The sequence below is a fragment of the Dermochelys coriacea genome, chromosome 16, assembly GCF_009764565.3.
Source record: "Dermochelys coriacea isolate rDerCor1 chromosome 16, rDerCor1.pri.v4, whole genome shotgun sequence".
NCBI classification, from domain to species: Eukaryota; Metazoa; Chordata; order Testudines; family Dermochelyidae; genus Dermochelys; species Dermochelys coriacea.
Window position 1 is genome coordinate 4,434,232 of NC_050083.1, and position 70,745 is coordinate 4,504,976.

The following is a 70,745-nucleotide window of genomic DNA, read 5'->3' on the forward strand; positions in this document are numbered from 1 at the left end:
GTTCTGTTGTGTGGTGTGTGGTTGCTGGTGAGTATTTGCTTCAGGTTGGGGGGATGTCTGTAAGCAAGGAATGGCCTGTCTCCCAAGATCTGCGAGAGTGATGGGTCGTCCTTCAGGATAGGTTGTAGATCCTTGATGATGCATTGGAGAGTTTTAGTTGGGGGCTGAAGATGATGGCTAGTGGCGTTCTATTTTCTTTGTTGGGCCTGTCCTGTAGTAGGTGACTTCTGGGTACTCTTCTGGCTCTGTCAATCTGTTTCTTCACTTCAGCAGGTGGGTATTGTAGTTGTAAGAATGCTCGATAGAGCTCTTGTAGGTGTTTGTCTCTGTTTGAGGGGTTGAAATAAATGCAGTTGTATCGTAGAGCTTGGCTGTATACAATGGATCGTATGGTGTGATCTGGGTGAAAGCTGGAGGCATGTAGGTAGGAATAGCGGTCAGTAGGTTTCTGATATACGGTGGGGTTTATGTGACCATCGCTTATTAGCACCGTAGTGTCCAGGAAGCGGATCTCTTGTGTGGACTGGTCCAGACTGAGTTTGACAGTGGGATGGAAATTGTTGAAATCATGGTGGAATTCTTCAAGGGCTTCTTTTCCAAGAGTCCAAATGATGAAGATATCATCAATGTAGCTCAAGTAGAGTAGGGGCATTAGGGGACAAGAGCTGAGGAAGCGTTGTTCTAAGTCAGCCATAAAAATGTTGGCATACTGTGGGGCCATACGGATACCCATCACAGTGCCGCTGATTTGAAGGTATACATTGTCCCCAAATGTGAAATAGTTATGGGTGAGGACAAAGTCACAAAGTTCAGCCACCAGGTTAGCCGTGACATTATCGGGGATACTGTTTCTGACGGCTTGTAGTCCATCTTTGTGTGGAATGTTGGTGTAGAGGCTTCTACATCCATAGTGGCCAGGATGGTGTTTTTAGGAAGATCACTGATGGATTGTAAAAAGAAAAGGAGTACTTGTGGCACCTTAGAGACTAACAAATTTATTAGAGCATAAGCTTTCGTGAGCTACAGCTCACTTCATCGGATGCAGTTTCCTCAGGAAGTCAGTGGTGTCTCGAAGATAGCTGGGGGTGCTGGTAGCATAGGGCCCGAGGAGGTCATCTACATAGCCAGACAATCCTGCTGTCAGGGTGCCAATGCCTGAGTGATGGGGCGTCCAGAATTTCCAGGTTTATGGATCTTGGGTAGCAGATAGAATACCCCAGGTTGGGGTTCCAGGGGCGTGTCTATGCGGATTTGTTCTTGTACTTTTTCAGGGAGTTTCTTGAGCAAATGGTGTGGTTTCTTTTGGTAACCCTCAGTGGGATCAGAGGGTAATGGCTTGTAGAAAGTTGGAGAGCTGCCTAGTAACCTCTTGTTCATCTTCCGACCTATTCATGATGACGATAGCACCTCCTTTGTCAGCCTTTTTGATTATGATGTCAGAGTTGTTTCTGAGGCTGTGGATGGCATTGTGTTCTGCACAGCTGAGGTTATGGGGCAAGTGATGCTGCTTTTCCACAATTTCAGTCTGTGCATGACGGCAGAAACACTCTATGTAGAAGTCCAGTCTGTTGTTTCGACCTTCAGGAGGAGTCCACCCAGAATTCTTCTTTTTGTAGTGTGAGTAGGAAGGTCTCTGTGAGTTAGTATGTTGTTCAGAGGTATGTTGGAAATATTCCTTGAGTCGGAGACGTTGAAAATAAGATTCTAGGTCACCACGGAACTCGTGGGGGTGGAGGGACAAAAGGAGAGGCCCCGAGATAGGACAGATTCTTCTGCTGGGCTAAGAGTATAGTTGGATAGATTAACAATATTGCTGGATGGGTTAAGGGAACCACTGTTGTGGGCCCTTGTGGCATGTAGGAATTTAGATAGTTTAGTGTCCTTTTTCTTTTGTAGAGAAGCAAAGTGTGTGTTGTAAATGGCTTGTCTAGTTTTTGTAAAGTCCAGCCACGAGGAAGTTTGTGTGGAAGTTTTATGAGAGTATCCAGTTTTGAGAGCTCATTCTTAATCTTTCCCTGTTTGCTGTAGAGGATGTTGATCAGGTGGTTCCACAATTTCTTTGAGAGTGTGTGGCACAAGCTGTCAGCATAGTCTGTGTGGTAGTTTCTGGCATTGGAATCTGTGATGCTGAACAGAACGCTTCATCCGAAGGCCCTACCTCCTTTAAAGTGACTGTTCACAATTTGGCCACTAAATGACCCCCAGATTAAAAAGTCACTAATCAAGCAAAAAAAACCGAGGAGTACTTGTGGCACCTTAGAGACTAACAAATTTATTTGGGTATAAGCTTTTGTGGGCTAAAACCTACTTCATCAGATGCATGCAGTGGAAAATACAGTAGGCAGTTATATATACAATGTTATAATTCTTTGTGTCTGATTTATGTCCATTTATTCTTTTGAGATTATATTCATAGAGATTGTCCAGTTTGGCCAGTGTACATGGCAGAGGAGCATTGTTGGCACATATCACATGGGTAGATGTGCAGGTGAACAAGCCTCTTATGGTGTGGCTGATGTAATTAGGTCCTACGACGATGTCCCTTGAATAGATATGTGGACAGAGCTGGTAATGGGCTTTGTTGCAAATCAGACATCAAGAACTATAACGTTCAAAAACCAGTTGGAGAACACTTCAACCTCCCTGTCACTCAATTTCAGACCTAAAAGTCGCAATTCTCCAACAAAAAAAACTTCAAAACCAGACTTCAACAAGAGACTGCTGAATTGGAATTAATTTGCAAACTGGACATCATTAATTTAGGCTTGAATAAAGACTGGGAGTGGATGGGTCATTACACAAAGTAAAACTATTTCCCCATGTTTATTTTCGCGCTCTCCCCCCCCCCCCCCCCCCGTTCCTCACATGTTCCTGTCAACTGCTCGAAATGGCCCACCTTGATCATCACTACAAAAGATTTTTTTTCCTCCCTCTCCCGCTGGTAATAGCGCACCTTAATTGGTCTCGTTACAGTGGTTATGGCAATACCCATTTTTTCATGCTCTCTCTGTGTGTGTGTGTGTATAATCTTCCTACTGTATTTCCCACTGCATGCATCCAATGAAGTGGATTTTAGCCCATGAAAGTTTAGAGACCAACACATTTATTTGGGCATAAGGTGCCACAAGTACTCCTCGTTCTTGTTGCTGATACAGACTAACACGGCTATCACTCTGAAACCTGTACTCAAGCAAGCTGCTCCAACACAGCAGGCTGCATGTCTCTCTAGTGGGGAGAACAGGGTGCTGCCTGGTTCCTCAGCTGCTTCTTCCAGTTGCAGAAAGGTGTTTTTGCCACCGCTTTCAGCTGCACTGGAGGGAGCATCAGACACAGCATAACCCAACTTCTCTCTGTAAGGGCAGGTCTGTGCCAGGACCTCCTGGGAGTTCCCACCTTCCTACCCCAACAGAATCCCCTAGCCTGCCTGGAGGTGCATGAGGCTGCTGAAAGGAAGGGGTGGTGAGCAGTGCTGGGCATGACAAGCAAAGCAGGGCTAAGCCGAGTGCTGGAGCTGGCCACTGCTTGCTACACAGTAACAGCCCTGCTGTTCATTTATGTTTTGGGGAAGGCACTTACGAGACGACCTAGCGGATGGCAGCCTGAAGGATTGTGTGTGGCTGGATACAGCAAGTGGACTTCTAACAGATGCCAGCTGTGAGGAGACAAAGCCATTCATCTGCAAGTGCAGGGAGGGTAAGGGACTAGCCAGTGCCAGCCCAGAGCCTGAGCCCCACACTGGCTTTCCCAAAAGCAGGATAGCACTTCTGCTGCATTGACATCCCTGGGGACTGAGTCCTTTATTTAACCCCAGAGCAGGAGCAGCCTGGGCTCTGATGGTGGAAGCTGCCTTATCCGCCTCCTCTGCCATGGGAGGAGGCTGACAGAGGAACCTGTTCTTTGTAGCCTAGTTGGTCCTTGGCCCTGCCATTATGACTGCCAATAAGTAGGCAAAGCAGCGTCCATTGTAGGGCTGGACAGAGAACAGGACAGACGGGGACCTCCCAGCTCATTTCCCTCTGGGGCCAGCGAACAGCCCTGGCTTTAGTCCCTCCCAGCCTGACAGAACTGCAGAGAGATGCTTGCTGGCTTCCCAGTGTGCGACGGTCTCTCCAGTGGAAGTGTAGTGTCATCCCTGGCCCCAGCCATTGCTCACCAAGGTCCTGTGTCTGGTCAGTGGCCAGAGGCATAATGTGGGGCTGCTTTGAATCTTCTTGATTCAGGGAGGTCCTTCTTTTGTGACGTCTTTCTCTCATTTGTTGTATAAAGCTTCTCTGTCCCTTGACCTGCCTCTGGGGGCTGGGCTCTGTCAGAGCTCACAGGGGGCTGGCTCAAGTGAAATTTCTGAGCTCTCCAGGAGTGCAACTCTATTTCTGCAGAAAGAAAAGGAGTACTTGTGGCACTTTAAAGACTAAAATTTATTTTGAGCATAAGCTTTTGTGAGCTACAGCTCATTTCATCATCAGATGCATGCAGTAGAAAGTACAGTGGGGAGACTTTATAAACACAGAACATGAAACAATGGGTGTTACTATATGTCAAGGTTCCTTCACCACTCTAAACTCTAGGGTATAAATGTGGGGATCTGCATGAAAACCTCCTAAGCTTACTTTTACCAGCTTAGGTTAAAACTTCCCCAAGGTACAAACTATTTTACCCTTTGCCCTTGGACTTCCACTGCCACAACCAAACATCCGGGTTTATTTTTTGAGAAAGAGTGGTTTGGAAAAGTCTTTTCCCCCCCCCAAAATCCTCACCAAAACCTTGCACCCCCCTGCCTGGGGAAGGCTTGATAAAAATCCTCACCAATTTGCATAGGTGACCACAGACCCAAACCCTTGGATCTTAAGAACAATGAAAAAAGCATTCAATTTCTTACAAGAAGAATTTTAATATAAGAAAAGGTAAAAAGAATCACCTCTGTAAAATCAGGATGGTAAATACCTTACAGGGTAATTAGATTCAAAACATAGAGAATCCCTCTAGGCAAAATCTTAAGTTACAAGACAGACACAAAGACAAGAATATTCATTCTATTCAACACAGTCTAATTTCTCAGCCATGTAAAGAAATCATAATCTAACGCATATCTAGCTAGATTACTTACTAAGTTCTAAGATTCCATTCCTGTTCTGTCCCCAGCAAAAGCATCACACAGACAGAGAGACCCTTCGTTTCTCCCCCCTTCTAGCTTTGAAAGTATCTTGTCATCTCATTGGTCATTTTGGTCAGGTGCCAGCGAGGTTATCCTAGCTTCTTAACCCTTTACAGGTGAAAGGATTTTTCCTCTGGCCAAGAGGGATTTTAAAGGTGTTTACCCTTCCCTTTATATTTATGACACCATACGTGATCAGATAAGGTGAGCTATTACCAGCAGGAGAGGGGAAAAAAAAAACCTTTTGTAGTGATAATCAAGGTGGGCCATTTCCAGCAGTTGACAAGAACGTCTGAGGAACAGTAAGGGAGGGGGCACGAAAATAAACATGGGGAAATAGTTTTACTTTGTGTAATGACCCATCCACTCCCAGTCTTTATTCAAGCCTAAATTTAATGGTGTCCAGTTTGCAAATTAATTCTAATTCAGCAGTCTCTTGTTGGAGTCTGGTTTTGAAGTTTTTGTTGTTGTTGTTGTTGGAGAATTGCAACTTTTAGGTCTGAAATTGAGTGACAGAGAGGTTGAAGTGTTCAACTGGTTTTTGAATGTTATAGTTCTTGATGTCTGATTTGCAACAAAGCCCGTTACCAATTCTGTCCACATATCTATTCAAGGGACATCATCATAGGACCTAATCACATCAGCCACACCATAAGAGGCTTGTTCACCTGCACATCTACCCATGTGATATGTGCCAACAATGCTCCTCTGCCATGTACACTGGACAATCTCTACGCAAAAGAATAAATGGACATAAATCAGACACAAAGAATTATAACGTGGGGCAGCGGCTCCAGGGAACTGCCATGGAAAGAAAACCTTGTCTCAGAAACAAGGGCTCAGGATTATCTCCATGGCGGAGAGAGTCGCTTGTGGAATAGTAGCGAGCGTCCAAGCAAGCACAGCACTCAGCAGCGGGGGTGGGGTGGCCAGGAACTGATCAGGAAGAACCACAGAAACCCCCCCCCCCCCCACTCAGTCCAAACCCAAAAACATGACCCATCTCTAGGCCCAGCCCACCTCTCAGGGCAAGCAGGCGGGCACACACACACACACACACACACACACACACACACACACAGAGCCCCCCAGGCTAATAGCCATGCAGTCCTTACCCACTCTCACCTTTTTGGTCTTTTCAGTCCGAGCTCACATTCTCACTTTAAATTTTCTATTTATCCAGATGGAGTCTGGGCTATAGTGTACCATTCCCCACACAACATGCCGGGCTGGACTGTGTCTGCCACAGGGTGCTGGGCTGTACCAGGCTGCAATTGCCATGGCATGCCGAGCTGGACTAGATCCTAGCCTACTTTCTCAATATTCAACCCTGACCTGCTTTGCTTCTTGCCACTGTCTGAGCTGCGTCTGCTCTCACTTGTCCTGCTCCAGGGACCTATGTCCATGTACCCAGAGCAGTGGGGGCCTCTGATTCATAAGCAGACACTGGAGATGCTCACCAAGCGTGGCTTGAGGAGACCCTGTGCCACAGACTCCTGTCATGCCTCTTGGGAAGCGAGTTCCACCCCTGGTGGCACCACACTGAGCTGAGATCTTCCCACAATTGGAATTGAACTTTCCTTGCCCCAGGCTTTATCTGAGCCCTCAGGTGGCCAGCTGGTTTCCCTCCTTTGTATGTCAGCAAGTCCCTGTCCCCAACCTTGCCTCTGGCAGAGCACTGGAAAGCAAAACTGGCAACTCCAGTGAGCAAAAGTGCCAAGGAGCCAGAAGGAACAGGGAATGCCACCCCTGCCAGCATTCTTCAGACCCAGCAGCACCGGTAGGGCTCACAAATAGGGACTCCCTGGCCCAGCAGCAGTGTGCAGCATCTTCCTCAGGTGAAGGTCACGTAGCTAGCACAGGCCTCGGGCCAGACCCAGCTGCCCAGAGTGTGATTAGCCTAAAAGAACTGCCAGCATTCATGTCATCACATCAGGGCAGCTAAGGCTGCAGTATGGAAGTCAGGACATTTGTACCCCCGGCCGGCTGTGCACCAGGCCCACAGGCCATGCTCCGAGCACAATGAACTGTTACCGTGCAGAAGCCTTCAACCCACGCCCTGACAGGAGACAAGGAGCTCCCCACCCCCACCCCCGCTGCCCTTGGGGCTGGCCCAGGAGACCAGCTGCCAGACTAGACATGCAGTATTTTCACAGCAGCTTCGGCCGCTGCTGAATGGTGAGCGTTACTGAGTCTGGCTCAAGGCTGCCAGGCTCTCTGGTCAGTGTGTGGTGTCCCAGGCCATCCCGAGGGTCTCAGCACTGAATTCTCCATTGGGGCAGCTTGGCAGGTACTTACCCTCCACTCCTTTGCAGACCCACGGCTTGAGTCCTGAACAGTTGGATACGGTGAGACCAGTATCCCCCAGGGCTCCGATACTCAGGCAGCCTCCTAGAAGGAGTGGCACACCAGCCAGCCTGAGGCGGAAACACAGAACAGTCTCTCCAGCAGCAGCCAGAGCCTTGCTACACAGGACAATGCACTGTAGGGAGCCCCTGCAGCTCACACATCAGTCCAAGGGGAACCTCAGACTTAGCCCACTGGAAAGAGATGGGTATGGTGGACACCTCCACCTGGGCAGGATGCCCCATGCTTTGGGCCTACTGATGGGGGCATGCAGCATGGAGGGGGGTTCAGGAGGTACCTCAGTCCCTAAACAATGGAGAAGGCCCCGGCCCCACAGATGGGGTGGGGTGAGAGAAACACCCCAGGCACCCATCCTCACAGGCAGGGAGGGGGAGAAACGCCCCAGGCCCCATGCGTGAGGGAGCAAAGGGGGATGCCACTCCATGGGGCTGATCCCCTGGAGGAGTGCTGGACTCACCTACAGTCCCTCACAGTGCCCCTGTATGCAGGCCGTGCCAGCCGCTCTGCAAGGGTGGGCAGGTGAGTAGGACTGGCTGGAGAGTCGCTCAGGTCTCATTGCTGCAAGACCAGGCCCAACTAGGGAGTGAGCACTGCCCCCTATGCAGTAGCAGTGCCAGGTATTACTGCCCCAAGGACAGCAGGCTGCGCTGAGCAGCTGGAGGGCAAACACGCCTGTCTGTGTGCAAGTATCCCCACTCCAAGGGAACACACCAGCACTCCCCTAGCAGGCCCATCTGGCACGGTCAGCTACACACTCACCAGGGGGCAGCGCCATCTGTGTACTGAGCCACTGCCCACGTCCAGTTGCCATCGCCATCTAGGTCATTCAGCCCAGTCCAGCTGTCCCTCTGCACCATGGCTGTCACCCAGGCCTGCATGGAGTCAGGACCTCAGTCAGTGCAGGGCACATCTCCTCCCTAAGCTCTGCTGAGTCAGAGAGCGGGCCTGTGGGGTAGTAAGTAGCCAAGGGCAGCCCAGAAGGAAGGAGACATGTAGGGCAAGTCCTGGGGCAAGAGGCAGGTGGTACAATCAGCCAGGAGGAGCTCACCCTGCCCCATTGCACTCCTTCCCTGGCATTCTACTACCCTGAGCACATCCTGGGGGAGGATGCAGAGCACAGAGTGTATCCAGACTTCCTGCCCCGCCACTCAGTGACTGGAAAGGGGGCAGCACAGGGAAGTGGCTTCATGTGTCCCTCTAGAGAGGGGACTATCCCTGGACTACCAGCAGGGAGCAGGTGTGTGGCCAGGACTCTGGAGAGCCCTGTCCTGCAACAATTTTTTTTTTCCTTCTACCCAAGGAGCTCAGCTGGCCCTCTCACCCTTCCCCTGTGCTGCTACCCCACCAACAGGCACAGCTGCACTGGCGGGACCAGGTACAGTGGGGGAAATGCAAGGCGACTCCAGGGTGTTTCACTGCAGTGACTGTCAGTGAGAAGAACCTGGGGAAAAGGAGACCTGAGCCCAAGAGTCACCTTCCTTCACATAGACAGGCAGAGAGAGCAGCCAGGGGCTGGAGTTAGGAAGGCTCCTGTTCTGCTTAGGGAGGGGCCAAGGCGTCCTGCCTCAGACCATGCATGGCCCCCTGTACCTTCTCCTCCAGGCTGTTGAGAGCCAGCAGCCCCCTGCCTTCTCCAGAGGCACTGCAGGCTGCCTCCGCTTGCTGCCACGTCTTGGCATCACTCTGCTCCACATAGTAAGTGTCCATCTCAGTACCACCAGCCAGCTCCTCCGGGTCACCTCCCACTCATGAGACCTGGTGAGAGACAGCCCTCGATCACCAGGGACATGCCCGTTGGGCCAGGGCCTGCAGTTCTCGCCCACTGACTTGGCAGGGCCTCCCCATATATCACAGTCACACTGATGGATCTCTGCTCCATCCAGGGATCTCAAAGTGCTGTGCAGGCCCAAAGCGGGTAGAGGCTTTCCTGCCATCCCTCATGCACAGCAGCACCTGTCACTGTCTCCACCTCCAGAGGGGAGGCTGAAGTACAGGAGGGTGCAGGAACCGGCCCAAGGATGGGGCAGAGTCAGAATCTCTGTCCCAACTCCAACTCCCAGCCCCTGCTCCCCCATGGACATTCCCTAGAGTGGCCAGTCTCAGGGATGGGGGAGTACCCATTACCCAGGCAGGGCAGGAGCCAGGACAAAGGCAGTCTGTCCTCCCAGGCACACCTGGACTCATACCTGCAACACTCTACAAGGATTTTTGCACAAAATGTGCCTTGTGAGGGGTCATAGGAAAGCTAATGACACAATGCTATCAATAACCAGCGTAACAGGCATGAGTTAACCTTACATGCGACATTATGAATTTCCTCTGTATGACGCTATTAGAACGCATTTAAGACTCAACAGCTGAGCCCAGGTAAAGGAGACAAACAGGAGTCTGTCCTAGACAAAGGAATGTGGGTTTCACTCAATGTACATATTAGCAGCACACAAAGCCATGGAGCTAAAATCAGTGGGGATTATCCTGCAACTGAACTTGAGAACCAGAACTAACATGGCTCCTGCACCCCAGAGAGACACAGGAGACTGACTCTGGGGCCCTTCCTGACTTGTAAGATAAAGACATCCCCTGAGGGTATAAGGAACAGAGGGAAACACCATTTTTAATCCTTCACTTCAGGAGACAAAGAAGCCAACCGTTCCAATCGCTGTGTTCAGCCCTGGCCAGGCTGGCCTGTGGAAAGCTGGAAAGGAGATTGGGGTGATAGAAACCATCCTGAACACTGACTGGATCTTGCTGGGGTTACGGTTTAGACATTTAGATGCACATTGTCACTTATGTGCTTGTAACTGTCTCTGCCTTTATCCCTTTTCCTTGGTATCGCCTGACCCAGCTCCTTGGTTAATAAACTTGTTTCACTTTTACTATGAACCAGGTCAGTGCTAGGCTTGAGGGGAAGGTGTATTTACCCAGGTACATTAATAAGCTGTGGCGTAGCGACTCTTTAACAGAGCAGCGAAGTTCCTATCTTCTGTGACTGCACCATGGCAGGGACTTTGCCCTGCAGAGAAACAGCTCTGAGGAGCTTGGGGACAGGAGTTCCCTGGCTGCTACCTGCTAGGTGAGGTCAGGGCCAGGAGGGCCTAGAGGAGTTTGCTGTGGAGGCAGACAGGCTGGTGTGGCAATCTAATGCCAGCAAAGCTCCCTCTTGCTGTGGCTGGCGGAGGGGGTGGGAAGGGGGGGAAGATAACATGATGGCTTCCAGCTTGGGGTACCCCAGCAGCATGTTACATATCCTTTCCCATGCAATGTTTCCTTCCCTCGGGGAATCCCAATGCACCCATTGAGGGATGGAAAGGCATTGCAGGGTGTGGTGGTGCCTTCCCATGCCTCAGTACTGACAGTGCATCCTGCACTGGGGCATGCCCTCACCAGTGCCACCATGCAATCCAGGGAGGGCGAGGACCAGGGGCTTGGCCTGCCTTTCCCAGATGCTGTCTGCCAGCCGAATGTGCGTAGGAGAAGAAGAGTTTCCAGAGGCCATGCCACTTCTGGGCAATATGGGAAGGAGCACAGCACACAGGCTGCAGTGTACAGAGCTGCCCCTGCATCACTGGCCACGGCTGCAGCCTGGCTGACATCTACTCCAGGGTATCCTGAGGGTAAGAACCCCCCAGACCCACCCTGTGCCCTGACAGAGCCAGACGGGTAGGGGTTCTCCTCTCCGTGGTATGCTTTTAGGCTACACAAAGTGGCAGGTGGGAGCTCGGGGCTGGTTGCTCTGCCCTTCAGCTCAGCCTGGCTCCATTCATCTCCTCCCCCTCCATGATAATTGGGCTCCACCCAGTCCCTCCCCAGATAGCAGAATGGTGCGTGCCTCCCATCAGAGCACTGCATGCACACACCCCCACAATGAGGGGGGCTGCACCCTTACCATGGAGACAGGAAGGGCCAACCTGTAGCCACAGCTCAGGAGCCCTTTGCAGCGGCCACTCAGGGGGTTACAGGTGGCGAGTGCCGGGACAGAGTAGGCAGAGCCTTGCACACCTCATGCCGGAATAGCCAGGGGAGCAGGCTGCAAAGACAAGCACATCAGCCGCACAGCAATATCGCGGGGTCTATTAGCGATAGGGCCCAATCCTGCTCTCGCTCAATGCCTGATGGAGTGGGAGCAGGCCCTGTGTGTTTCAAACTAGCCTGGTCCGAGCTCCGGAGCTACAATAGGGACCCAGTCTGCCCCTTCCCCACAGGGCTGGGCAGCACCTAGCAGGGCTTTCCAGACCACAGGAGCCCCAGTGAACGGGGCTTAGCCCCACACAGGAGAAAAGCCCAGCCACAAGACAGCCCAGACTGCTGCACCCTGGGACCCACCCAGCAAAGTGAGGCCTGCCTACCTGACTTGACATAGAGGGTGGCACCAGAGCCAGGACTGTTGATGAGCACCGTTCCGTTCATGGTGTAGTGGGCGCCATGCAGATGCATCACCCCGGTGCAGTTCTCTCTGCAGGAAGCAGGAGTCCTTGGCTGCCTGCAGTGAAGCACGTCTCTGCCACACAAAATCCTGGAAGGAAATGAGCAGCTTCTCCCGAAGAGCTGGCAGCTCCACCTCTGCAAAAAGGATTCCCCGCAATCCTATGAGTGACACCCTCCCTGTGCACACCTGCCCCCCATAGCAGCAGCCTCCCCCCGACCTGCACCACAGGCAGGGACAGACTCCCTGCCCCTCGCCCTTCCCAGCCTTCATCACAGGCAACAACAGTCTCTTCCCAGGGGGCTGCGGGGCAGGGGGGAATGGAGAGGGGCCAAGGTCAGGTCCTGCCCCTCACAGTTCTGCTCACAGCACTCCCTGTACGTGCCAGGCCTGGTCTTGCTCCAGGGTAATGGTGAGGGCTGCGGCTGCATGGGAAGGCGAGTTCCTGGGGCTGCCGGGGGTTCCCTTGCATTGACTAGAGCTGGCTGAGGAGCTCTGGAGGCCAGGCAGACAAGCAGCCTCTGCAGGCACCATTCCAGCTCAGAGTCTCAAGCACCCTGCACAGATACCACAGCAATGGCACAGAGAAACTGGGGGGGTTCAGGTGAACTAGAGGGGGCTGCTTTTCTCAGCCCCGATGGCAGCCCAGCCCTGGCACCTTGGTCCCTGGGCAGGTAGGAGTTAGGAACAGAGGGGGCTGGGACCCTGCTCTGCACAGCCCTGAGCTCAGCAGCCAGCTCCAAATCTCATTGCAGCGGCCAGGAGCTCTGGAAGGAGCTGCCTCAGCACTCCAGGGCCAAGGCAGTGAGATTCTCAGCACAGGGCCATACTGGAGCTCAGCCTAGAGGGGCAAATGGTTAGATTTCAAATCCATGGGCCTGACTCTCCTCTGAATGCCACCCCAGAACTCCCATGGCTGCCACGGGCAGACTCCTGATCTCCACCAGCACGTGTGCCAGCAGAACCAGGCTCTGTGGCTCGGACAAGCAGGGAGCCTCCAGAAACACAACATCCGTGCTCCATGACTCAATGGCTGATTAGGTTGTGGGGGCGGGGGGGGCAGCGCTGCTCAGGCACAGCAGGCCCCAAATCCCTGACCCACAACAGAAGCAGCTATCAGTACTGCAGCATCCCCCTGCCCCGGATCGAACACCAAACAGACCGAGCTGCCAGGAAAGGAAAGCAAGGGACATCTCCCTCACACAGCATAGCATGAGAATAACAAATCGCCCCTTCCAGAGAGGCCCTTGAGGAGAATTGGCTCAGGTGTCTGGCAGCTGCCAAGACTGAGCCCTACTTCTCCTCATGCAGCGACTGGCCAGCAAGTCTGAGCTGCTTCTGCGCTGCGCGGCACGTGGAGGGCTCTGCTTGGCAATCCCTGCTAGGAGCCTGCCACTGGAGCACAGGGAAATGGCCCACGCTCCCCCTGGGCTCCCTGACTCCCAGCCCCCCCTCACACAAGCAGAGAAAGTTCCTGTGGGGGAGGCCAATGTTCTGACCTTCTGCTCGCTGGCAAGACCACAGAGAGCCCGAGGGACAGTGCTTCTCAGGACCTTGGCCTTCGGAAGGGGTCCTGCAGAGCTGAAAGAAGCAGATCAGGAATATGCTGGGCTGAAGAAACCTTCCCCAGGGCTACAGCCGGAGAGGGCCGGCCGCTGGTGCCAGCACAGTACAGGGCCATGAGCTGAGAAAGGCAGAGGCAAGGGCATCCGGGAGCTGCAGAGCAGACTGACTGCCCTAGAATAGGAAGAGCCCAGAGCCACTCCTTCCATGCTCTCTGAAGGATGCGCCAGAGCTCCCTCAACCAGGAGGCCTTCCCTCTGTCCTGTTGCTGGCCACCCCCCACCACGGGGGCAACTCTGACAAGTGTTATAAACCCCACCTTGTGCTCTGCACACTCTGGGAGGCTTGGCCCCTGGGGGTGAGCAAAGGTTGCATGGCCCGTTCCCTTGAGCAGTTCCCCCATGCTGGCCAGCTCTGGGGCAGGGGGCGGTTAGGACCCCACAGTCAGAAGGTCCCTGCCCTGAAAGTACTCCGACCTTGTCCCCGTGGGTCCTGTGCTTCCAAGTGGTTTATGCTAGCTTCAAAGGCTCACTGCAACCCTCCACATAGCCAGGGTTACAGTCTACTGAGCCCTTTTCATCATAAGCCAGCAAGGAGGTTGGTGAGAGAATTCCCACAGTCTGTTGCTCCTACGGCCTCATACCAAAACAGTTTAGCCTCCTGTCCTGACAGGGGCCTATCTTCCACTCCCAGGAGGTGTTTCTGTAGTGGTGGGTTATAGGGGAACCTAGGCCCACCCTTGACTCCGAGTTCCGGCCCAGGGACCCTAATGGTAGCAGCTGTTGGTAGCCAACCTTTTACTGCCAGAGTTGCTACATTTCACTTCCTCACAGCTCTCCTGTTTCTCCCTTACCCTAAGGTAAGGGATATCAATGACTTGAGGGTGTCTTCATTAACCAGCACTTCCGCTCCTTGACTCTCTTCTGCCTGACTGGAGTGAGCCCTTTTATAGTATCAGAGGGGCTTTAGAATCAGGTGGTCACATTATCTTAATGGCCTCACCTGACTCTGCAGGTTAATTGGAGTCAGATGTTCTCATTAGCCTGGAGCAGCCCCTGCTCTGGTCAGTCAGGGTACAGAAAATTGTTAATCCAGTGGCCAGTATATCTGCCTTCTGCTACACCCAATTGGCCTGGGTCTATCACACCAACCTAAACTGCCCTTCCTGCAATTTAGGCCCATTGCTTCTTATCTTGTCCTCAGTGGATAAGGAGAACAATTTCTTTCACCCTCTTTATAACAAACTTTTACATAAAGGCTTATTGTGTCCCCTCTCAGACTTCTCTTCTCCACACTAAACAAACCCAATTTTTTTTCAAAAAGAAAAGGAGTACCCGTGGTACCTTAGAGACTAACAAATTTATTAGAGCATAAGCTTTCGTGAGCTACAGCTCACTTCATCGGATGCATTTACGATGAATCCGATGAAGTGAGCTGTAGCTCACGAAAGCTTATGCTCTAATAAATTTGTTAGTCTCTAAGGTGCCACGGGTACTCCTTTTCTTTTTGCGAATACAGACTAACACGGCTGCTACTCTGAAACCAGTTTTTTTCCCTCAGTCTTTCCTTGCAGATCAGGTTTTCTAGTTCTTTAATCATTTTTGTTGCTCTCCTCTGGACTTTAATTTGTCCACATCCTTCTCCAAGTGTGGTGCACAGAACTCAACACAGTACTCCAGTAGAGACCTCATCAGTGCTGAGCAGAGTGGAAGAATTACTTCGTGTCTTGCTTACAACACTGTCGCTAATACATCCCAGACTGACGATCCACTATGACCCCCAGATACTTTTCACAGTGCTCCTTCCTAGGCAGTCATTTCCCATTTGTGCAACCGCTTGTTCCTTCCTAAGTGTAGTACTTTGCATTTGTCCTTATTGAATTTCATCCTATTTCAGACCATTTCTCCAGTTTGTAAAGATTTTGAATTCTAGTCTTGCCCTTCAAAGTACTTGCAACCCCTCCCATCTTGGTATCATCAACAAACTTTATAAGCATACTCTCCCTGTCATTATTCAAATCACTGATGAATATTGACTAGAACCAGAACCTGTCCAGGTAGACAGTTTGGTTTTTGGCTTCTGTGTCCAGGTGCCAGTTAAGGTTGCCAGGTGTCTGGTTTTCAGGGATCTGGCAAGCCTAAATGGCACCCAAACCAAAAGCCTGGTTACCACAGGGAATGGGAAGGTGCCTGGTCATTAACCCATGCCAGCCCCTACCTGCAGGCAGGCTCCTTGTCAGGCTGAAGCAGCTCCCATCCCAGCCCTGGAACAGAGGGAGCCCAACTGGGGTGGGGGAGGGAAGAGGTGGAGAAAGGGTGGGGCCTCAGGAGTCCAGTTGCCACCTTTTTAATTGTGGGTAACCCTACATCCCTGCTGGACCCCACTCACTATGCCCTTCCAGCTCAAACTATTAATTACTATTCTGAGTATGCTTTTCCAACCAGTTGTGCATCTACCATATAACAGGTTCATCTAGGCTGTATTTTCCTAGTTTATGAGAAGATCATGTGACATGGTATCAAAAGCCTTACTAAAATTGAGGGGCTTCCCCCCTATCCACAAGGCTTGTTACCATGTCAAAGAAGAAAAGGAGTACCCGTGGCACCTTAGAGACTAACAAATTTATTAGAGCATAAGCTTTCGTGAGCTACAGCTCACTTCATCGGATGCATTTGGTGGAAAAAAGTTTTGGTGGAAAAACTTTTTTCCACCAAATGCATCCGATGAAGTGAGCTGCAGCTCACGAAAGCTTATGCTCTAATAAATTTGTTAGTCTCTAAGGTGCCACGGGTACTCCTTTTCTTTTTGCGAATACAGACTAACACGGCTGCTACTCTGAAACATGTCAAAGAAGGTTTGAGATGATTTGTTCTTGACAAATCTACGTGGACTCTTATCACCTTATCTTCTAGGTGCCTGCGAGTTGATTGTTTGATTATTTGCTCCACTGTCTTCCTGGTTACCACACTTAAGCTGACTGGTCTATAATTCCCTGGGTGGTCTTTATTCCCCTTTTTATAGGTAGGGACTGTATTTGCCCTTTCTCTGTCTTCTAGGTTCTTCCCCATCCTCCACGAGTTCTCAAAGATAATTGATTGTGGCTCAGAGATGTCTTCAGCCAGTTTCCTAGGTATTCTAAGACGCATTTCCTACGTGAAGATATCTAACTTGTCTAACTTCTTAACCTGTTCTTTCCCTTTTTTAGCCTCTGAGATCCTACCCCATTTACACTGATGTTCACCATGTTAGTCATACAATCACTGTTAACCTTTTTGGTGAAAACTGAAGCAGAGAGGCATTTAACGCTTCAGCCATTGCTGTGTTATCTGTTATTGGCTTTCCCTCCTCATTAAGTAATAGGCCTACGCTGTCCTTGGTCTCTTTTTTGTTTCTAATATATTTGTAAAATGTTTTTATGTTGACCTTTGGTTTCTTGTCTGAACCCAGCTGGGTTGAGGGGGAGGGCGGGCCACAGAATGCTGGGCCCAAACCACGGTTAAGTGCAATACCGGCCTATACCAGAGCTACTCTCCATTGACTGTGACACGGCTTGAGTCATGCAAGGCTAGGTCAGCAGGACAAACGGAAGGGTTGGCTGGGTGAAGAGAGAGAGGGATGATCCAGGGATGATCATCTGTGCCCCTGAAATATGCTCAAACCCTTGTAAAGCACGTTCAGTCTCAGGATTGCTTCCCGGGGCCTCACAGACGCACTCCAAACTTACATCCTCCAGGGAAAGAACCCGAAAATTCTGCTCTCAGGGGTATATGACAACCAGGGCCATGCATTCATCACTGCACATGACTCCATGTAACGTACACCAGACGCTTCCTAGCATTCTCTGCAACCCAGGAAGTGTCCATATGGACTCCAGACAAACTCTGATAGGAGACAGGATCCCTAGCAGCAAACCCACACACAACAGGACCTCTCTGTCCTGTGATGTGGGACAACATCAGACATACATCTCCAACCACCATCCACTCCAGATCCAAGGTTTGGTAAGCATCTCCTCACCAAGTCTGGGGCAGGCTTGATTTCCAGGACTTCAGCAGCCAGATACCTTCTGCAAATGGGCTCCGCTTCATGCTGACTGCCCTTGTGTTCCAACACACAGGATCCATCCTTGAACACCCAATCGGCAAAGGGAGGACATTTCAGAGAGACGTATGCTGCCAAAGAACGGGAGTGCCTAGTTACTGTCACAGTCAGAGGGGCAGTGAAGCTGTGCAGATGATGCAGGACAGAATGGCGCTAGGGTGTCACTGTAAGGAACAATGCAGTGACAACGTTTACCAGTGACACCCTAGCACTGTGCTGTCCCTCTGACCCATGTCCCTGCCCCATCCTGCCAACATGACACTCAGAGGACACATTGGTCATTCCATGTCCTGGGACAGAGCTACTGGCGACCCTGAGGGGGGTGGGGGAGCTGGGGCATTTCAGGAGAAAACAGATGATTAGTGTGATGAATAAAGCAATACTGGACTAGGGAGGCCCTGCCCCTCCACAGGTGCACTGCATGGTCCCAGTGGATGAACAGTTTGACAGGATCGGCGTAGCCCAGAAGAAGGGGGACTGGGATGTTCTCATCCCAGGCAGCGTAGGGGATACACTGAGGGAGAAGAGCCCCTAAAAGAGGAGGGGCATAGTCAGCTTTGCAGTGAACTGGCTGGTCACACAGGCCAGGGCACTAGCAGTCTCTGGTCAACATACTACAAGCTCAGCTAACTTCATCTGGGTCAAAGTCAATCTCCACCACCCATCTACGCAGTGCAGTTGCACACCTTCCGTTACCCCAGCACAAATTGGATATAGAGTAGCCTCTGAGTCCACAGCACAGTCCCACGCAGACCCTGGCTTGGGGCGGGAGCTCACAGGAATCTGCCAGTACTCGCTGCAGTTTCCATGTCAGCAGCAGAGCTGCTGTGAGATGACCTGGCCTTCACATCTTTGCCCTCCCCGCATAGCCAAGGCTGCCGTACTCCCCTGCTGGGCTGTCAGAGCTAAGCACAGCCAGCCTGGCAATGCCCGGAGTCCCTACCTATCTCCCTCTCCCCCATGTTGCTGACTGCTGCCTGTGTGCCAGCGTGCTGTCTGGAGTACAACAGGCCATCACAGGTGCCTTTGAGGGGGTTGCAGCTCACTCCAGTGTCACACACAGGACACTCTGACTGACAGTCCTGCCCCATAAAGCCCGGAACACACCCTGCATTAGGAAATAGACACACGTGATCCAACCCCTTCCCTCTGAGGAATCCCCTGGGTCCCTCCAGCTCCAACATCCTGGCCCACCACTCTTGAGCTCCATGCAGGGCCACAGAAGGGAGGTGATCTCAGGCAAGGAGGAAAAGTCCCTCCCAGATTTGGGGAGCAGAGACCGTCTGTGGACTTGGATCCCCTGCAGGGCAAAGGCACATGCTGCAGCTACAGCACCCGGGCTCCCTGACAGCTGTGGGAAAAACCTCCTGGCCCTGCTTTCAGAGGCAAGAAGGAACCACTGCAGCCTGCAGGGAGAGGGGCAGGTGAATGGTTCCCCAGGTACCTGCTTTGATGTGCACAGCAGCTGCTGGTGAACCTGGAGGATCCAGCCATGGACCCTCCAGGTTCACCAAGCGTGTCCCACGATAGAGGTAGTACGAGCCAGCCTTGCTGACCACTGCGCTGCAGCCCCTGCCCAGGGAGATGCAGTGTGCTTTGGCGTCTGGCAGGGAGGAGAAGCTCCCTTCTGCAGACAAGTTTCAATAAAAGGATTTCCCAGAGACCTCCACGTAGAACCCTGCAGGGGCAGAGGAGCTCAGTGGGTGGTTATTCTGGGATCAGTCTCACACATGCTCCCTTGGGCAGATCCTCCCAGAAGCAAAGCTGCTGTCCATGCATCCAGGATGGTAACATGCAGCCTCCCAGCCTGTCCAACCTGCGCTGCCCTGCACACAACAGCACTCGTGGCTCTGCAGCACGTGGAGCAGTGGGAGAATGAACCAGGCACACACAGCCCCGGGATCCTCCAGCAAGAAAAAACCCACCCCAGATTGGACATCCAGGCTCCTTTCCAGAAGCCTAGCAGATGGCTCTGCAGATTCTTACTGGTTTCAGAGTAGCAGCCGTGTTAGTCTGTATTCGCAAAAAGAAAAGGAGTACTTGTGGCACCTTAGAGACTAACAAATTTATCTGAGCATAAGCTTTTGTGAGCTACAGCTCACTTCATTGGATGCATTTGGTGGAAGGTGCCATAAGTACTCCTGTATTTTCCACCAAATGCATCCGATGAAGTGAGCTGTAGCTCACAAAAGCTTATGCTCTAATAAATTTGTTAGTCTCCAAGGTGCCACAAGTACTCCTTTTCTTTTTGCAGATTCTTACTGTTCCTCTGCAGGGTCTGACACACCCAGGGGTGAGGTGTCTGGCACGCCTCCTCCTTCAGGAAGCCAGACTGCAACAGCAAGACAGACCATTTCACTAGGAACCTCTGCAGGGAGAATCCAGCTGGAACCAGAGAGTGGTGGTGAAGCATCAGTGAGGAGCAGCATGGTGGGGTGGCGGAGAGCCACATCCCAGAGCATGCACTAGAGGGGTCACTTCCAGGGCACAGGGCTCAGTTTAGCCACATAAACACCAAATTCACGAGTAAGATAGACCTGGCACTGCGACTGGGTGGCTCACAAGTGCTTACGGCTAAGAACTTGGAATGGCCTCTAGGTGGACATACACCACAGCTGAGCCCTGTGCCAGGCTTCTAGGCAAGGCAATGGAAGTTCCTGTCATCCCTTACACTTCTGCAAAGGTCAAGCGCAATGTCCAGCCATTGCATGTGTGCTCCCATGCACATAGATGGTGCTGCCATGGTGGCACCATTGTTCCTGAGCTCAGGGACAGCTGGCTGCCCATTGCCAGGGGGCAAACTGCATGAGGCTCAGGGCTTCTTACCTGTGCAAATCCTTGTTAAAGGAGGTCCCATCGGCCCATTTGTGCAGAGAACCCCTGCGGACGCCATGCAAACCAGTCCAGACACTCCTAGGCAACTCCTTTTGCAACCAGCTCTAGGGTTAGCACAAGGCAGCTAGTTCTGTGTTTGATGAAGTGCTGGACACCGATGCTGAAGGCTAAAGACATCTCAGCATCTACTCACCTAGCAGTCACTTCTAGCTACAAATGCAATTGCTTGCACACTAACATTCAAGACAGCAGGAAGGGATGAGATGTGAACCTTCTGAGCGCCATGTCTGTGTGTTGGGGAGGGAGGGAAACGCCTCCATCGATGGGGAGCACATCACAACTATGTCCCAAAAGCAGGGCCGGCCCACAACATTTTGGCACCTGAGGCAGGGAGTTCAAATGATGCCCCCATGCCCCCTCACTTGGACCAAAACTTTGAAACTGAGTCCTAGTGATGCCCCCCCGCCCACAGTCTGGCACCTGAGGCGGCTGCCTCAGTTCGCCTCATGGTAAGGCCAGCCTGTGATGAAGCGGGACTGTTCTTAAATGTTTCCTCTAAATATTGTGGGGGTGCCTCACTTTCCCCTATGCAGTTAAGTATCTAGGTGGTGGGATAAGGGTGTATGATCCTTGCAGAGCCCTAGAGGGCAGGTATGTTCAGGGGTCTGGACACAGAGAATGGCCAACACCCTGTTTCCTGGCAACTGATGGCCTGGCCCTTCCCCCCTGCAAGGTGAGAACTAAAGGGTTGGAGAACAAAGGAATCAGGTGCTCTCCTGGCCCAGAAGGGACAAAGCCCAGAGGAGGAGGGGCTGGAGGGGGAGTCAGTTTGGGGCTGGCTGGGGACATGGAGTGAAGTGCAAACGTGGTTGTCTGGCTCACTGCCCCCCCCAAAATGGACCCAGCTGAGGGGTCCCATTCTCTGCACCTACAACCTCTTTTAGACCTCTTTTGGTGTTTTTTCCACCAAATGCATCCGATGAAGTGAGCTGTAGCTCACGAAAGCTTATGCTCTAATAAATTTGTTAGTCTCTAAGGTGCCACAAGTACTCCTTTTCTTTTTGCGAATACAGACTAACACGGCTGCTACTCTGAAACCTCTTTTAGACCATATTCCTGTCGTCTAATAAACTGTTTTACTGGCTAGCTGAGAGTCACGTCTGACTGCGAAGTTGGGGTGCAGTACCCTCTGGCTTCCCCAGGACTCCGCCTGGGTGGACTCGCTGTGGGAATCGCACAGAGGGGCAGAGGATGCTGAATGCTCCGAGGTCAGACCCAGGAAGGTGGAAGTTGTGCGAGCTGTGTGTACTGAGGACAGTCTGCTCACAGAAAGGAGACTTCCCCAGATCCTGCCTGGCTTCATAGGGAGCAGTTCCAGAGCATCACCCGGGGACTCCATGACACAGCCCTGCCCAAAAGCACCAACACACCTGCAGGGCCCTCTGCAGAGACACTCATGTTATGAAGAAATCCTGATGCAAAGAACTAAGCAGCACCTTATCACACCCTTCAGCCATTGCTCAGCCTCCGGGGAATGGTTAGCACTGGAGAGAGACTCCACTCTAAGGAATCTGAGTTTCAAGATTCTTGGTTTCTTCATACAGAGATGGATGTTCAGATCTGAACTCTTGGGGAAGAAGAGGGGAAGAGCAATGAGCAGTGGGAAAGTAAAGCCAAAATTCTCATGGCTATCCCACAGGCAATGCCAATGGCACAGGGAACTAGCCACCAACGCCCCCAGAGAGTCCAGAGGGGGCCAAATGTCAGCTAGCCCTGTGACCGTCCAACACTGTGACAACTGCTCATGGGCTCAGTGAGGATTTGTCTGCTGCAGTTTGTGGCCATGTTTTAAACTCGAGTTAACTGACTGCCAGGTATCTTGAGTTAACACACGATTGTAAATGCTAATCTGCCTCGACCAATTAACATGTTCAAATTCCAGCTTGCCTTGTCTATACTAGGATTTAAACAGGTGCTAGTTAACAGGTTAGCGAGCAGGTTAACACCTCAGCCCTCGATGGTCCCCGGCACTAGGCAGTCTAACATTTACAGTCATGTCAGTTACCTCTAGCCTAGCCAGAGGCCAGGGCCCAGTCCCTGGGCAAAAGGATGCTCACCTGATCTTCCGGGCTGCTCAATGTGAGGAGGCTCCCATTTTGGAATCTCTGACAGTACTTCAGGGCCTGATTCTATTCAAGGGCAGCACTTGCTACAACATGGGGAAATTTATCTTTCCTGGATCTCCAGCTCTGGGGCAATGCACGTCTGAGGGGGAAAGACAAACCAAAGCTGTGTCAGGATCACAGTGCTCCACCCTCTGGTAAACACCCCACTGCCCAGAGACGAGCTCATAACTGTGCAGAAGATCAGCTAAAGCAGTAGTGCCCAAGGGCAGAACACAGCATTTCCAAAAGGCCACGGGTCACCATCAAAGCACAGGGGCAGGCTCTGCTGTGTTTTGCTCCCTTTGCACTGCCACGGTGGCATAAAAGGAGAGGAAATCTCTGCAAAGAGAGGTATAGCTCTCTCTGCATAGGGTGACCATGTTTCCCCAAACTGAAAACGGGACACTTTCCTGAGCGCCCAACAAGCTCAGCTCTGCAATGCTTGGGGGAGGGGGGAGGATCTGCACCACTCTCAGTGCCTCCTCCTACCAGTGCCGAGTGAGATGTGCCTTATCGCCTGTCTGGCTGCACATCTGGGCAGCTCCGCCTCGGCCGGGAATGGGACAGCATGGTGGCTCCTGACTTCCCACCCACACCTTGCCACAGCCCCGCGCGCTCAACTTCGTGAGCACCAGACCCGTGTTCCAGATCATGTGCTGCATGGGGAGCTAATTATATCACAGCTGCCAGGCCCCACAGGGCTGGGGGGACCTGCTTGCTCCATGGGAATGTGGCTGGGTGCTGTCTGCCCAGGGTGAGGTGAGGGAGCTGCATGTAACCTCCCCTCTAATCCCACACTGGCACTGCCCTAGAACCCCCTCCCACCCCTCTCCAAAGACATACCTACTGGCACTGCACAAATGCCCAGTTTTGCCAAAAAAGTTGGGATGTCCAGGACAGAACTTAAAAAAAGGACTGTCCTGGCCAAAATGGGATGCCCGTTCCCCCAGCTCTGCAGCTCTTAACACAGAAGGAGATGTAAGGGCTGGGGTGCATTGTGTTCTGGGGTCCCTGGGGAATCATAACCAGTTGCGGGAAGTTAGAGCAGCCCCCAGGCTACCCTACCCTACCCTGCCCCTTCCCTGCTGAGCAGCTGCAGCAGGGAAGGGGCAGCACATGCTGGGGCACTCCCGGCCCATGTCAGAGTCGCCCAGGGGCTGAGGGGAGCCAGCTGGAAAGGTGCTGCCCCCACCGCCAGAGAACAACCAGAGCGATTCACACCCTGTTCTTCTCCATGGGCTGTGTGCTTCGGGGCACATCCACTAATCCCAGCCAGACACACAGCCTGCGGCGCAGTGCCTTTGAGGCCACTGTTCAGAGCCCTGAGGACAGAGTGGCTCCTGAGCTGTGGGTGGGAGCCCTCTGAAGTGGGGCAGGGGTTCCAAACAAGGGTGCCCCATCCAGCCAGGACCCCTCCTGCTTAGCCATATGGGAAGCGCAGGGTGGTAGCCCCCCTACTGGCCTGGCCTTGCTCCCAGCAGGAACATTCAGGACTCTGGCCGAGTTAGCCACTGCAGATATGGACAGAAACCTCCCCTCCCAAAGTGTGCAGGGGGAAGGAGAGAGGGTAGCGAGCCATTTTGAGAGAGAAACCAGACAAAGCATGTGCGAAGGACATCTTCACGATCACCTTCATCTAGTGCAAAGCGTAGGGCATGGGAGGAGCCCTTCTGCAGGAAGAGCCGTGGGCTCCTGGGTTTCTGAAAGACGCAGAAGCCAGAGTGCAGATTCTGGAGGCGCTGGTCCGGCAGCAGGCAGAAGGAGCTCCTCCCGTCAAAGGAGCAGTCTGAGCTGCACCCAGGCCGACTCCATCCAGCCCCACCTGTGGGGAAGACATGGGATGAGTCACACATGCAGCCATGAGACTGGGAGAGGGGCCTCTCATCAGGGAAGGAAATTCAATGCAAAGCACAATTCCTAGAGCCCCACCCTCCCCAGGCTGTACTCTAGCTCCCAGTGTGCCCCTAAGCAGCAAGGTTCGCCAACCGCCCCAGAGGGGGCAAGTGGCCTATTGCACACCTACCAGGGATCCCCCTAGTCACCTCACAAGGTTGGGGGTCTACACATAACAGGGCCAAAGTGCAGCATCCCCTGGCAACGTGACATGTTTAATGCCTACAGGGACTCATGTAACCGACAGGAGGTGCCATCGCTCTGGAGCAGAGACATTACAGGAGAGGGGAGATGACCACAGCTGCCAACTTTTGCATGGTAAATAAGCACCCCGACTTTCACAATAAATCAAAAATCAAGCTAATCCCATTTCAAAACAAGCCAATCCCTAAGAACCCCAATACTCTATGTGACTAGATCCCCACAGTGTGCAGTCTGGGACTGTCGTGGGTGCACTGTGCACCCCTGACTCTCTCCCCCCTTGCCCCTGCTTGCCGGGAGCGGAAAGAAAGACAGAACTAGCCAACAAGCAACTCACAATTTCTGCTATTCCCCCCCCACAGGTTTGGCTTGTCTGGAGAGGACCTGGCTCTAACATGAATGTAGAGTTGGATCAACAGGAGCAGCAAACAGCCACCACACACCGCCCTCCACCCCAACGGGAAGGTAGCCCTGCCACAGCTGAGCAGGCAATGCTGTCTCCATGGCCTAGGGAAATCCAGGTCTCCGCCCTGAGATTGCAGAGAGGGGCTCAGTTATATTAACCAGGACCAGAACCAAGATCAGCCCTATTCACAGCCTGGAGCTCCACAGAGCCAGCCAGATGCCCAGCCTGGGCCTGGACTGGAGCTGGTGAGCTGGACATGAAGGACTCCACGCAGTGCAGAGGGATGTCAGCTCCATTTACCAGCAGACACGAGGAAGGCACCGCGAGGCTGCGGAGTTGGGCGTCCAGCTGCAGTCCCCAGAGGGAGTTCCTGGGGCAGCACTCCGCAGCAGGCTCCACGTAGACCAGGGCACGCTCTGGATCAGAGCGCAGGACTGAGGGGTGTCCCACAAGCCAGAGCAATCTGAGCCACACAAAGCCAGCAGCTGGGGAAGCAGAGTAGACTGGGGTGAGGCCCTGGTGTAGGGACAGGAGCAATGTACACTCCATCCAGGCTGGGGGCACACACATTTGCACTGAGGTTTAGCCAGATCATGCTGCAGGGGCGTGACCCAAAGGCCATGGAGGGCAATCTAGCCAAAGCAGTGACCTCACTCTGGGGGCATCCCTTAGCCTCTAAGGTGCCACAAGTACTCCTTTTCTTTTTTGCGAATACAGACTAACATGGCTGCTACTCTGAAACTAGGGCGTGGGTGACTTAAGTGGCCTTTTGACTCCCAGTGAGGATGCAGGTTGCTCTGGGAAGACCTGGCTGGTGCTTTGTCCTCTCTGGGTCTGTCTGCATGGCAGAGTTAGCCTAGGCTCCACCCTCCCCACATACAAAAACCTCACCCCTGAGTGTGGTGGTGCTTCAGTCAAAACAAGCTGTCCCAGCCAGGGACATGGGCTAAAGCCAGAATACCACTTACTCTCATTTTGCAGTGAGAACGCAGGCTAAATCACCCGAATGCTGATAGGGGAATGGTGGGAAGGCATTGGAGGTCTGTGTGCCACAAAGAACAGACAAGTTTCCCCACAACTCACTGGGAAAGGATCACAGAGGCGCTCAGCTCACTGAATCACACAGCACATCCCCAGATATGTCCCCAGACATCCCATCCGCAGGGGCAGCACCAGGGAGGACTCACTGACTTGGGTGAGGCTGTTCCATCTGGGCTAGGCTAACGCAGGTGCCTGGGCCAGGCAGCCAATCACCTGGGCTAACTCTGCAGTGAAGACATCCCTGGGGGTGCAGCAGTGTGCTCCAGCATCCCCTTCCACTTGCAGCAAGTTAGCCCCGCTCTGGGATAAGATTATACCCTGGCATGGCCCCTCCCTGCGACAGGGATGTGCTGGCTCTCCAGGCGGGGCACCATGGCTCACTGGGCTGGCCTTTCAGCTGGGAGGGCATGATGGGTTCTCATGAAGATCAGCATGGGACTGGAACTCAGGAGACCTGGACTTGACTCCTGGCTCTGCCCAGGCCCCCGGAATGTCCTGGGCAAGTCACTGCATCTCTCTGTGACTCAGTGCCCCTCTGTAACAGTCACCTTTCTGCTCTCTTAGCCTGCCTGTTACATTGTGAGCTCGTTGGGGCAGGCTTTCTCCCCACGAGTCTGGGCAGCCCCAGCACAGTGGGGCCCTGGTTGCCATTGGAGCCGTTTGGTGTTAGCATCGTACAAGTAACAACAATTCCTGTGGGGTAACTTGATGTTCCTGGAACCCAGAGCTGGGCAAGCACCCGCAGTCCCATACCCAGGGACCATTTCTGCTAACAACTCCTAGCAACGCACTGACCCCAACCAACCTCCTGGGACTGAGTAAGTGGGGACAGTCCCCCTGGATCACCCCAGACTTCCAACACCCCAGGGTCCCAAACAGCAACTTTCACAGCTAAGCAGGAGACAGAGGCACAGTGCCCCTGGGACCATGCTGCCAGACAGCACAGCCAGAATCATCAGGGCTCACTCCAGCACCTGCCATGCAGCCCAGCGCCACAAGGGACAGGTCCACATACACCTTCTACCAAGAGCAGTCTCTGCTTCCCACCTCTGGGCTACAGCAGGAAGAATCTGGAGGCAGATAACGGAAGGCTGTGTCTTGCCCTGAGACATTCGTCATGCCCCTCCTTATCTGCACTGTGGCTTGCAGTCGTGATCTCCACAGCTCCAGACCTTGCATCAGCCAACTAGCTCCAGCTCATCATGTTCCCAGGAAACTTCCATTTGTCCCTGGAGGCTGCCAGCTGCTTCACAGAGAGCCTGGGAAGGGCCCTGTCCCACAGGTTCACCTCACTCAGCTCCCCCATATACAGGCTGCCCAGAGCAAGGCCCCCTGCAATGCCAAACCCACAGAACGAGCTCAGGTACACAAACACTCAGCCGCGACCATGGGGCTGGCTTGGGAAGGGGAGAGGGCTCATTGGCACCTCACCACACCCATGGGACAACAGGCATCTGGGCAGTTCTGGTGCACTGTGCCCAGCTCCTGGGAAATGGGCGCTGATGGATTCTTGGAGCGGCACTGATGAGTCCACAACAGACACATTGGCCTCCTCCAGGCTAGAGGGCAGGTCACACTCACCATGCTGAGGGGAGAGGAAGTAAAGAGGAGAATAGAGGGTCCCAAGCACTGCTCCCAAACTGAGCTTTGCAACTCACACACTCAGGCTGTGTCTACACTAGACTGCTTTTGGGACATTTCCCACCATCACTACCATCAGTACAGACTGGCCACCAGTGGAGCCTCTCCAGGGTGTTGGGGGCACTACCACAGACCAGCCTCCGTGGGAGCCCCACCCAGGGACTGTAGTATGAACTGGTTGCAACTGTATTATCTCCCATGTTTTCTATCCCTGCTGAGGGCAGGTTTAGACAACATGCAGACTAAATTGCTGGTGGCATCCCTGCCTCATCTATTGTCAGCTGATTCAGGATTAGCTGTAGGGAAAGACACAAAGCCTGGTGGTGCAGACAAGGCCTGCGAGAGGCGGTGAAAGGAGTTAACGAGAAGAACAGTGTCTGTCAGACACAGGGGCTATATCCCTCCAACACGAACACAGCAGCACACACACACACAGCACCATGGCACACACTGGTTGTATCCCCAATACACATATTGACCCTACAAAACAATCACACCATCACATACATGCAGGCTGTGTTGCCTCCTAGCCCCCCACCCCCTATCATAAGCAAATAGGGTGACCAGATGTCCCGATTTTATAGGGACAGTCCCGATATTTGGGGCTCTCTCTTATATAGGCACCTATTACCCCCCCCGGTCCCGATTTTTCACATCTGCTATCTGGTCATTCTATATGCAAACCAGCAATCTCATATGTACACACACCAGCACAAACCTCAACACACAGCGTACACCAACCCACCTAACTACACATACACAGGCTTTATCACAGATACACAATCACACACACCCTATCACAAAGAGAAGCTGTATCAGATACACAAAACACACATACACCGCAGCACATCACACACAAAAACCACCAACAGAGGCAATATCACATGCATGATCAAAAACACACCCACCAACATGCACACACCACTATATTGTAGAGCCCCACACACACTTAGAGCCACATTTCCAAAAGCATCCACTAAATCACTGCATGTAAATTTCCACACAGCCCCCTAGTGGGAAGGTGGCCTGGTGTACTCCTGCCAGCTGAGGCCAGAGCTCAGCTTGCTCGTGTGTGCAGGCAGCATGCAAGTGCTCACCTCAGGTTGGTAGATCGCAGGCAAACAACTCCCTACCCCAAAACTGTACATGCAAAACTGCACGTGCAAATTGAGAAGCTGGTCTGCAAATGAGGCTCCAAGCTCCACTGCAGCTAAGAACTCCAATAGCAGTTCAGGGGGCCCTGAGCCACAGTCACGTCATAGTGACTGTGTTACTAGCAATGGCTATTTCCAAAAGGCCAATACAGTGTCTAACATACTCTAAGTTTTCTCTTAGCACTCAGCTGCTTTTGTGCAGGCAGAGAGGAGGTGTTGCAGTGGCTGAGGTGTGCTCAGTCACACACAACTCAATGCAGGGATTGTGGGTGCCAGTCACTCCCCAGGCATTGTAGCCTGAATGCTGCTGAAGGGCCCCGGGATGGAGGCTCACACCCAGTCACCAATTTCTTTTTGGTACTCAAGAGATATTTGGCAAAATCCAGGTCAAGGCCAACAAGCTTACCTTTATCCATAATCTCTGGCTGTCCAACGTTCTATACCCCTCCCACTGCCAGTCCCTTCCACAGAAACCAGGCACTGTCTGCAAAGTTAGGCTCCCAGGGCTCTCCGTCAATGAAGACCATGTAGGGGCTGGCAGACAGGTCACTAGAGATAGAAATGGCAAGATGGTGCCAGGACCCATCCAGGAGAAAGCCAGTGGTGCCCCTGAGCATCACAGCCCTGCAAAGGAGGGCAATGGGGTGAATGAAGGCTGAGCAGACTTCTAAATTGGGCATGTCCCTGACCCACAGCCCAGTCGATCAGCTTCCCCTGTCCTCTTCCAAGCTGTCTTTCAGGCCTGGTTCCCAAGCATGGCAGCATCTATCAACTCTTTCACTGCTGGCCCTTGGCCACACTTGCAGAAGGAAGAAATGTATGTGGAAAGTTCAGCAATGAATCTCTGGCCAACAGAGTTAAGGACTTGGAGAAAGAATTTTTAATCATCATGAGCAACAGGGAACCTACCAACAGCACAGGTCTGTTATGAGATGGATATGGCAACAGTCAATAGTGATGCAGAAAGGCAAAAGTGTTCAATCAATACCCCTCCTCTGGATGATGTGTCAATGTCATATAATGATGAAATAGTTTCTTTTCCAATGGCAATTAAGGAGGACATTAAGCAGCTTCAATTAAAAACTTTAAAATAAGTAAGCTCAGGTAACTTGTACCCAAGACTTTTAAAAGAGAGCTCCTAAGCCAACTCTGGGGCTTTGATGTTAATGTTTAATCAGTCTTGGAAAAACATGGAACTTCCAGAAGATGAAGAGCGAGTGTTGTGCCTATATTTTAAAAGGGTAAATGGGCTGAGTTGGGTAGTTACAGCCCAGTCAGCCTGACACTGATCCCACACAAGATCATGGAATGGCCATCACCCTGGCAAACCCTCAGCAGCCCCGCACATCCCATCCCGCAGAGGGCAGCAGGCGCACACACACACACACACACACACACACACACACACACTCACTCACTCTTCCTAGCCCCAGCCAAGCAGGAAGTCGCCCGTTGGTGCCGAGGGACCTCACTCACCCTTTGAGCCCAAACTCCAGGCCTGCTGGAGCCAAGAGGAAGAGTGCAAGCTCAGCTGGCCTCGATCTCACCACATAACTGAGGAGCCCCATCTTGTTGGTGGAGACAAAGGTGCTTCGGATCCACAGGCCCAGGGTGAAGCTGCTCAGGTAGAGGGTGACTGCATTCTCCAGCTGCATGGCACTTCTCAGAGCAGGCTTGCCGCTAGGGAAACGCATGGCAGATGAAACCTGATACTCTAGTGAGGATGCAAAGAGAGTAGCCATTAAACCAGTGCTGACCCATAAGCCAGCACAAAGCCAATGGGGACCCCAGGGAGCCCAGCGCCAGGCGCAGCCTGTAGCCCTGCTGCCTGGACTCACAGACCTAAATGTTTTGCTGCTCTAAGGGTTCTCTTCCCTCCCACAGGAATAGTCAGAGATGGGCATGAGCCCCAAACCTGCCCTATGCCTGGGGTATGAGGATCTGGGGTTTGAACCTGAATGAACCAGGGCCCTGCTCCCTCTTCGGGACCACCCTGCTTCTTCTTCCCAGAAGGCTGTGATGTGCCACTCCACGTGACCAGCCCACTCCAACACCAGTGGGCAGTAGATGTCCTGCAGCCACCAGCTGTCACTCTCCAAGCACACCACATCCAAGGCCTGAGCGTTACCCTGCTGCCACCCCTACCACCCACAGTGCACCACTGCTGTGCACAGGGGAGCGGCCTATTTTGCTCAGTGTGCTCTACAGTACCCTCAGGAGGACACTGGCTAGGGCAGATGCTTCCCTCATTTATTGTCACTGGCTCCAGATCACATGGGCTCGGCCTACGTACAGCTAGAATCACAGGCGTCAAGGTCATAAGAGATCACTGGATCTCCTAGACCTCATGTGTATGACAGGCCACCAATACCACCCAGCACCCACAATCGAATTGAGACCAAAGGATTACAGCCCTGAGGAGACTACACTACGATGTGCCACAGGCAGAGAATAAGAGGAACTGAGGTGCACCAGCGCACGAGGTCCCCGCAATGGCAGGGGAATAGTTCACCTTTCACTAGCAGTAAGGGATCAGCATTGGACAAATGGATGTCAGTTATCACGGCGCAAGCCCAGTGAGGCTGCATGGCTCCAATGGAGGGCAGGACTTGGTTCCTCAGCACGGACTCAGACTCAGTTCACCATTCTGTGCATGCCAGGAGCCAGGACAAAAATCTAAAACCGCATTCCCCTCTCTAGTGAGCAGCTCATGCATGCAGGGTGATGCCCCTGGGACATGGTGTGTTTGAAGAGCGACAGCCAGCAACTGCAGAACAGCTATTGCCTACTGCCATTGGAGCGAGCTGCTAGCTCACCCTGGCCAGACAGAGTGGCTGCTCACCCAGCTGCCCCTGGGGTGGGGGGAGGTCAGACCCTGAGACACCTGGGGAGTGGAAACTGGGACCCTGAGATACCAGCGAGGAGGGGTCTGGGACTCAGATCTGCAAATGGGGACAGTTCTGCCCCTTGACACTCCTGGGGATCTGCTGACTAACAAGGGTCTGTTTCTACCATCCCTGTTCCAAGGAGACCTGCAGCAGAAGCCAGCCTCCCACACCTCAGGCAGAATGAATGCAGCTCCACTGCCCTCTCTGTACGCTGCTTGCTGCTCCCCATGCCTCCAGTGGGGCACGTGGCACAGCCCCACAGGAACCCCTAGTATATCAGATGGCTCCTCAACATTAAGCCTTCACAGAGTAAAACCACACCAGGCAGGGGCCTCGGAACGATCCTCGGGGCAGTGGGCATGCCTGGCAGCCACCAGCCAGAGGGTCAATAGGAGTCTCCCAGGCCCATATCCCAGGCACTTTGCACACACCTGTGTATTGGTGCTGATGAAAAACCCGTACTGAAAGCCCTGGGAACCGACCACCTTCAGCAGGCACAACCACAGCATGGGCAATGGCAGACCAAGCTTCCCCTAAACTAATCCGCCCCCCGCAATGAGCCTCCAACCTGCCCTGGAGGGGAGAGAGGGCTCTGTGGACCAGTCTGCTGTTGGCCCTGCCTGCTCTCTGGACTACCCAACAGATGAACATTGCATTGCACCACTGACCTGGCCAGGCTGGCACCCATGGCCCGGAGGTGAAGGTCTCTGTACCCCATTCAGTGCCATGGGCCAGCCAGTCCCCACTAAACAAATCAGTGCTAGCTGCAATGGTGAGTGTGTGCTATTGACACTTGGCCACTAGGAAACGGGCTGAGATCACCAATTCACTTCACACAGCCCCCAAGCTTACTCCTGGCCTGGGTCTGATTGGAACCAATGAGCTCAAATTTCTCTTTCGAACACAGCTTCCAGGATGCGTGTTTACCTAGAGATGCATTAGCCATGGTCACTCCAGAGATCAGCAAGAAGCCAAGGTTAGCAAAGGAGATGGCCTGGTCACTGAACACTCAAAAATGCTCCTGGTGGTTGAAGAAACCAATTATGCCAGCTGGGAAAGTGATGAAGCCCCATGTATCGAGCCCAGCGGAAACGGGCACTGGAACCAACTCCTTCTGCACGAAAGCCCCAGTGAATTCAGCAGCTATGCTGCCATACACCTGTGTGGCATTGGACTCTAGGCGCAGCTGGAAGAGCGCTGCCCTGGCGTAGGCCTTCATCAGCATCACAGTGCACACAGAATAGCAGGGAAAGGAGAAAACATCAGCCATGGCATACGGGCCCATCCCGCCAGGGAGGGGGAACTCCACAGGAACAGGGAGCCCACAAGAACTTGGCAATGAAGCACACACCGGGTTAGCTGCAGGCTGCATTTGGAGGCTCTTGCCCCATGCAGCATCCTTTCCAGAGAGCTGGGGTGCCAATGGAGCCAAGCGGAGCTTGGGCTCTGCATGGGGCTGTAAGCATGTGGGACTCACCGCTGCGGTGTCTCCTGCTGGTGTCCTGGGAATCAGCTCTACTTCCAGCCTTGGAGCACCCTTTGCAGACTGGTGTCCCGCCTATGCTGGGCCCCCATGTCCCTCCCAGACCCAGTGCCCCTTGTATGCCAGGGTGCTGCCCCTGGTAGTAACCCCTCACTTGCAGGGTCTCCCCTCCTCAGAGAACCCCCACCCTCCTATCCCTACCTTGCCTCAGTCGTAGGCTACTGCCAGTCACCAGCTAGCCCCCGTGCCCTGGGGCAGACTGCAGTATAAGCCACTCATCACAGGCAAGGTTGGGTTTGGACCTGCGGCCTCTGTCTAACCTTGGGCTGTCCCCTGCAACCCCAGTACCTGTTAGGCCTAATACTAGGCTGCAGCCTGGGGTTTTCCTGGCTGGAGCTCCCCAGCTCCTCAGGTCCTTCTCCAGCCCTGCTCCAATCTCGGTACCCTGCTTAGGTCCCTGCAGCCAGATCCCTCCCTCTCAGAAACTAGAGAGAGTCTCCTGAGCTGCAGCCCCTTTATAGGGTCAGCTGAGTCTGTTTGGGGCGTGGCCACAGTTGAGCCTGCCTCCCAACCAGCCCAGCCTAAGGCTCCCAGCCCCGGCCCTCTCCAAGGGCAGGCTTTTAACCCTTTTGGGCCGGGAGCGGGTTTCTAATACGACCCCGCTACGGGGGCTAACAGCAATGTTCTCATCAGCCGCCAGTGCCAGGGTGGGAACAGCACAGGGTCCGGACCATGATTCTTTCTGCATCTTGTCCAGGTGCTGCCAGCCTGGAGATTGAGACCAAAGCACAGCAAGCTTTCCACTGCCCATGGGCCTCTCCCGGAAACTCCTTGCAAAGGTGAAAGGGGAGCTCAGTAAGTGCCCTATCGGCAAGGCTGCTAACAAAGGGGCTGAATGGTGCTTCTGAGTGAGGGGCAGGGGACCTCTTCCCTTGGCTTCGGACTGATACCAGCATCTTATTGTACAAAGTCCCCCAACAACCCAGCAGATGAGAACTGCACTTCACTGCACCGTTGACCTGGCCAGGCTGGCACCCATGGCCCGGAGGTGAAAGTCTCTGTATCCCACTGTCAGGGCCATGGGCCAGCCAGTCCTCACCAAACAAACCCAACAATATTCATGTTCACATATGGCAAACATTCCCATCTCCTCCCATTTTGCCAGAAGGCTGGGGAAACATGATAGGGGTGCCTACGACAGCAGTGACTGGATCCGATGATCCAGGCAGGGGGTCCTGTCTAGTCCTACATTCCTATGAATTTCCCAATAAAAATGCCATGCTCACTGGCAAACAGCATGGACATGTATCCTACTCCAGCTATGCCCTGAACCTCTCGGCCCCCTGGCACATGAACATGCTGCAGGCAGAGCTCCAGTTCTCAGCAGCATAGAATCATCGAATCATAGAATATCAGGGTTGGAAGGGACCTCAGGAGGGCATCTAGTCCAACCCCCTGCTCAAAGCAGGACCAATCCCCAACTAAATCATCCCAGCCAGGGCTTTCTCAAGCCTGACCTTAAAAACCTCAAAGGAAGGAGATTCCACCACCTCCCTAGGTAACGCATTCCAGTGTTTCACCACCCTCCTAGTGAAAAAGGTTTTCCCAATATCTAACCTGAACCTCCCCCACTGCAACTTGAGACCATTACTCCTTGTTCTGTCACAGAGTTCCTATATCCTCAGATCACCCCCAGCTTTCACTGGTGTAGGAAAAAAAATCCATGCTCTTGGGACAGGAATTCCTGTTTTATCTGCACATCCCAGACATGTTGCCCCAACAGGCTAGTACTGGAAAACTGATCACAGGCCCAAGTGTGCCATGGGGTGCAAGAGGCATAGCTGGGGGGCTCTGGGCAGCCCTGACCCTAGGGTAATGGCCATATTCCACAAGACAGCCCCCTTGTGTGCTCAGGTCACCTGGCTGTGTGAGTCTGCATCCCACTCACCGTGGCTGTATTTGCAGAAGAAACCAGTGCTTCTGGTAGGGGGCTCAATGTCACACCCTCTGGTCTCCCATGTTCCATGTCGAGAAAGGTCAGATGGGCAGAGATCCATCACTGCACATTGGCCAGACAGATTAGCCACGACTGCTTCAAGAGAAGAGAGGAAACTATGCTTGCTATGGACTGTGGAGTCTCTTCTACTGCCCAGCAACCCCAGTCAAGACTCCAGGGCACCTAAGCAATAGCAAGAGCTGTAGGATGGGGGGCACTGTGGGGTGAGTCTCTGGGCCCTGGCGAAGGAGGGTTTGGGGAGCCTGTTGTAGCCTCTCACGGAGAAGTGTTCATATCCCAAACCTGTCACTGAGCTGGGGAGGAGTGTGTGTCCTGACTTGGAGCAGCAAGGGGGGCTGCAGGTCCTGGCTGAGGGGCCATCTCCAGAGCTTTGGGAGCAGGACAAGAGTGGAAGAGCAGGGAGTGCACATCTCAGTACCGGGGTCCATTGGCAGAGGGGGAGGGCCAGCATAGCTGACAGACATTTTCTGGTTTGCTAAGGAGAGAACCCTGGGAGAGCCAGTAGGGTAACACCTACGATGATGCCACTTGTAGTAGACAGGGACGGAGGTGTCGCTCCATTGCCATACTGTGCTGAACTGCAGCCCAATCCACATATGCCAGCCATCGGCAGGAAAGGCATCTAGAATACACACGTAATGCACACAGCCATCACTGAATGCCACCCGCGCTTGGCACAGAACGGGGGCCCAGGACAGCCTGTTCCCGACCACTTCAGCTAAACACTATGCTTCAGCAAAAGGGCCTTTTCTCACTGAGTCCCTTAAAAACTTCAGAGAAAAGCAAAAGCAAAAGCAAATCAGGCTGGAAAATGCAGTTGTACTAAAATAACCTGCCCTCTGCTACATGGCCCCCATGCCAGCAGTGTCTGAGCGCCCCCCTCACATACCCCTGGGGCAGTACTGCTATCCCCATGGGATAGATAGGGAACGGAGGCCCAGATCTCCCAAGGTATTTAGGCACCTAACAATGCAGATAGGATGGGAGTTGGGCAAGTTGATTAGGTGCCTAAGAGCTCAGGGAACTGGACCTGGGGTCACCTGAGTCCCAGCTTAGCACCCAAATCATTGCCCCATCCTTCTGTTCTGCCCCCACGGCTCATCCTTACTCCCGACCTGGGGCCAGCTTGTCATAAATATAAAGGGAAAGGTAACCACCTTTCTGTATACAGTGCTATAAAATCCCTCCTGGCCAGAGGCAAAATGTAAAGGGTTAAGAAGCTAAGGTAACCCTGCTGGCACCTGACCCAAAATGGCCAATGAGGGGACAAGATTCTTTCAAATCTGGAGCGGAGGGAACAAAGGGTTTGGTCTGTCTGTGTGATGTTTTTGCCGGGAACAGATCAGGAATGCAGCCTCACAACTCCTATAAGTAATCTAGTTAGAAATGCGTTAGATTTCCTTTTGTTTAATGGCTGGTAAAATAAGCTGTGCTGGATGGAATATATATTCCTGTTTTTGTGTCTTTTTGTAAGTTAAGGTTTTGCCTAGAGGGATTCTCTATGTTTTGAATCTGATTACCCTGTAAGGTATTTACCATCCTGATTTTACAGAGGTGATTCTTTTACCTTTTCTTTAACTAAATTTCTTCTTTTAAGAACCTGATTGATTTTTCATTGTTCTTAAGATCCAAGGGTTTGGGTCTGTGTTCACCTGTACAAACTGGTGAGGATTCTTATCAAGCCTTCCCCAGGAAAGAGGGTGTAGGGCTTGGGGGGATATTTTGGGGAAAGACGTCTCCAAGTGGGCTCTTTCCCTGTTCTTTGTTTAAACGCTTGGAGGTGGCAGCATACCGTTCAAGGACAAGGCAAAGTTTGTACCTTGGGGAAGTTTTTAACCAAAGCTGGTAAGAATAAGCTTAGGGGGTCTTTCATGCAGGTCCCCACATATGTACCCTAGAGTTCAGAGTGGGGAAGGAACCTTGACACAGCTACACAAAGCTCCTAAAGCAAGTGACAGTGATAAGACTGGAATAATGAGATGCCAGTGTTACCATAGTGCTGGGTAAATGTGACCCTTGCAGCTCTGTGATGGGAAGAATCCAGAGCAGGGATGAACCAAGCCAGAAAAAATACAGTCAGAATGAGCCACACCTCTCTCCTAAATGTGACATGTGGCTAGATACTTCCCTCCCAGTCCCCATCTAGCAGGATGCCTAACCTGGTCTTATAGATTCATAGATACTAAGGTCAGAAGGGACCATTCTGATCATCTAGTCCGAACTCCTGCACAGCGCAGGCCACAGAATCTCACCCACCCACTCCTATGAAAAACCTCACCCATGTCTGAGCTATTGAAGTCCTTAAATCATGGTTCAAAGACTTCAAGGAGCAGAGAAGCCTCCCTCAAGTCAACCATGCCCCATGCTACAGAGGAAGGCGAAAAACCTCCAGGGCCTCTCCAATCTGCCCTGGAGGAAAATTCCTTCCCAACCCCAAATATGGCAATCAGCTAAACCCTGAGCATATGGGCAAGATTCACCAGCCAGATACCCAGGAAAGAATTTTCTATAGTAACTCAGATCCCATCCATCTAATATCCCATCTCAGGGGATTTGGCCTATTTACCCTGAATATTTAAAGATCAATTACTTACCAAAATCCCATTATCCCATCATACCATCTCCTCCATAAACTTATCAAGTAGAATCTTAAAACCAGATAGATCTTTTGCCCCCACTGCTTCCCTTGGAAGGTTATTCCAAAACTTCACTCCTCTGATGGTTAAAAACCTTCATCTGATTTCAAGTCTAAACTTCCTGGTGGCCAGTTTATACCCATTTGTTCTAGTGTCCACATTGGTGCTGAGGTTAAATAATTCCTCTCCCTCTCCTGTATTTATCCCTCTGATATATTTATAGAGAGCAATCATATCTCCCCTCAACCTTCTTTTAGTTAGGCTAAACAAGCCAAGCTCCTTAAGTCTCCTTTCATAAGACAAGTTTTCCATTCCTCAGATCATCCTAGTAGCCCTTCTCTGTACCTGCTCCAGTTTGAATTCATCCTTTTTAAACATGGGAGACCAGAACTGCACACAGTATTCTAGGTGAGGTCTCACCAGTGCCTTGTATAATGGTACTAAAACCTCCTTATCCCTACTGGAAATGCCTCTCCTGATGCATCCCAAAACCGCATTAGCTTTTTTCACAGCCATATCACATTGGCACCTCATAGTCATCCTATGATCAACCAATACTCCAAGGTCCTTCCCCTCTTCCGTTACTTCTAATTGATGCGTCCCCAACTTATAACTAAAATTCTTGTTATTAATCCCTAAATGCATAACCTTACACTTCTCACTATTAAATTTCATCCTATTACTATTACTCCAGTTTACAAGGTCATCCAGATCCTCCTGTATAATATCCCGATCCTTCTCCGAATTGGCAATACCTCCCAGCTTTGTATCATCTGAAAACTTTATTAGCACACTCCCACTTTTTGTGCCAAGGTCAGTAATAAAAAGATTAAATAAGATTGGTCCCAAAACCGATCCCTGAGGAACTCCACTGGTAACCTCCCTCCAACCTGACAGTTCGCCTTTCAGTAGGACCCGTTGCAGTCTCCCCTTTAACCAATTCCTTATCCACCTTTTGATGTTCATATTGATCCCCATCTTCTCCAATTTAACTAATAATTCCCCATGTGGCACGGTATCAAATGCCTTACTGAAATCTAGGTAAATTAGATCCATTGCGTTTCCTTTATCTAAAAAATCTGTTACTTTTTCAAAAAAGGAGATTAGGTTGGTTTGGCACGATCTACCTTTTGTAAAACCATGTTGTATTTTGTCCCATTTACCATTGACTTCAATGTCCTTAACTAATTTCTCCTTCAAAATTTTTTCCAGGACCTTGCATACTACAGATGTCAAACTAACTGGCCTGTAGTTACCCGGATCACTTTTTTTCCCTTTCTTAAAAATAGGAACTATATTATACATCCCCATCTGGCTTCTAAGCCCCTCTGTATCGCCCACCTGGCCATGACCCCCACATGATCCCAACCTCTACCCCGACCACTAAGGCTATGTCTACACTGCAATTAAAAACCCACAGCTGGCCCATGCTAACTGATTTGGGCTCAGGCTAAGGGGCTATTTAATTGCAGTGTAGCTGTTCTGGCTCAAGCTGGGGCTGGGGCTGGGGCTCTAGGACCCTGTGAAGTTGGGGGCAGTCCTGCAGTCTGAGCTGGAACATCTATGCTGCAATTAAACAACCCCCCAGCCCGAGCCCTGCGAGCCTGAGTCAGCTGACATAGGCCAGCCACTGGTGTCTAATTGCAGTGTAGACATACCCTAATAGGCCTTGGCTGAAATGCCTCTCCTGCTCTCCACAGATCTGGCAATCTCTGTTGGCTCAGCTGCTGCCTCCCACTCCCTCCAGGTTCTCAGGTCTGGGGCTAGATGGGGAGCTGGGGACCCTGTATTCTCAAGGCCTGTAACCTGAAGGTGCCCATGAATGTGCAAAATGTGAATAGAGCAGGTGGCTAGAGCCCAGCAGAGTGAGGCTGGCAGCATAACTCAGGGGTCAGGAAGAGGGGTAAGAGCACTGTGGGTCTGGGGGCAAGGAGGGCGATAGACGAGACTCTAAAATAGAGGGGAGGGAAGGAGAAGGAATCCCAAAAGATTCTGAGACTTTTCAAAGAAGCACTCAAACTGTTCAGATGTTTGAACTTCCAAGCGTTTGGGGGTTGCCCATCACTCGGCCTCCCTGCCTCAGGATAGCAGTGCAGCAGTTACTGAGAGTCAGGGCAAGGAGCAAAGAGTCAGTCAGCAGACTTGACTCTGCAGTGACATGAGTTAGAATGAAATGGCAAAGGCTCCTGACTCTCTTGGTACAGAGAGAAACTGAGAAATCCAATCCCAGCCCCACAGCCAGCTCTCATGGGGGACTACTTTGCTTTTAAGCATCAGGAATCAGCTCCTGCTGGAGTCAGGATACTGTCCTGTCCCAAAAAGAAAAGGAGTACTTGTGGCACCTTAGAGACTAACAAATTTATTTGAGCATAAGCTTTCGTGAGCTACAGCTCACTTCAACAAATGCATCCGATGAAGTGAGCTGTAGCTCACGAAAGCTTATGCTCAAATAAATGTGTTAGTCTCTAAGGTGCCACAAGTACTCCTTTTCTTTTTGCGAATACAGACTAACACGGCTGCTACTCTGAAACCTGTCCTGTCCCAGCCATTGGTTTTTCCAATCCGGACAGCCCCTTATATGTTACCTCTCTGTCCACTGCTTCTCTGCTTAGCTGGCAGTATCTGCATGTGCCAGTATCAAGGGGAAACAGCCTGGAAAAGCTATTGTGCAATAGCTCCCCAGTTGGGTAGTTTTATTCTGTACTAAGGATATGTCTACATTGCAGCTGGAGGGATGATGGCATACCCCGACTAGCGTTAATCTAACTAGTACTGCTAAACATATACCCTAGCCCACTTCAGGGAAGAGGCTGAGCATCGCCTGGGGCCACAGGGGAAAAGCGGGACGAAGGAGGGGGCTTCAGGGCAGAGCGTGGGCGGAGCCACTCCTGGCTATTTGTGGAGGCTTAGCTTCCCCTGGCCTATGATACCTGCTGCCCATGAGCTCCAGAGAAAGGTCCCCAAAGCTCTTTGTCCATCTGTCTGTATCTGTGGTTGTCTGTCTGTCCATGCCTGTGTGTCCTTTAGGGGATATGGAGGGCTCCCCAAAGCTGTCCATACTCACGTGCATGACTCAGAAGTGGAGGTTCACCAGTTTTGCTCATCTGTCTGTCCCTTTACAGCTGTGGTTATGCAGAAAAAGCTACTTGTCTTCCAAAGCCATTCATCAGCTCTTCCACCCAAGCATGTGACCCCAGGGATGCAGGGACCCCAGAGCCCTCCATCTATCCATCTGTCTGTGCTGGAAAGATTTCCCAGTTTGTCCATCCAGCCATTCCTCGGGTGTTCCCCCTACCTGTAGCTGGCATCTCACAGATGAAGGAGCTGCTGCTGTTGCAGTCCCAGTCTCTCCACTGGTTGAGGTAGAAGCCCACAAGCTGCACACAGTGCTTGTCCTTGGGGTAGCTCCACAACCAATTCCTGGGAGACAAAAGGCACAGAAACCCCAGGAGGATGGGGGGAATTAGGCAGAACTAGAGGCTGGAACTGTCACCCCCGAAGAGCCACAAGAGAAAACAGAACAGACAACCATGTACTCCCTGCCAGGCAGAGAACGTGCACAAATCAGAATCAAATATGCTTCCCCCAAGACCCCATGTTTTGTATTGACCCTGTGAGAGCTAGGGGCACCTAGAGCTGCTCACAGAGAGCACAGCTGAGCAACTGCCCCAGAGATACAGGGCCAAACCTCCCAACTCCATCTCACTCATGCAATCCTTGGACCTTCCCTCTGGACTAGGGTGACCAGATAGCCTGATTTTACAGGGACAGTCCTGATATTTGGGGCTTTGTCTAATATAGGCACCTATTACCCCCCACCCCAATTTTTCACGCTTGCTGTCTGGTCACCCTACTCTGGACATTACCCACAGGCCCCTGCTCCTGGGTAAGGCTGCTGCTGCTGGGAACTGTGGACCAGGTGCTTCAGGAGTCTCAAAATGCACAGAGACAAAGTAGGCTCTGTCTGAAATAATGGGGATGTGACAAACAAGCCAACCAGTGCCTTCATTCACATCATGTCCCTCTCAGGGACACCATGATTCACTCCATCTGCTACACAAGGAAAGGAGATGCAGAAGCCCACCAGGAGAGGCGAAACAGGGCTCTGCAATGTTCCAATCCTAGGCCTGATCAATGGATTAAGGGTGCTCTGGAACCCACAAATGAGGCTCCTTCTCCTACCTGTACCAGCTCTTTGAAATTGGTATGCCATCCACCCAGGTGAGCTCAGCCTCTCCTGCGAGCCGGGCCAGCCCCATCCAGTACTGAGATCCAGGCCCCCCCTTCACGGTCCATGAGGTCCGTCAGGAACATCTGCCCCAACAGAGGCAAAGGGAAACAAAGCTAGAAAGTCAGGTGATTCAGACAGGTGCTGTCTATTAGCCTCTCGCATTAATGTGATGAGTGGGGAGGAGAAGGAAACAGACAGGGAGGGCAGGAGGAGGAGGAGGAGGGGGGGTGTGGGGTGGCGGTGGCGGCAGCACAGGCACAGCAATGCAGGTCCTGGTATTTGGGGTGTGCAGTGTGGGTCGCTATGCAGCTGCCTCATGGCTAATATAAACCCTGTCCCCAACATGAACAACTAGTCTGAGCCCTGAGCCTAACCCTGCCATGGCTCAGGGGTGGGGTGTCTCGGACACTGGCTGATTGTAACGACGCCGTAACATCTGTGCCTCTATGAATTGAGCCCGATGTTGTGTGCATTAACCCAGCCCCTCACTATCCCTGCTGGTGACCCAAAGATTAACCCCAGTCCCCTCCTCTGTATCGGACTGTGCTCTGGAATGTGCCAGGGCATAAGCTGCCCGTTCTCCTGCCCTCAGTGCAGGGGGAAACTCAACTCGAGTGCAGCTCTCTGAGCACAGTCTGCCCTCGTGTATTTCCCTCCTGCTCATCCAAGTCTCCCTCCTTGCACATGCTCCGGGGCTCGGCCCTTACCTGTTTTTTGTAATCCATGATGACAATTAATTCTGCCTTTCTCTCCTGGCAGAAGGCTCTGGCCTGGCTCCAGGAAAGGGCAGGCCCCTTGGCCGGGACAAAGAGGCAAAGCGTGTTCCTGTAAGGCACCCAGCCAGAGGGGCACAGCCCCCACTGCTGGACAGCAAGAGAAAAAGGAGGGCTTGCACCCCAACAAGGAGCCTCTGCCTCACAGACCCCGTCGCCCTCGCCTTGGCCCCCGCCCCACGCACAGACAAAGCAAGGTCTCTGCGGTGCTGCCAACACAAGCCAGCTCAGACAAGGCAGGGACGCCAAGCGGAGACCAGATGAAGGGGTTTGTCAGCTGAGCCAACACGAAAGGCTATTGTTTGTTAGGGGCTCAGGGCTGCCGTGAGTGGGGCAGAGAAAATCCTGTGCAAGCCAGAGCAGAAGCTGCCCGTTCGGTCTGGAGGCAGCATCCTGCTGGCTCCCCTGGCAGCTCTGCTGTTGCACTGTGCAAAGCATGCAGGTGCCTTCTGCCTGGCACATACCTGAACAGGAGCCTGCCAAGAGCTTGTGGATCCTGTGAAGTGAGACACTAAAGGACTGGAAGGGTCTTATCAGTTAAACCAGAACTGGTTTGGGGCAGGCCCAGGAGGCCTCACCCTAGGGCTGTCTCCTCAGGACCACCTAGGAGCACAGACCACCACGCACAAGGGATTTGCAGAAATCGACTGGGAAGGTTGTTTCCTCAGCTCCACACCTCCTACTTCTCCCCCATTTCCTCACCACAGCTGGCCAGGGTCAGCTCCAAGGCCACTCAGATGGCAATGCACCAGCAACAGCCAGCCCTCCCCATGGCAGCAGCTATGTCCAGCTGAAATCAAAGAACAGCCACAGTCACCCTCTGTGCTCTCCTTTGGGGTCCCTGAAGCTGCTGGGTGGGAGGAAAGTCCCCCCAACCCCACCCCGCAGTCCAGGCACTGCATGGCACCAAGAGCTGGAGTGCAGCATCCCCACAGCTCGCATGTATGGCTCTTCCAGACTTCCAGCTCCACTGCGGAGGCAGCAAGCTCAATCACATTTCCAGTTCAGTACTCCCTGCGGGGGCTCGGCAGAAAATGCTGGCCCTGTCTTGCTGGGCCTCGGCTCATCGAGCAGCCCTGCTGGAGGCCACTTCAGCCCTCGGGCACTCTGCTGTTCTGTTTGCATGAAGAGCTGTGGGCAGAGCGCCCAAGGACTCCTGGCATGGCTCTTGGTGCTACAATGGGGCTAGGAGAGGTGAGCTGCCCCTTTCGGCTCCCTTCAGGGGGCTGGGCCCAAGAGCCTATGGCCTGGCTCCTCCCCACAGCACCCAGACCCCCATGTCACCCAGAACAGGAAAGGTCCCACAGACACACCCACCCTCTGTAACTCCCCAAACCCTCCCCCACTCCAGGAACATGCACTCCATCACCCCACAACACTCCCCCACTGCCTGAGATGCACCCATCATCAGCTCAAACCCTCCTCGAGCCTCAGGACATGCCCTTCATCCACCCAAACCCTCCCCCACCCTCAGGACACGCCCCTCATCCACCCAAAACCTCCAGGACACGCCCCTCATCCGACCAACCCTCCCCCACACCCGGGATGCGCTGCTCATCCACCCAGACCCTCCCGCACCCTCTGGGACATGCCCCTCATCCGCCCAAACCCTTCCCAAATGGGTTAGTTCAAGCACACACGTACATGCATGTACACTCACTCACACATGCCCATGCAAACACACGTATCATACAGACAGCGCTTACCTGCTTTCCAGGCTCTTCCTTTGCTCCTTTCCTAGAGCATTGTGGGGCCCCTGCAGGCCGTCTCCAGCACTGCCATCTCCAGAGCACAGAATTGCTGCTGGGTCACCAGCACGACGGTTTGTGCCCTGAGTGCCCTGATTTGATGAGCCAAAGGGGTGGTGTTGCAATCACATTAGTCCAGCTGAGTTTGCCTCACAACCTGACAAGCTCTGTCCAGACACAGGCTAACAGAGTGGAAGACATGCTTTAGCCTGGTCCCCCCTTGCCTTCCCCCGAAGCTGAAATGCAGCTGGCTAACACAGTTTCAGACACGCCTGCCTGGATGTTGATGGGTATTTTCGTGCTGAACTGACCCAACAATAAAACACCCCCCTTTTTGCCTGTCCAGGTAGTTAAGAAGACGAAAGTGTAGTTGCTGCCTCTGGTTACTAGAAGAAACCTTTCTTCTTCAGGATGTCTAACCGCACAGAAATGTTGAAGGAAGGAGGGCTGGGTAACCACCTAGAGGGGTGTGTCCACCACCCAATAAACACCCATGTGTCAGGTTGGTTACAAAAGCATGGCCTGAAGCCAGACTGGGGCCAAGTATACACTCAGAGCACTTGCCAGGCTAGTTCTAGCAGCGGAGCACTCTGTTGTGGACACAGTTTATAATGACAAAACTGCACTTTTACTGGCATGACTTATTCCAGCTCCCCCTCAGGGGCTCTAGAAACCCCTTTGGTTCATAAGTCTCTGCGGGGTTGGTAGGGGAACCCACGCCCACCCACTGCACTGGGCTCCAGGCAGGCAGAATCAAGCTTCGACAACTTCTCCTGCAGTTTTCTGAACTCCTTCCTACCTCCCCGGGTTCTGTGGCCTTCTCCTGTCACCTCGTCTCTGAGTGCTGTCTCTGGGCAGCTTCTCACCAGCTTGCAGACAGGACTTTCCGTCCCCAGCCTGCTTGCTCCTCTGACAGCCGCCCTGCCCCTCTGCTTCTCAGCTCTTTTCCTCTCTCAGCTTCTGTGAGGCTGCCAGTCCATGCTGGCAGATGGTTGCTTCATTAACTCCTTAGTCACCAGGCCAATATGGGGTCTATATACCCCATGATTGTGACCTCTGATAACCTTATTAGCATGTGTGTAGGTTCTTTTATTGTTTTCTAGATGTATTCTCTGTAATGCTTTTATGGTAAGATTATATGGGCCTGTTTCAAAAGAGCTGTGTGATATCAGGTAACTACTGGCAATACACTGGGCTTCGCCTTCAAAGAGAAAGGAAAGCACACGTGCTGGAGTGTAGAGGCAGCCTGACTTCCTGGGAATATCACAACCTAGTCAGGGAACTGTGTGGCCTGGAAAAACCTCGGTCAGGAGGGAGAGAGAGACGCAGAAAAAGAGGAGCTAGGAATTTAGAATTGGTGCCGTTGAGGGGACCAGGGAGCGGGAATACAAGAGCAGTTGCCTCAGCTGTGATATATATGGTGGCAGCATGTGTGGAATCTATGAAGGTGTGAATTGCCATAAGTGCCACCAGCAGTGAAAGTGTTACGGATCCACATGATCTGTTCTATGCCCCAGCTTTCCCTTGGAGGAACTCCTTCAGTGTGCCAGACCCACAAAGAGCCCCACGCTTCCGTAAGGGCAGGCCACACAGCCTCAAAACCTCCAGGGTCCCGCCCTCCTTCCTCACACTGTGAGCTCTGCCTAGCACGGCCAACTGAGAGACACTCCTGGTCTGAGACTTGGACACTCTTCAGGGGCCAATGTACCTCCACAAGTATGTGCAGTGACACCAGGCAACCTTTTCAAAACAGTACGGTTTATTAGTCAACTGGAGCACGGCATCGGGAAGTGCTTGGGTTAAGACAGAGAAGCAAAGGTTAAGAAACCATCCATTCTGGCCAAGCCAGTGCTCCACAGCTCTCTCCTTCTGTCTCTTTGTCAGTCCCAGGTGTGAGCCCCAGAGTTTTCCAAAGGTCAGCTCTTCTCCTCCTCCTCTCACCTCTCGGTCCATTGTCTTCCTCCTGAAGACCCATGCTGAATTCACATATTCAGCCTGCTGGAGTTTCCCATGAGTGGGTGTCAGTTGTTCAGTCACTGGGGTTCCCATTGTCCTTCTGGATCCTCCATTGATATGGGTCTGTTTCAGCCAATCCTTTCACCACCCTGTCATAATCATACAGCTAAGAGTAGCCTAGAATTCCTCCTTACCTGTAAGGGGTTAAGAAGCTCAAATAACGTGGTTGGCACCTGACCAAAAGAACCAATGGGGAAAGAAGATACTTTCAAATCTTGTGCGGGGAGGCTTTGTTTGTGTGTTCTCTTGGAAAGCAGAGAAGCATCAGGTCAGAAAACTCCTTCTCCTATAAACCATCCTAAAAGTCTCTCATACTACAAAAATTGTAAGTAAAAACCAGGCAAGGTGTGTTAGATTATCTTTTGTTCTGCTTGTGAATTTTTCTTTTGCTGGAGGGAGGTTTATTCCTGTTTTTTGTAACTTTGAAACTAAGCCTAGAGGAAGTTTTGCTGTGTTTTTGAATCTTTTGTTATCCTGTAAAGTTATTTTCCATCCTGATTTTACAGAGATGATTTTTACCTTTTTTTTTTTAAATAAAATCCTTCTTTTACGAATCTGACTGATTTCTCTATTGTCCTAAGACCCAGGGATTTTGGTCTGTGATCACTTTGTAACCAATATTATTCTCAAGTCTCCCCAGGAAAGGGGGGTGTAAGGGCTTGGGGGGGGGGGTATTTTGAAGGAATAGGAACTCTATGTGGTCCTTTCCCTGATTCTTTGTTAAATCACTTGGTGGTGGCAGTGTACCCTCTAAGGGCAAAGAATTTGTGCCTTGGGGAAGTTTTAACCTAAGCTGGTAGAAATAAACTTAGGGGGTCTTTCATGCGGGTCCCCATATCTGTACCCTAGAGTTCAGAGTTGGGAGGGAACCCTGACAAACCCATTCACACCACTCTAGACAGTTATGTGACCCAACCCCTCATGTCTCCTTCTCTGTCCCAAGAGCAGCTTTTGACCCTTTTGCACCCAGTAGGAGCAATCCCAAGTCAAATAAGTCCCTGCCATGCATATCATTCATAAACATATTACAGAAATTACCTACATCATCACAGCAAGTACTGTAGGCAGGAAACACACAGAGAAAAATGGAGTCTCGTAGCCTTTCAGGAAAGGAACAGCAAAAAAAAAAAATGGGGAAAATGAGTTTTGAACAGCTGAAGAAAGGTTGGCTGCTTGAACTGTGCAAAGAAAGGCAGCTCAGCACTAAAGACCAGACAAAGACACAGCTGGTAGATATGCTATATTTTCATGACCAGAGGAAGAAGGATGGTCCAGGTTCACAGGGAAAATCCAGCTCACTGGCAAAGAGTGCAGCAGGCAGGGGAAATCTTGGAGCCAACTTCCTGGAGGGAGACCGGAGATAAGTGATAGAGGCAGCAACCATGTTCCATTGGGATGAGGGCAGCACTGCACAGGAATTGTAGACCGTTAGGCAGAGCAGGAGAGGGACAGAGAGTGTCTGGGAACCCAGCTGCTTGTGGAGTGGGAGGGCCAGCACTGGCACGAGGAGAAGCAGTGCCAACACAAGGAGAGGGAGAAGGACAAGGAGTGGCATTATCAGCTCAAAACGTAGACTGCACCAGCAGAATCCTAGTCCAGCAGGTGAAGCCAGATCCCATTTACCAGAACTGGAGGGTGGCATAGAAACATTACAATCTCTCACCCCTCAGTGTTTCTCAATGACGGGGTCCAGCTACTCTGCAGGGCTCAGACGCTCTTTCTCTCAACATAAACCTGTCAGTGTTTGGGAACAGAAATACTGTCTGTGATTTTTCTCACCAGCTGTGACTCTGGTATGATTATGACATAATTATGCTGCATCTTATACAATATGTCTTGTAAAGTGTCTATGGAAAAGTTTCAGAGTGGCAGCCGTGTTAGTCTGTATCCACAAAAAGAACAGACATACTTGTGGCACCTTAGAGACGAACAAATTTATTAGAGCATAAGCTTTCGTGGGCTACAGCTCACTTCATCAGATGCATAGAATGGAACATATAGTAAGATAGATATATATACATACAGATAAGTTGGAAGTTACCATACAAACTGTGAGAGGCTAATTAGTTAAGATGAGCTATTATCAGCAGGAGAAAAAACTTTCCTTGTGATAATCAAGATGGCCCATTTAGACAGTTGACAAGAAGGTGTGAGGATACTTAACTTAAGGAAATAGATTCAATATGTGTAATCACAGTAGCCACGCCATCAGGGGCTCATTCACCTGCACATCTACCAATGTGATATATGCCATCATGTGCCAGCAATGCCCCTCTGCCATGTACATTGGCCAAACGGGATAGTCTCTACGCAAAAGAATAAATGGACACAAATTTGACATCAGGAATCATGACATTCAAAAACCAGTAGGAGAACACTTCAACCTCTCTGGCCACTCAGTAAAAGATTTAAGGGTGGCAATTTTGCAACAGAAAAGCTTCAAAAACAGTGAGAAACTGCTGAGCTTGAATTAATATGCAAACTAGATACCATTAACTTGGGTTTGAATAAAGACTGGGAGTAGCTGGGTCGTTACACATATTGAATCTATTTCCTTAGGTTAAGTATCCTCCCACCTTCTTGTCAACTGTCTAAATGGGCCATCTTGATTATCACTATAAAAGTTTTTTTCTCCTGCTGATAATAGCTCATCTTAACTAATTAGCCTCTCACAGTTTGTATGGTAACTTCCAACTTATCTGTATGTATATATATCTATCTTACTATATGTTCCATTCTATGCATCCGATGAAGTGGACTGTAGCCCACGAAAGCTTATGCTCTAATAAATTTGTTAGTCTTTAAGGTGCCACAAATCCTCCTGTTCTTTTGCAGATACAGACTAACACGGCTGCTACTCTGAAAATTGACATATAAGGGAGTGAATACATCAGGGAGAGGCATTCCCAGCTTGCAGAGCAGGGGTCTGGGTGCAGTTGTGGAAAGGGACCTGGCTGGAGGGGGAAATGCATTGACTGGGCCAGGGGCATGGCTGGGGAGGTGTGCTGGAGCAGGGCTGGTGGGGCACAGCTGATGTGTCATACAGTCAGAGAGTTTAAGGCCAGAAGGGACCACTAGATCATGTAGTCTAACCACAGTTTATCACAGGCTACTACAACTACTCAGAACCTTTACCAAGCAGCCCAGCTATGGCCTCCACCACTGAGTGCAGGTACACTGAACACCATGACTGCACCTGGAGCATATGCAAAGAATTCCCATTGGCTCCAAGGGAACAGAAAGAAGATGGCATGGGCACCACCTTCTTTTCCTTCTCTTTTTGCCCTTTCCCAGTGTGGGATGGAAGCTTGTAGTGAGTGACTGGGCTATAAAAGGAGAGGAAGAACTTGTGCATTTCAGCAGCTGTGGGGTTGGCAGAGTGAGTGTTTCTGTGTTAGTGGGGTGTATTAGGCAGTGCTAAAATAGAGCAGCATTAACGGTGCCAGAACAACCTTAATTCTGCATTTCCTGGTGTTCAGTGTGAGTTTTGTTCAGCTCAGCATTCTGCAAGAGGACAACACCATCTGTCAACCAGACCTCTGCCACTGCAGTTGACTTTGGTTAATGGGAGATGCCCCTTTAAGAACAGGCTGAGGCAGACATTAGCATGTGTGAGACTGAGAGTGAAGCATGAGAGATTTAGCCTATGCCAGAGAGAGGACCCTGCCAAAAAGGGCAGAACTCGATTTAATAAACATTTCTTTCCAGAAATCAGCCTCGCTCTCCATGGGTCATGTGACTGATCATGGGGCTTGGATACCCCAGGGTGCTGCTAAAAAGTGACAGAACCTGTCCCTGTAGGTCCCAGTGTGAATCCTGTTCAGCAGAGATTGAACATCGTTCACATCTCATGGGGGCTTTGGTGCTTGGTGTCCCCGACATGAGATGAGTTTGCTGAGTCCTGTTGTTAAGTGTAGAAGGCTGGAATGTCATTGCCTTGGTAAAGCTGTTTAGGCTGCTCAGTGCTTCTGTCCTTGGAGCTCCATTGTTATTAGTGCTAGCAGATAATGCAGCCTGCTCATTCAGCAAACCTTGATGTTACTCAAAGAAAGACCACAGGCACCATTTGGCCAGGTTTCTTACCCTCAAGGCACAGTACTAGTGTCCCATAGGAGCTACCCTAACATATGACTGCCCAGTGGCAAGGAATGGCTCAGTCAGCAGCATGAACTTCTGCTCTCTCCTCGGCTGCACAAAGAGTTAAGTCCAGGTACCCTGATGTTTATAGACTGGGACAAACAGCATACATACCACCTTAAGTATTTTATGACATCTGTTTGTTACCTCCCCTTGTTCCTGATATCTTGGACAAAACATCCCTATTCATTATTTTGTCAAACCATCTTATCTTGTACTAGATTGAGTAGTATCCCTACTCGCTGGAATATATTTGCATACATATCTAGTGCTGAGTACACTAGTAACAACTTTGCCAAGTTCATGTACTGGACAGGGAACTTGAGAGCATCTGCATTAATACATGGCCTGACTTGAGTTCACAGCCTTTAGTTCAGGATTAGATCTTGCACCAGGCCCAGTGCTCCAGGCTCAGTCTCTCTACTACATTCCCCTGCTTTTTGTATTTTTATGGGGAGGATCTTTACCCAAAGCTACAGATGTAGCCTCCTGTTTCAATGGGTGCACTCCTCTCCCATTGCCATCTCCTCCTTGCCCTGACCACCCACAGCGGCAACCTCTGCCCTGGCACAGCAACCCTAACCTCAGCCCGGTGTGTGTGAGTGCCCCATCCCACACTCACCCCAAACTGGCAGCTCCTGTCCTCTGGAGCTGGGCCCACCTCCCTGCTCCAGGCATTGCGACCTGCCAGATGGGGTTGCAGTGACACTCAGGTTTGGCCCACCCTTCCTCATAGATGGATGGCCAGGCCAAATTTTAGAGGCATGTGAACCAGTGAACTGAGCCACAGCTCCCAGAGTGGGGAGCTGGGCCGAGCCCTACAGGACAGGAGCCGCTTCTGGGCGGTTTCTGTGGGTGTATTGCACCCATGAACCTCTGTTAAAGAAGCCCTTGCCCAAAGCCCTGGCAAGCCAACCAGCAGGGTGGAGGTTCAGATATCCATCTTCCCCAGGAGAGGCAGGGGCAGGCTTACCGGCCCCTTGATAATGTACACAGAGCTTCTCAGACAGATGGAGAATGATGAGGGTCCAGCGGGGAGTAAGGGCTCCCATGTGATGATCTAGGTGGCTGAGAGGACTGCAGGCCCCAGGCCCAGGGAGATGACAGGGTTCAATTACCCTCCTGCATCAGGAATGACAAAACAAGCTGTCAGGGGCTGCAGCTGCAGTGAGGCAGTGCTGGGGGAGCTGTAAACCCTACAGATAGCTCAGGCAGCAGGGCTTGCTGCCCAGGTGTGGCCTGGAGAGGAGCGCCTGCACTCTGTGAGGCGTGGCTCAGAGACCCAATCTGGTCCTCCCTGCAATCGCTCTCTGCCCAACTAAGTTAGGGATTCTCTTCACACCTTCCAAACTTGGCAGCCCATCCCCAGCCTGGCCCTGGGAACAACCTGCTTAGCCCTCAAAGTCAGCCATAGCCCCACAGCACAGGCACTGTCCGCAGCAGCTGCTTCGGGGAAACTGTGGCTGGGGCACTGTCTCTTGGCAGAGCCCCAAGGGCTGCTGTGTGACTGGCTTCTCTTTGGAGGATGCTTTGAAGACTGAGTCGGCCTCGGGCCTGTCAGCCACCTGGGGCTGCTCCTTCTCAGACTTCACTGCTAGGAATACTGCCAGGTCCAGGTCGAGCATGGTGACGCCTCCGCGGGGTGTAGGTGTGCTCTGGCGGCATTGCGGGCAGGGGATCCACCGCTGTCCATTGGCTATGGCATCAAGGCGCTTGATGCAGGCCTGGCAGAAGGTGTGGCCACAGTAGAGCCGGCGCGGGAGCCTGCTGGACAGATTGTAGGAGGAATAGCAGATGATGCAGTCGATCTTATGGCTGCCTCGGCTGGTAGGGAGGGAATCAGCCTCGGCTCCAAGCTCCATGTCCTCTGCGCCGTCCCTGCCCAGGGTCTGAGACATACTGGGGAGGGGCAGGAGAGAGGGGCCCGTCAGAGACTTGGGAATGGGCTTCAGGCTGCAGGGAGCAGCCTGTGCACAGGTGCAGCGGCTGTGATGGGCTCAGGGCAGTGAAGGGCCCGGACCCAGGCTGCCTCCCTGAGGGCTATGCAAATAATGGAGTGGAGGAGAAAACTGCTGCTTCGGGGCAGAAGCTGCCAGCCCGTCACACGGGAAATCCAAGGCAGACAGGGCGAAGAACACAGGCCTTATGGCCAGGGCGTGCGGGTGGGGGGAGGTGTCCCAGCAGGGGAGAAACATCTGTATGGGGGAGAAAGGGGCACCCGAGGGCAGAGCAGCATGTGGGGGGGAAGGACACAGGTGCTAGAGGCTGGTAGGGGCTGCACAGCCATCTCTGGAGAAAAGCAAGGCCAGATGGGGGGGGACAGGAGGGGAGGTGCAGCGAGGGAGGAGAAATGGGAGGGGAGATGGGAGGTCAAGTGAGGGGAATCAAATGAAAAGGAATCCCATTCAATGACATCACATGAAGGCAGACACCTAAAAATTGACAAATTTAATAAGTGCTTGTATACAAATGCTAGAAGTCAAATACTAGGATGGGTCAACTTGAGTGCCTGGTATTAAATGAGGATATTGCTATAACAGGCATTGTAGAAACTTGGTGGAATGATGACAATCGATGAGACATGGTAATGCCAGGACACAAAATACATAGGAATGATAGAGTGGGTCACACGGGTGGGGGAGGGGCACTATATGTGAAAGAAAGCATAGAATCAAATATAGTAAAAATTGTACTATCAAATCACTGTGGACAGAAATTCTCTGCTTGAATAACAGGAGGATAGCAGTAGAGAAACACTGCCGAACAGCTGATCAGGATGGTGATGGTGACTGAAGTGCTCAGAGAGATTAATGAGGCTACAAGGACAGAAAACCCAGTAATAATGGGGGATATCTCCATATTGACTGGGAACATGTCACCTCAGGATGGGATACAAGGATACAATGTTTAGACACCATCAATGACTGCTTCTTGGATCACCTGGTCCTGGAACCCACAAGGAGAGAGGCAATTCTTGATTTAGTCCTAAGTGGCACATAGGTTCTTGTCCCAGAGGTGAACATGGCTGAATCACTAGGTAATAGTGACCATAATGTAATTAGATTTAACATTTTTGTAGTGGGGAAAATACCAATGAAACCCACCACAGTAACATTTTACTTCAAAAAGGGGAATGACACAAAAACGGGAAGCTAGTCAGTGGTGAGCTGGGGCCAGTTCGCATCGGCTCATGTGAACCGGTTGTTAAATTTTGAAGCAGTTTTAGAACCGGTTGTTAACCCGGTTCCCTGCAGGGGCCGCTGAGGCTTGGATGGGCTCCGCCGGGAAGTGATGTAATTCCTCCTCCGGACCCAGGGGGCGCTGCGCTGCAGGAGCCATGTGGGCTGCCCCTGGCCCTGGGCACAAGCCCTGGTGCTGCTGCTGCTGCTCCCCCAACCCCTGGCCCTGGGGCTGCTGCCTGGTGGGTCCCCGGCTGCTCTGCTGGGCCTGGGCTGCATCCTGCTGCTCTCCCTGTGAGCACCCAGCACCCTGCCCCCAGCCAGCCCCTGCCCACAGCCACCCCCGCACCCCCTGCTGCACCCCGCACCCCCTGCCCTGCCTCCAGCCACCCCTGCACCCCCTGCCGCACCCCCTGCCCACAGCCACCCTGCACCCCCTGCCCTGCCTCCAGCCCCCATCTCCAGCCACTCCTGCACCCCCTGCCGCACCCCCTGCCCTGCCTCCAGCCCCCTGCCCACAGCCACCCCGCACCCCCTGCCCTGCCTCCAGCCCCCTGCCCACAGCCACCCCGCACCCCCTGCCCTGCCTCCAGCCCCTGTCTCCAGCCAACCCCGCACTCCCTGCCCACAGCCACCCCCGCACCCCCTGCCGCACCCCGCACCCCCTGCCCTGCCTCCAGCCCCCGTCTCCAGCCAACCCCGCACTCCCTGCCCACAGCCACCCCGCACCCCCTGCTGCACCCTGCACCCCCTGCCCTGCCTCCAGCCACCCCCGCACCCCCTGCCGCACGCCCTGCCCACAGCCACCCTGCACCCCCTGCCCTGCCTCCAGCCCCCATCTCCAGCCACCCCAACCCCCTGCCCACAGACACCTCCGCACCCCCTGCCCTGCCTCCAGCCCCCATCTCCAGCCACCCCCACAGCCCCTGCCCACAGCCACCCCCGCGCCCTCTGCCCTGCCTCCAGCCACCCCCACACCCCCTGCCCACAGCCACCCCCGCACCCCCTGCTGCACCCCGCACCCCCTGCCCTGCCTCCAGCCCCTGTCTCCAGCCACCCCCGCACCCTCTGCTCTGCCCACAGCCAGCCCCCATCTCCAGCCACCCCGCACCCCCTGCCCTGCCTCCAGCCCCCGTCTCCAGCCACCCCCGCACCCCCTGCCCACAGCCACCCTGCACTCCCTGCCCTGCCTCCAGCCACCCCCTGCCTCCAGCCACCCCCGCACCCCCTGCCCACAGCCACCCAGCACCCCCTGCCCTGCCTCCAGCCCCCATCTCCAGCCACCCCCACACCCCCTGCCCACAGCCACCCCCGCGCCCTCTGCCCTGCCTCCAGCCACCCCCACACCCTCTGCCCACAGCCACCCCTGCACCCCCTGCTGCACCCCGCACCCTCTGCCCTGCCTCCAGCTCCTGTCTCCAGCCACCCCCGCACTCCCTGCCCTGCCCACAGCCAGCCCCCATCTCCAGCCATCCCACACCCCCTGCCCTGCCTCCAGCCCCCATCTCCAGCCACCCGCACACCCCCTGCCCACAGCCACCCCTGCACCTCCTGCTGTACCCCGCACCCCCTGCCCTGCCTCCAGCCCCTGTCTCCAGCCACCCCCGCACCCCCTGCCCTGCCCACAGCCAGCCCGTCTCCAGCCACCCCCGCACCCCCTGCCCTGCCCACAGCCAGCCCCCATCTCCAGCCACCCCCGCACCCCCTGCCCTGCCTCCAGCCCCTGTCTCCAGCCACCCCCGCACCCCCTGCCCTGCCCACAGCCAGCCCGTCTCCAGCCACCCCCGCACCCCCTGCCCTGCCCACAGCCAGCCCCCATCTCCAGCCACCCCGCACCCCCTGCCCTGCCTCCAGCCACCCCGCACCCCCTGCCCTGCCTCCAGCCCCGTCTCCAGCCACCCCCGCACCCCCTGCCCACAGCCACCCTGCACCCCCTGCCCTGCCTCCAGCCACCCCCTGCCTCCAGCCACCCCCGCACCCCCTGCCCTGCCCACAGCCAGCCCCCGTCTCCAGCCAACCCCTGCACCCCCTGCCCCCAGCCAGCCCCTGCCCACAGCCACCCCCGCACCCACGCCGCACCCCGCACCCCCTGCCCTGCCTCCAGCCACCCCCGCACCCCCTGCCCTGCCCACAGCCAGCCCCGCACCCCCTGCCTGCAGCCAGCCCTTGTCTCCAGCCAGCCCCGCACCCCCTGCCCACAACCAGCCCCTGCCGCACACACACCCTGCCCTGCCCACAGCCAGCCCCTGTCTCCAGCCAGCCCTGCCCCACCCCCGTTCCCTGCCTGCAGCCAGCCCCTATCTGCAGTCAACCCCTGCTCTGCCTCCAGCCAGCCCCACACCCCCTTGCCTCCAGCCAGCCCCGCACTCTCCTGTCTCCAGCCAGCTCCGCACCCCCTGCCCTGCCCGCATCCAGCTCCATACCCCCTGCCTCCAGCTAGCCCTGCCCCACGCCACTGTCTGCAGCTGGCCCCACATCCACTGGTGCCCTGCAGTTCCCAGGGCAGTAACCCTGCACACCTGCTTCAATGAGGGGGGCAGGGAGCAGCTGGGACCCACATGTGCACACCCTAGGGTGACCAGACAGCAAGTGTGAAAAATCAGGATGGGGGTGGGGGGTAATAGGAGCCTATATAAGAAAAAGACCCCAAAATCAGGACTGTCCCTATAAAATCGGGACATCTGGTCACCCTAGCACACCCCAGGGGAGTGATGGGGACCCACACATGTGAAACGGAGCTCATTTCTAGTTCAGGCCCATCTTTTTAAGAAAGAACTTTAGGCAGAGTTAACATACATCCGTATTTTCACGGACAGGTCAGGTTTTTTGGTTCTTAAATCGCTGTCCAGGAGGAATTTTAAAATTTTTAAATTCCTCCTGGGAAAATACAGATGTACAAAAAATACATACTGGGGCACATCCCTTAAATCACAACTTTTTATAGGGAACCTGTTGTTAAAATTTCGGCAGCTCATCACTGAAGCTAGTTAAACAGAAATTAAAAAGAACAGATGCAGTTAGAGACAAAAAGGCATCTTTTAAAAATTGGAAGTCACATCTATGGAGGAAAATAGAAAGAAGCAAAAACTCTGGCAAATCAAGCATGAAAGTATAATTAGGCAGGCCAAAAAATAATTTGAAGAGCAACTAGCAAAATGTACAAAAACTGACAGCAAAAAAAAAAATGTAAGTACATCAGAAGCAGGAAGCCTGCCAAACAATCAGTGGACAAAGGAGCGCTCAAGGAAGATAAGGCCATTGCAGAAAAGCTAAATGAATTCTTTCCCTCAGTCTTAACTGCAGAGGATGTGAGGGAGATTCCCACATCTGAGCCATTTCTTTTAGGGGACAAATCATAGAATCATAGGCTATCAGGGTTGGAAGGGACCTCAGGAGGTCATCTAGTCCAACCCCCTGCTCAAAGCAGGACCAATCCCCAGCTAAATCTGAGGAACTGTTCCAGATTGAGGTGTCAGTAGAAGAAGTTTTGAAGCAAACTGATAAATTAAACAATAATAAATCACCAGGACCAGATGGTTTTCACCCAAGAGTTCTGAAGGAACTCAAATACAAAATGTCAGAATTACTAACTGTGGTATGTAACCTATCATTTAAATCAGCCTCTGTCCCAAATGACTAGGGGATAGCTAATGTAACACCTATTTTTTAAAAAGCTCCAGAGAGGATCCTGGCAATTACAGGCTGTTAAGCCTAACTTCAGTACCAGACAAATTGGTTAAAACTATATGGAAGAAAAGACTTATCATACACATAGATGAACATGATACAGCTTTTGTAAAGGGAAATCAGGCCTGACCAATCTCTTATAATTCTATGGGGGTGCCTACAAGCTTGTGTACAAAGGTGATCCAGTGGATATAGTATACCTGGACTTTCAGGAAGCCTTTGACAAAGCCCCTTACCAAAGGCTCTTAAGCAAAGGAAGCTGTCCTGGGATAAGAAGGAAGGTCCTCTCATGGATCAGTAACTGGTTAAAAGACAGGAAACAAAGGGTAGGAATAAATGGTCATTTTCACAGTGGAAAGCAGTAAGGTCCGCCAAGGATCTGTGCTGGGACCCATGCTGTTCAACATATTCATAAAGGATTTGGAAAAAGGAGTTGGGGGAAACAAGAGTCTGGGGGAGGGCAAATGGGAAGGGAGGTGGGGTCAGGGGAGGGGAAATGGGAGGGGAGGGGAGGCAGGATGCTGGGCAAGGGTGGATGGGAGGGCAGGTGGGGTTGTGGGAGGAGAACAGGAGGGGAGGCGGGGCTGGGTGAGGGGAAAAGGGAGGCAGGAGCAGCTGGGGAAGGAGAAAATGGACATGAGGGCAGGTGATGGGGAATGGGAGGGGAGATAGGAAACCTGGAGAGAGCCCAGTGAGACATGCTCCCTTTCCTGCTGAGCTCCGGCTGCTCCCCACTACCGAGGGCTTTGGGACTGACTGCTCCCTACTGAATAAAGAAAGGGTCTTGTTTTTGTGACATCCTGCATGGGATCTGCACCCTTGGGAATCTTACATTTGCAGTGCAGCTTGGGGGGGCAAGACAGAGCGAGGGGCTGCCAGCCCCTCTGAACCCTGCATTAGGCACTGGCCAGACTAGATCAGGAGCCACCTGATTCCCCCAACCCAGGACAGAGGCCAGGAGTTTGCAGGGCATGGGGAGGAGAGAGCCATGCAGCTCGGGTTGCCTGGCAGAGCCGTGCAGCCCGGAGCCCTCTGCGGCTGCCAATGATTCGAGTCCTGACAGGAAAGGAGAAGGGGCTATGGAGAGGGTGCTCAGCTGAGTGCCCTGCTGTACCATACCATACTGGGGGGCATTTTGGGAGCATCTTCTGGGCCTCAGACACGAACCAGTTCCCATCACGCAGTCCAGGGAGGTGACCGCCAGTGGCATGTGGGGCGCTGGTGCGACTGGTTGCCTGATACCCTTCTCCAGCCTGAGTGGAATGCTACATTCCTACCTGTCCCGGCGGCGCTGTCACCTCTGGCAGAGCTCAGCAAGGCAGTGAGAGGGCTGCGCAGTGCCGGGGGGCTGCAGTCTCTCAGGAGGAGCAGTGGAGGGCCCAGGCGTATGTGTGACTCTTCAGGGAGCGTCTTCATGAAGATCCCAGCTGCTGCTCCTCACTTTGGTAATTATCTTGGGTTCACGTTTCAGGGACAGGCGCGCTATTGTGTCTACCAGAGGGAAGCCAACCCAGCTAGGTTGGGTTACAAGAGCCCTGGCAAACAATGGCCTCCGAAATCCAATAACACCCTCCCCTTCCTGACTTCCTGGGAGGATTTAATACCCAACTCTCCCCAAGCTCAGAGATCTCATTAGTGAAAGAAGCAATTTGTAAGATGCCCTGAGCTTTACCTGGGTAAGGAAATGTTTAGAAAATCAGCTTTACACATGTGAATGCAAGACTCTGCTCACACGACAGATCTTAAGTGCCAGCCGGCAGCCACAGGATACATGTTATGCAGCAGGCACAACCTCATGTAGTTAACACAGTCAGCTTCAATGCAGGAGCTTCCCCCTCAGCAAGGAGGCCTGTGCTTCAAACGGACCTATGCTAAGCAGAGCCAGCTCTTGAACATCCACTCTGTACCAAATGGCTCCAGGAGTCCTGCAGTTTGGATGTTGCTTAGGAGTCCTGGTCATACCAAGGAGGACGCTCCATGGTAGCGTAAAGGAGATGTCCCCTGGAGGCAGGGGATTGTGTCATTAGACACAGCGATCTTGGTCCTGTGCTGGCTATGAGAATCTTTGGCGACTGGCATAGTGGGTGTGTTGGAATTACTACTATTTTGCAGGCTATTACCGCAACACTAATTTCACCATAAATTCTTTTATTAAATCCCAGTGCCAAATGGTATTTATACATTTGCTCTAACCATGCCTAAAAAGCCTAAATAATAAGCAATGTACTACACCCAAACAGTAACAGAACACTGATAAGCATTTGCTCAAGAGACTTACAAACAGGCTAAACCAGGGGCGCTTCAGCCCATACTGGTCCGGCCCCAGGGTGGTCAGGCAGGTATTAGCAATGAACTCATTGAGAGTTCATTTTTGTATAAGCTTTAACAAACAAGTGATGTCATTGCCAGTTACTGACTTCTGTGAAACACCTGTTTTATGATCGCTCACCCTTATTTCCAGTCTTAATCCAGATGAGATTTACAACCTCATTTCTCCCAAGGCCTTTCCTCCCTATCTCTTCCCTCCTCTTGTTGACCAAGTTTTGCTTTGGCTCTGGGTTCACATAGGCTCTACTTTTTGAGATAACGCTGGTATATGGGGTGGGAAGGGCCATGCTGGCTTATTTTAAGACAGATTCTTTGTGTCTTAAAGCCATCTGCAATGACCCCTCTCAGAGGCCTTCTTTTTAGAACTTCCCTTTGTTTCATTAATTATTCTTTGAACCAGACGTTCTCCCTACTTCATTCCTTCTGGCCTTATCAATCACTCATGATTTTCAGGTTTCAGAGTAGCAGCCGTGTTAGTCTGTATTCGCAAAAAGAAAAGGAGTACTTGTGGCACCTTAGAGACTAACACATTTATTTGAGCATAAGCTTTCGTGAGCTACAGCTCACTTCATCGGATGCATTTGGTGGAAAATACAGAAGGGAGATTGATATACACACAAAGAGAACATGAAACAATGGGTTTTATCATACACACTGTAAGGAGAGTGATCACTTAAGATAAGCCATCACCAGCAGCAGGGGGCGGAAAGGAGGAAAACCTTTCATGGTGACAAGCAAGGTAGGCTATTTCCAGCAGTTAACAAGAATATCAGAGGAACAGTGGGGGCTGGGGTGGGGGGGAGAAATAACATGGGGAAATAGTTTTACTTTGTGTAATGACTCATCCATTCCCAGTCTCCCCTCTGTATTTTCCACCAAATGCATCCGATGAAGTGAGCTGTAGCTCACGAAAGCTTATGCTCAAATAAATTTGTTAGTCTCTAAGGTGCCACAAGTACTCCTTTTCTTTTCATGATTTTCAGGCCTTTCCTTCTACTTTCTAGTCAGGGCCTTTCTATATTTCCTTAACAAAACTTAAGCTAACTCTAATTTGGAAACTCTTCAACCTGTCCCGACTTAAGTCAAAGACCAAAGTCAAAAAGGTGCTAACCAGGGAACTTCTATTCGCTGATGATGCTGCACTCATAGTCGACGATGAAGATCTATTACAAGAGCTCATGGACTGTCTTTCAAGTCCTTGTCAGGCATTTGCTCTCACCATCAGCATTAAGAAAACAGTTGTATTAGGACAGGGGTCCATGAGATCCTTCAATCACCTTAAATGCAAACCAGCAAGAAGTAGTCCGAAGTTCAGCTATTTAGGTTCTACAGTGACCACCAGCCTCTCACTGGATGAAGAACTAAATGTTCCCATTGGAAAGGCTGCCACCACCTTTTGCTGACTAACTAAAAGAGCATGGAACAACTCAATGCTTACCATCAAGACCAAAATGCTAGTGTGCCAATCCTGCATCCTCAGCACTCTCAAGAGTGGTGGGGAAACATGGACAACTTATGCTCATCAGGAGAAAAGGCTGAACAGTTTCCACCTACGTTGTTTATGCCGCATACTCAACACCAAATGGCAGGATAAAGCCACCAACGCAGAGGTTCTTCAAAGGGCAAATTTACCAAGGGTTACAGCCTTCTCAAGCAAAGATGACTGCACTGGCTGGGCCATCTGAGTAGGTTGGAAGACTGACACATACCCAAGGAGATGCTATATGGGGAGCTATCTAGGGTGACCAGATGTCTCGTTTTTATAGAGACAGTCCCATTTTGGGGACTTTTTCTTATATAGGTGCCTATTACCCCCCGCCCCCCTCCCATTTTTCACAGTTGCTGTCTGGTCACCCTAGAGCTAATCAGAGGGAACAAGTACAACAGGGCATCCCAAGTTTTTCAGGTGCAAGCGAGATATGAAGGAATTTGGAATTGATCCTGATCAAGGCAAGTGATTGTAACAAGTGGCACCATCATCTCCACCAGGGTATCAAAGTCCGTGACAGGAGCTGCCTCATACAGCTTGAAGAGAAAAGAGCCCATAGGAAGCAAGCAGCTCCCAACCAAGATAGATACATTTGCAGCAACTGCCAAAGATCATGCAAATCTCAGATTGGCCTATTCGGTCACATGAGACATTGCAAACCATCTACATCCTAGGCTGCAATTCCCATCGTCTCTCACAGATGAAAGGATGCCAACACCCACAGTGTGCAAGGTGATGGGTCTCAAGAGACCCTTGTGGGGAATGCTAGCAGAAGCCAGTGCCACAGTTCATAGCAGTGCCAGTGATGTGGGAGGGCACAGGACAGTGGGCCTAGAAGTACCTGGAGAGCACTAGACAAGAGCATCTGGGAGCTTTCTCTGAAATGCCGTGGGGCAACTGGGGTGGGGGAACCCCAGGGTCTCAATGTGAGGGTAAGAAGACAGTGTAAAGGGGAGGGGTTGAATTTATAAGGCACTGGGGAACTTTTGGAGGGAAGGGACAGGCACCATAGTAAGCAGAGGTGCACCAGGCTGTTGGCACAGACTATAAACAGGCTGTGGGGGATTATTCAAACCAGGAGCTAGGGAAGCCAATGGAGCCCTCAGGGATATGCTAGAGATGGAAAGCAGCGACACAGCAGGCCCTGGGCGTCTGAGGGTAAAGGGTTGAATAAGAGCAGGGACGGGCGTGGGGGGAATCATTCAGGGAAGTAGTCTGGGGCCAGACAAAAGAGAATTAAGCCAGAAATAAAAATTATAAGGCCCAGGTGCACCAGACTTCTGCATGGTGCATGGTGGGGGCATGGACAAAGATGGCTTAAGGCCACCTCCCTCCATCCTGGGAAAAGATGGATTTCAGAGGTCCCCCTTGTAAACCTACAGCAGCCTTGGGGCTATTACAATGGCAGGCATTTCTAGAGAACACAATGCCTCCCACTCCCCAAGTATGCTCCTGAGCCAGCCTTTGTGCCAAGGGCTGGGATAGAGCCAGCTACACTGTCTTTAAGCTACCAGGGGATTACCCCATGTGAGGGGAATCCTCCTCTACCCACTTATAGCAGCTTTAAGTCTCCTCTCCCCCCACCCCCGCCCCCAGATTGGCACCAAAGGGCTGGTGCCAGAATGACTGAACACCAATCTGAGGAACTTACCAGCAGAGCGAGGTGAGCTGGACCATGTGGTGCTGGGAGAGGAACTGGACACCACAGACTGTACTAACACGCTCCAGAACCACCCAGTGGAGGTGACTAGGAGCATTCTGTCAGCAAATGGTATGCCTGCAAAATCAATATTTTCCACAGGAAAATAGCTAGTTAACAGGGAGGGTAATTACCCACTGGAACAATTTACCCAGAGTCATGGTGAGTTCTCCACCACTGGCAATTTCTTAAATCAAGATTGGCTGTTTCTCTTTTTTCCTGTGAACTTTTTGTAAATTTTAAAAAAATATATGTACAGAAAAACAAACAAACATAACAAACTACATACAAACTTCTATTAACCCTTTGCTACCTAACCTTTGTTATTTGAAACATTTAATTATATATATCAGGGATTGCCCAACCATGGCTCGCAAGCTGCATGCAGCTCTGTTACACTTAAAGTGTGGCTTGCAAAGCCCCCCCACGCCTCCTCCATTCTCCGCCTACCAGACCGGGGCAGGGGGAGCTCAGGGCTTCTGCCCAAGCAGAAGGAAGATGGCATATTTACGCTGCTAGATATATTTCCACTCCATCTTCATCTCCACATTGAACCTTTCCTTTAACATTGTAAAAGGGAGGAAGGTGTTATTTTCAATAAATTAACTGATGGTCAAAATCCCTGTCCTAATCCAATCTGGCCAAATGACAGGTTGCCTATGTCTGCTATACAGAGCTTCAAGTTTCCCCAGTTAGAGGCCTTGGTATATAGAACAGGTCTGGAAGTGTGTTGGTGTCACCCTGCAAGTAGTAACTGTGACATTACCCAGGGTACAATCTGGACCATTGAACAGCTGTGTCCCCTCAGCTCTCCAACATGGGATGCCTTTTACACTGCTTTCCCCAGAAATGTGGGTGTGTTACTGCCCAGCTCTCTCCTGGACAACACAAGCTCATATAAAGTCCATCATTTCATTAACAGAAAATTATATGAACCAATCTTGTTATCCCAAATGGAGTTTCCCAAATACTTCAGTCCAAACACATTGGTCTAGATAAAACAGTAAAATAAGTTTAACTACTGAAGACAGATTTTAAGTGACTACAAGTAATGAGGCACAAAAGTCAGAATTGGATACAAGAAAATAAAAGTAAAATGCAGTGCTTGGAGCAGGGTGGGGCTTTGACTGCCATGCAATATAGTTGTGAATGACGATGAATTATGATTCCAGCGGGCAATGATTCACAGTATGGATTCATGTAAGTAAGTGATTGAAGTGTGGCTTGCTGTACCTAACAGTATAGAGGAATAGCATTTGCTAATTCCTAATTTTCCTGATCATGTGTTTAGCTGAGTTATTTCAAATGATGATGCAATGCAGTGACACCAATAAACTTTCTTGATGACATTTAAAACTTTATATTTAAACGTGTTAAAACAGTGCACCAGTCACCCATTGCCAGGCAGGCCAGCTGTCGCTACAATCCCAACCTTTCCAAAACAAAAATAAAAGTGCATGAACAAGTGCACAGAAACCCCCTCTCGCTGCATGTCCCCTGTCCCCCCACCCCTTTCTCCTTTCCCTTGTGTCCCTGTTTTCCACATACTTGGCACGAGGAGTGCGGGGTGGAGACATCCGCAGGAGACAGGGTCAAGACAGGAGACTTTATGGGGCTACGTTGTCCTGCCCAGCTGCTCATGGGGCCCGATCTCATGGAATTTTCTGTGCTGTTTCTGGAGTGAGGGTGGTGTCAGTTGGTGTGCGTGTGTGCTCGCTCCATGCGTTGCCCCAGCGCTGCGCAGGTAGCCGATCCTGCAGACCTCGATGATATTTTCCAGAAAGCCTGCAGACTCGGTTCAGTGGCAAAGACGCTTGGCCAAGTATGAGTCCTAGTGCCCCATACATGTTTGACAGAACAAGGAGTAATGATCTCAAGTTGCAGTGGGGGAGGTTTAAGTTGGATATTAGAAAAACCTTTTTCACTAGGAGGGTGATGAAGCACTGGAATGGGTTACCTAGGGAGGTGGTGGAATCTCCTTCCTTAGAGGTTTTCAAGGTCAGGCTTGACAAAGCCCTGGCTGGGATGATTTAGTTTGGGATTGGTCCTGCTTTGAGCAGGTGGTTGGATTAGATGACCGCCTGAGGTCCCTTCCAACCCTGATATTCTATTCTATGATTCTACAGCTACACTAACACATGTGCCAGTTACAATGGACCAGCTTCATCATCAGCGGGGCTTTCTACTGCCCCCTAGGCCAGACAGAGATGCTCCCCTATGATTTCTCTTTTCTATGTCAATACAAACAAGTTACGTGTTACCCTCCTGACATAGCTAGTTACCACCCTACACCTTGCACATGTTGGTTTGAACAAAACATCCCCCTCCATTGTTCTGCCTTCCTGACTTTATCTGATGAGGGGTCGGTGTGTCCCTGTACCGTCTTCAGGGTGTGTGTTTACATGAATATCCAGTACCTTGTACTTAGGAGTGCCTGTGTTTTAGCAATGCTAATCATATTTTTGCCAAGTTCATGTACCGGACAGTGCACTTGTGAGCAAGCATCTGCTTTCTGAAAGGGCCTGCCTTTGGTTCATCGTCTGATTCATGTCTGAGATAAGCCACTCCAACAGTTCTCTCTGCTGAGCCCTGTCCTTCTCCCTTTGCCATTACTCCTGTTCCAGAACTATGCTGCAAGTGCCTGCTCCCGCACTGAAACCCAGTCCTCCAGCTGTGCAGCAAGCCCCAGCCTTTCCTCCATGCCTTTGCTCTAGTCCTACATCCCTCTGGTTCTGGTACTGGACCTGCTTGTTGGCCCTCTCCAGAACTTCAACCATCGGTTCATCACTGAAACACTTCCACGGCCCATGAAGGTCCATTGGGCTAGGCTTTGCACTGAGGTTGAGCAGTGGAGGTCTGGCAGCCAGCAGAGGTTGAGGAACCTGCAATAGGACAAGACACTTTATTGTCTCAAATAGCTCAGTGGAGGAGCTCAGAAAAATTCCGTGTGGAATTTCAAGGACATAAAATGTTACATTTCAAAACTGGACCTCAGTATATTGTGAAAGGGATGTCTCAGGCCACAGACATAGCCTGGTAATCGCTGCTAATGCAGGAGTCACACAGGGAGCAGGCAGGGGCTGGGATCCAGAGGGAGTCGAGTGGGGAGCACAGTGTTACTGTGGCTTTAAGAGAATCACTAGACTCTTTAGGGCAGGAGTGGCCAACCTGTGGCTCCGGAGCCACATGCGCCTCTTCAGAAGTTAATATGCGGCTCCTTGTATATGCACCGACTCCGGGGCTGGAGCTACAGGAGCCAACTTTCCAGTGTGCGGGCTCAGGTTGGCCACCCCTGCTCTAGGGTGTGGGAGCTGACAGGGGGAGGAGGCTGCTGGTTTTACTTAGATGGACAGATTGACTGGAGCTAAGATGCTCTGTACCTGTATCTGTGTTAACTGTGTATGTATCAAATAAAGACTGTTGCGAAGTTACTAGCAGTGAATTATTACTAAGACTAATGGATTATTTGAATATGAAATAACACACGTTCCCAGGAGGGGGGGAAGTGATAAAAAGATTTTAAAAACCAAAAAAACCGTGAGGTAAGATTTACTCCAACGTGAAAAGCAAGTTTGAATGAGATAAGATGGATCAATGAAGAGCTCTCACAACTACAAAAATGTGGAGAAATGCTGCAGAAAATTGGAAAAGATTTAAACAGGAATTTGATTTATTTTCTGAGGGCAGCAGTATCTACTCATAAGGAAGGGGAACAAAATTTTGCATTTTGCCAGTACTGAAGCAATTTCATTCTATAATTCATTTGAGCTTAATATTAGAGAATGATCTGACTATGAGTTTGTCTTAAAAAAATCTGAGGAATACTGATCACCAAAAAGAAAAGAAATATTTGAAAGATTTCAGTTTCACTGAAGAAATCAAATGGAGGAAGAGACTTCTGAATCATTTTTAACGATCTAAAGATAAGAAGTCAGACATATAATTTCCAGAATCTGCGTCAAGGATAAGAGATCAAATTTGGATGGGTATAAAAGATACCAGCATAAGAAAGGTTTCAAAGTAGCAGCCGTGTTAGTCTGTATTCGCAAAAAGAAAAGGAGTACTTGTGGCACCTTAGAGACTAACAAATTTATTAGAACATAAGCTTTCGTGAGCTACAGCCAGTGAGCTGTAGCTCACGAAAGCTTATGCTCTAATAAATTTGTTAGTCTCTAAGGTGCAGCATAAGAAAAAGACTGTTAGAAGAGCTAGATCTAAATCTGGAAAAAGCAGTGAGAATTTGCCAAACTGCTGAACTTAATCAACAATGACTGCATACTCTAGAATGAAAACAAACTGATATGAATATAGTTTTCATAAGGAAAGGCAAAAAAGAAGCCTATGGAGGAAAACAGAGTGAAAGTTAAAACATACGACTATATGACAGAATGTTCTAGATGTGGAAGGAGGCAACAACCTAGACAATGTTCATCTTGCTTTCAATGTTTGTTTTTAGCACAAATGACTAACTTCTGTATTTGCTGTATTATTGAAGTTATGAAAATGAAACAAAAACAGAATCCCTTCAAAGACTGATGAGTAATCAGAACAACTTCAAAAATACAGCAACTATAAAAACAACAGAGTTACAAACCAACCGGTCAGTCCTCATCTTGGACCAGAAATGCGCAACTGGGCAGCAGCAGAGCTCAAAAAGAAAGAAAGAAAGAAAGAAAGAAAGAAAGAAAGAAAGAAAGAAAGAAAGAAAGAAAGAAAGGAAAAAATCAAACACAGTCCAGTGCTGTGTTGTAATGTAAATTATAAAAAAAGGGAAAGTTTTTAAAAAAAAAAAAAAAAAGATTTGACAAGCTAAGGAAGCTGTTTCTGTGCTTGTTTCATTTAAATTACGATGGTTAAAAGCAGCAGTTTTCTTCTGCACAGTAAAGTTTCAAAGCTGTATTAAGTCAATGTTTAGTTGTTAAATTTTGAAAGAACCATGCCGTTTTTTCAGAGTTACGAACATTTCAGAGTTACAACCAACCTCCATTCCCGAGGTGTTTGGGACGCTGAGGTTCTACTGTACTGCAATGAATGATCATTAAAACTAGTAATTTACTTGAATACAAAACTAAAAAACAGGGAGCGGGTGGGGGCTGGGCTGGGGGGGAGTTGAGGGGGGAGTAGGTGGAGGCTGGCCTGTGGGGGGAGGGGCAGTTGAGGGGGGAATAGGCAGGGGCTGGGCTGGGGCGAAGTCAAGGAGGGAGCAGGTGGGGGCTGGCCTGGGCGGGGAGCAGAGGCAGGAGCGGGTGAGGGCTTGGTGCGATGTGGCAGTCTCTGTGTCAGAACAACAGGAACCCCCACTCCCAGACAGATGCCAGCTGAGGGCTGGGCAGGGGACTGGTCAGATCACATTCCAGGTCCTAGGGACTTGGAGCTAAAGTGAAAGTGAACGTGAGGCGCAAGCCGCTCAGGCTGAGGTGGGGCTGCCAGCTCCCCACAGCAGGGCTGGGTTGGCTGATGGCAAAGGGCTCCCCATCGCTCTGGCTTGGGCAGGGACTGCAGCCCAAGGAGCGGGGCCCAGCCTGGGGGAGGGGAAGCAAGAGCATCCCTGGACACCAGAGAGGCTTCCTGCAGAGCTCTTGATTGGAGGGGAGGGAGCCAGGTGGGTGTATCCCAGCAAAACCCCTCAGGGCCAAAGGAGCAGAGGGGAGGGTGCAGTGGCTGGGCAATAGGAGAACCTCAATCCAGGACAACTGCAATATCTCATGGCCAGTAACTAAAAAGAGCCGCTGGGCTCATGCCCCAATGATCCCTCCAGCGCACAGACCCAGCCTGAGCCATTGCTCGAGTAGGGAGAGCCTGGTGGCTCTGTGCAGCCTGAGGTATCCAGCCTTGTTTCTTTCCCTACTGAATACCCTAGCCCTCAGCACTGGTATGGGGTGAGCTTGGTTTAATCATTGCCAAGAAAGCTGGCAGGCAGAACTGTGCTCAGCACTTCCAGCTCCGAGGTGCAGCCTCCCAGGCAAAGTTTAAACAAACAGTGAGCGAAGGATAGTGCATGCAACATCACAGTGCTGACTAGCACTCCACAGGGCTCCTAGCTCCTGCCCGCACAGAACAGCTGGGATAGGGCAAGCCAGACAAACACTGTGCCACAAATGCAGAGGCCACCTCTAGAGGGCAGAGTTGAGTCCGTGTGGCCCATTCAGTTCTTGACCACTGCTGAGGATGACAGTTCTGGGGCAATCAGTGTCACTTGTGCAAAGCTTTTTATGGGGTTGGCAGCAGCCCCTAGGAACTGGACCAACCCCAGAGCAAGCCCTTTCCCACAGGCCCCCAGACAGCTGAGTGATGAGAACAGCTGTTTGTCACATGGCCAGGTTGGAACTGGTGCCCTAGAGGGGAAAGGCCACATATTCCATTTCCTAACCCCCAGCAGCCAGCCAATTCCCCTGCCCCAGGCATGGATCCCAGCCCGTGCCCTGGAAGGGGAAGACCTCGTGTCCCATGCTCTTGCCCAGTGGTCACCAACTTATCAATCGCCATCAACTGGTTGATCCTGGGGACTCTCCCAGTCGATCGCCATCTCTGGCCACGGGGGCACAGTAGGGCTCCCTGCTTGCTATGGCCCCACACCACTCTGGGAAGCGGCCAGCGCAGCATGCTCCTGGGGGTGGGGGGGGCAGTGGTCTCCTTGTGCTGCTCCTGCGTGCAAGCACCGCCCCCGCAGCTCCCATTGGCTGGGATCAGGGAGCTCTGGCCAATGAGAGCTGCAGGGGCCATGCTTGCAGAGAGAGGCAGCACGCAGAGATCCCTGTCTGCCCTCCAGGGACGCGTTGGCTCCTTCCAGCAGCATTACTAAATGGTGCACTACTGGCTGGCAGGGTGTGGGGTGGCCCGGCTCGTGATGGGGAGGAGGTGCCAATATGCCTGAGTAGGGCCAGGGCAGGCAGGGAGCCTGTCTTAATCCCGCTGTGCTGTCGACTGGGAGCTGCTGGAGGTAAGTGCCTCTGGCGGGAGCCCTGACCCAAAGTCAGCACCCCATACTCCCTCCTCAACCTAAACCCCCTCCTGCACCCCAACACTCTACCCCAGCCCGGAGCCCCCTCCTGCGCCCAAACTCCCGCACAGAGCCCGCACCCTGCACTCCCTCCTGCATGCCGACCCCCTGCCCCAGGCTCAGCCCAGAGCCCCTCCCAAACCCCTCAGCCCCAGCCTAGAGCCCACACTGCCTCCTACACCCCAACCAGGTGAAAGTGAAGGAGGGTCAGGGAGAGTGAGCGATGGAGCGGTGGGAGGGAATGAAGTGAGTCAGGGCCTTAGGGAAGGGGCAGGGAAGGTCCTGGGTTGCCCTTAAATTCAAAAAGTGATCTTGGGTGTAAAAGGGTTGGAGACACTATTCTTGCCTCTGGGAGCCAGCCAATCCTCCCCATCCTGGGGCTAGACTGAAACCGGTAACCCATATTCCATCCAGAGACATGGAGCTTCCCCTCCCACTCCCCAGCTGAGCTCCAAACAGACCTGTGGCCTAGGTGACAAAACGGGGGAGGGG

General features: G+C 52.0%; 2 protein-coding genes and 1 long non-coding RNA gene across 3 annotated transcripts; all 3 read right to left on the minus strand.

Moving 5' to 3' along the window:
* Positions 1–5,924: 5,924 nt before the first annotated feature.
* Positions 5,925–17,675, minus strand: LOC119844414 (CD209 antigen-like protein E). Its single transcript, XM_043499048.1, has 8 exons — positions 17,523–17,675; positions 13,442–13,523; positions 11,866–12,079; positions 11,406–11,546; positions 9,110–9,274; positions 8,279–8,391; positions 7,451–7,569; positions 5,925–5,953 (listed from the first exon to the last, which is right to left on the minus strand). The coding sequence occupies exons 5-8, from the start codon at positions 9,224–9,226 to the stop codon at positions 5,925–5,927; spliced, it is 378 nt and encodes a 125-aa protein (XP_043354983.1). The 5' UTR covers positions 9,227–9,274; positions 11,406–11,546; positions 11,866–12,079; positions 13,442–13,523; positions 17,523–17,675.
* Positions 17,676–18,576: 901 nt separating this feature from the next.
* Positions 18,577–25,560, minus strand: LOC122456868. Its single transcript, XR_006275997.1, has 7 exons — positions 25,407–25,560; positions 24,237–24,428; positions 22,559–22,706; positions 20,433–20,545; positions 19,869–19,991; positions 19,051–19,284; positions 18,577–18,714 (listed from the first exon to the last, which is right to left on the minus strand). It is a non-coding gene; the product is annotated as an uncharacterized LOC122456868 (long non-coding RNA).
* A 26,702-nt stretch (positions 25,561–52,262) lies between these two features.
* RNF224 (ring finger protein 224) lies at positions 52,263–52,769 on the minus strand. The gene has a single exon (XM_038374997.1). It carries the CDS (start codon positions 52,767–52,769, stop codon positions 52,263–52,265), a length of 507 nt encoding a protein of 168 aa, XP_038230925.1.
* Positions 52,770–70,745: the final 17,976 nt, after the last annotated feature.

Bases quoted from the DNA above. Each gene is read 5' to 3' on its own strand.
- RNF224 (XM_038374997.1), bottom strand. From the start codon at position 52,769: ATGTCTCAGACCCTGGGCAGGGACGGCGCAGAGGACATGGAGCTTGGA.
- LOC119844414 (XM_043499048.1), bottom strand. From the start codon at position 9,226: ATGGACACTTACTATGTGGAGCAGAGTGATGCCAAGACGTGGCAGCAA. The intron at 8,392-9,109 runs GTACAGGGGGCC...GACTCCATGCAG, and splicing joins TCAACAGCCTGGAGGAGAAG to GCCTGGGTGACAGCCATGGT. The intron at 5,954-7,450 runs GTAAGTACCTGC...TTTCCATGGCAG, and splicing joins GGTCTGCAAAGGAGTGGAGG to TTCCCTGGAGCCGCTGCCCC.